This window comes from Dendropsophus ebraccatus, chromosome 2 (assembly GCF_027789765.1).
Source record: "Dendropsophus ebraccatus isolate aDenEbr1 chromosome 2, aDenEbr1.pat, whole genome shotgun sequence".
NCBI classification, from domain to species: domain Eukaryota; kingdom Metazoa; phylum Chordata; class Amphibia; order Anura; family Hylidae; genus Dendropsophus; species Dendropsophus ebraccatus.
In genome coordinates, this window is record NC_091455.1 from 158,136,297 (window position 1) to 158,208,385 (window position 72,089).

At 45.0% G+C, this 72,089-nt stretch overlaps 3 protein-coding genes across 3 annotated transcripts in view; 1 reads left to right on the plus strand and 2 right to left on the minus strand.

Annotated features, from left to right (window-relative positions):
- Nucleotides 1-280: 280 nt before the first annotated feature.
- SEC61B (SEC61 translocon subunit beta) lies at nucleotides 281-7,434 on the minus strand. Its single transcript, XM_069958574.1, has 4 exons — nucleotides 7,326-7,434; nucleotides 6,430-6,527; nucleotides 4,364-4,465; nucleotides 281-596 (listed from the first exon to the last, which is right to left on the minus strand). Exons 1-4 carry the CDS (start codon nucleotides 7,326-7,328, stop codon nucleotides 509-511), a joined length of 291 nt encoding a protein of 96 aa, XP_069814675.1. The 5' UTR covers nucleotides 7,329-7,434; the 3' UTR covers nucleotides 281-508.
- Nucleotides 7,435-7,509: 75 nt separating this feature from the next.
- On the plus strand, nucleotides 7,510-19,010 carry ALG2 (ALG2 alpha-1,3/1,6-mannosyltransferase). Its single transcript, XM_069958573.1, has 3 exons — nucleotides 7,510-7,874; nucleotides 11,981-12,311; nucleotides 17,242-19,010. Exons 2-3 carry the CDS (start codon nucleotides 12,000-12,002, stop codon nucleotides 18,142-18,144), a joined length of 1,215 nt encoding a protein of 404 aa, XP_069814674.1. The 5' UTR covers nucleotides 7,510-7,874; nucleotides 11,981-11,999; the 3' UTR covers nucleotides 18,145-19,010.
- Nucleotides 19,011-32,234: 13,224 nt separating this feature from the next.
- Nucleotides 32,235-72,089, minus strand: part of LOC138784192 (sodium-dependent neutral amino acid transporter B(0)AT3-like) — a 138,162-nt gene continuing 98,307 nt past the window's right edge. Inside the window, exons 11-13 of the mRNA XM_069959702.1 lie at nucleotides 39,937-40,096; nucleotides 37,797-37,959; nucleotides 32,235-32,429 (exon numbers count right to left, since the gene is read on the minus strand). Of these exons, the coding sequence (XP_069815803.1) occupies nucleotides 32,235-32,429; nucleotides 37,797-37,959; nucleotides 39,937-40,096 (518 nt within the window). The remainder of the gene's footprint in view (nucleotides 32,430-37,796; nucleotides 37,960-39,936; nucleotides 40,097-72,089) is intronic.

A 72,089-nucleotide genomic window follows, 5' to 3' on the forward strand; every position in this document is an offset into this window, starting at 1 on the left:
TCAGGATTTCCTGACAGTAAAAACTGACAGGGCTGTGTGAGAGGGCCTTCTGCTTCCTTGACAACCCCTTTACTTAGTTATTGGTTTTTATAATTTAAAATCGAAATTGTTTAGGTGTTACTGTACCAAAGTTTATATACATTTTTGACATAAGTCATATGAATTAGAGATGGAAAGATGTGATAAGCACAGCAACAAATCTGCAGAAGGTCATTCATAAAAGGCACATTTCTATGACAATAGAAAATTATATTGTATATCACATACAAGGCACAAAATCTCTGGGTCATAGCATTTATTTTACCCCCTTCCATAAGACTACATCAAGCAAAATGCCAGTTTTAACATGACAGTGACCAGTTTATTTACAGGCTATAACATTCTGAAATATGGCCTTTAACTGTTGTAGAAAAGAGATAAAAGTCTGTTGAAAATCAATGTTATGTCTGCACTTGTTCTCTGAAGTCCAAAATGATTTGGTCCAGTAATACATAAGCAAGTAAGCACTTCATGAACGTGTGTATTTTCCCCAAATATGCAGCATGAAGACTGAAGCAATAAAAAGCAGACTCATCACCAGAACTGGAACAGGGCCTCTATAAAAAAAACAAAAACAAATATATTTAGCAAGGTAAGCAGCAAAGTATTTTGTTGTTCACATCTAACTAGAGAACTTACAAAAATCATGCTTTAGTGGTTGTCATACATCGTCCATGTGTTCTTAACAATGAGGGGAATAAGCAACTAGCAGATACTGGCAACTTCCTTACTGGTGTCACATGGTAGTGTTCTGGAACTGTCATATAAAAAGGTGAAACTACCAGCTTACTGCTCCGATGCCTTCAACTCTGCTCTGAAACCTTCACCCCAATGGCGTGAGTAGATAGTGTAGAAAGGATGGCATAGCTTCAGCAATTTATGAACGAAAGCTTCTTTGGTTTATTAAAGCATCACCAAATGTGTATGTGAAACACTGCGTTTCGGGAGCATTTTTTTTCTCTCAATAGTGCACCCCTTACTCATGGCATTGGTGCGCCATAAAAAAAAAACAAAAAAAAACAAAAAAAAAACACCCCAAACGCATCAGCGTTTTCTAGGAACTGGAGTGTTTCAGGTACACATTTGGTGATGCTTTAAAGGGGTAGTGCGGCGCTAAAAAATTATTCACAGAATAACACACATTACAAAGTTATACAACTTTGTAATGTATGTTATGTCTGTGAATCGCCCCCTTCCAGTGTCCCACCACCCCCGCCTGTGTACCCGGAAGTGTGTGGTGCATTATACATTACCTGATCCGTGTCTAGAGCCGTCCGCCATTTTGTGCCAAACGTCATCTTCGGACGGATGAATCCTTGCCGCCGCCCCCTCTCCACCCGAAGATGACGTTTGGCACAAAATGGCGGACGGCCCTAGACACGATCAGGTAATGTATAATGCACCACACACTTCCGGGTACACGGGCGGGACACGGGAAGGGGGCAATTCACAGACATAACATACATTACAAAGTTGTATAACTTTGTAATGTGTGTTATTCTGTGAATAATTTTTTAGCGCCGCACTACCCCTTTAATAAACTGAAAAAGCTTGCTTTCAGAAATTGCTGGAGCCATGCCATCCTTTAAAGCGTAACTATAATTTCAGTAGCCAAAAAATGAAATTTCTCAAATAAAAAGCCCACGTGTTACCCTTCAAAAAGAGCCCTAAACTGCGTTGAGATATCCCCAGTTGTTTGGCTCAGAAGAATAAATACATTTTTCTTCTGGCTGAGAGAAAGTGGGCGTGGCCTCTCCCTCATCTCCCTGGCTGGGTCCCTCTATTCACTGACCAGCACCTTAGCAGATGTATCACACACAGTGGCATCAGATAGAGCCCCAGCATACAGTATCACAATGTAAGATTAGATACAGAGCCCCAGCAGATGGTATCACACACAGTGGGATTAGATACAGCCATCTGCTCTCATTACACTGTAGGATAATGTCAGCCATGGAGGTGGGGGCACCTGCTGCAGACCTCTGATAGTGAATGTTATATGTACTATGGAAGGACTACAGCCGTGTTGTGCTGGGACTTGTAGTCCTCCCCTCAGTGACTCACCCACTCTCCCTCATGCAGCACATTGGAGTCATGGCTGGGATGTCCCTCCTTGTTGAAGCACTGAGTACTTGTCTCTCCATCCATCTCCTCCCCTGCGCTGCTCCTCACACAACACCCTCAGCTCTGCTATGTGATCTCTGTGAGGGGAAGGGGGAGAACGTGCTGCTAGGAGGAGGGGGAGGAGGTTTTGTTTATGTGTGTGTCAGGGCTGTTATCTGATGCTGCTGTCGGAATCTGATGCTGCTGTCGGAGTCTGTACTCTAAGTACAGATCTGCAGGGAGGGGGCGTGTCCAGCAGGAATGCAGAAATAAGTCAGAGCCAGACACAGCTGTAAGGGCATAATCAGCCTTATGTATTTAAAAAAAAAACTGTTCATTTTAGGTTATTAATGTATATTGCAAAAATTGTTCTCATGCCCTGAGCTAACTAAAACTGAAAGGTCAAAATATTTTATAGTTACGCTTTAAGTATTCTGGAACTGCCACTGCAGTTTTTCAGTCAAAGCCAGATGTGGATCCAGCATTATAATTTTAATTCCTTCATTTATATTTCCCATCCCCATTGAATATACTCTGGGTTTGGCTTAAAAACTACAGTGGCAGTTTTCCTTAACAAAAAAAATAAATAAATAATAAAATGAACTGCTGTGTTTGACATCAGCCATAAGGTGCCTACTAAGATGAGCGAACCTGGAGAATGCTAGAGTCCATCCGAACCTGATCGTTCGGCATTTGATTAACGGTGGCTGCTGAAGTTGGATAAAGCTCTTAGGTTGTCTGGAAAACATGGATACAGCGAATGACTATCCCTGTTTTCTACATAGCCTTAGGGATTTATCCAACTTCAGCAGCCATGGCTAATCAAATGCCGAACGATCGGGTTCGGATGGACTCGAGAATGCTCGAGGTTCACTCATCTCTAGTGCCTGCACATCTTCAATGACTGAATGAGCCCCAGTGCTCCCAAGGAGCGAATAAGTGGATATTTCTATAGCATTCACAAAAACGGCATTACTTAAAGGGGTTGTCCAGTTTAAAACTTCTTTCTTTCTGTTCCTTTCCCAAAGTTATACATACCACCCGTGTGCTTCCAGTTCCGGTCTGGTCATTTTCCCTGACTTTGAGCCCCTCTACAGCTACACAGGAAGTTCTGTAGTTCTAAAAATGTCTATGACTGTTGTCACAATACATGTTACTGTCCTCCATTTTGTGCCAATACATCACAGAACGTGTCATAGCACTGGGCGGTCCTGGCAGTGAGAGACTCCCATCAGTTTGTTACACTCAGTGTCACATGTCCCTTTTTAGCCATTGACCGTGCTCTTCAGTACCATCACCACATGGTCCCTCAGAGCCAATAGAATCACAGAAATTGACCCTGCTGCCTAATAGTGCAGTGTTCTGTGGAGAAGAAATTGACTGTGTTCTATGGAAGGAGAGAACAGTGAACACTACTCCCCCCCCCCCCCCATCATCATCTCCCCCATCCAGCAGAGCTTGTATTTACATGCAGGGACATCACTGGAGCTCAGTGGTAGTCCGCTCTTCTCCATAGATACTGTATTTATGCAATGCAGAAGAGCTGACTGCCTGTGCTGGCTGCTTCTTTCATGTTAAAGTAGAGGCAGCAGCAACTGGGGATATGGTGAGGAATCATATGGGGAAATTATGTCTGTGTGCTGGTGTTTTTGTGGTTCTTACTTTAGATAGGCTAGTGGTCACTGGGGGGAGGGAATGTGGGAGGAATTACAAGTAGTAGGCTGGTGGAAGGGGGCGGGCTCCAAAACACAGAGAATGCTAGTCCCTTTACCAGTTTACCAGGTCCCTTGCTCAAATGATCCAAACCAGGAAGTAAAGAAAAGATAGGTGAGAAGAAAAATGTCCACAGTGGCCCCAAAACATAGCGGATCACAGCATAAATTCTTAGGTGGACTAGGGTGAGCTAGAACTACTACGCCTGCATTTTTTTAAAATCTTGCATACAGTTGAACATCCTCTTTAAAGAAAATTTAAATCCTGCGGCAGTCACTGGGCAAATGAATTGCATTAGTTTGATTAATTGTACAGCCCTATGGACAAGTATGAGGTTGGGGGGGCCAAACCTTTGCAACCCCCCCCCCCCCCGGCCCTTGTGGTTGTTTTTGACCAGCTAAAAAGAAGATTGCTCAACACATGAGGACACCACACAAATTATGAAACTCAGTGGTTTGTCAGTAGCAAATATATAACTGACTGACAAAATTAAAAAAAAAACACTTACACTTTAAGACCTGGAGAATCCTCAGTGTAGAATCTCCACATGCCTCCTGTACCTGCAGATGTGGTACGTCCTGAACTTCTTGTACCACTGCTTGCAGTTTTCCTATCAGGATTTAAAATAAATAAATACAATAAATTTAGCAATCATTTACTGAAAGGGCATCTGTCAGCAGGGTCTCTTATAATAATCTACAGGTATGGATAAAGAGCGCTAGCGATGCCAATACAATACATCAGATATGGGTTTCTGTTGCGTTATTCTGGAGAGCTCTCTTTATTGTTAGTAATATGCTAATAAGCGAAGCGCACTGATAAACTTACCTGCTAGATCTTGTGACACCACCTTATGAACGTTCAACGCTTTCCTCTGCAGTGACGCAGATGTCATCTACCCTGCAATGTTTGTGCAGTAACAACCCAGTGCTGCCATGCTGGAGATGTTACTGTGCATGCATAAGAGAAGATTTGACAAGTTCAGTCAACACTACTGATGAGTGATCCATAGCTCTTCAGTCACTGATCGGAAGTGCTGATATTTGGCACCTAAACCACTCAGTGAACAGGGCCAGAAGCAGTCTCCGTTTACTGTGTAGCGGTGGCCACCTGTAACTGCAGCTCAGCAAGTGAATAGGAGCTGACATGCAGTTACAGGTGGCCACCACAACACAGTGAGCAGAGACAAAGTGTTTTTAGTCCTGTTCCTTGAGCAGCCTTTGATTAGCTTTCCTGTGTCTATTTTAGCCAGTAAAATCCTTTCATATTCATAAGGCCACATTGTCACAGGCTGGTGGGCAGGTCTAGCGATGCACTTTGCAGCCAGATAATGCTCCCAGTGCACTCATTAGTATATTACTGATAATGCAGATTTCTCCAAAAACTGAAACAGAAACACATAACAAAGGCATCTATGTGATCAGTGTCACTGACACTCTTTATACCCATAGTTTATATTGTTGATAGCTTTCCTTTAAAATCATAATTGTATTCAATTACCTTTAATCAACTGATACTGATCAACAATTAAACCAAATATAACGTATAATTCTGCTCCTAATCTTCGGTGTTTAAAAGGAGAAGTCCGGCAAACATTTTTATTAAAGTACTATATTGTCCCCCAAAAGTTATACAAATTACCAATATACACTTATTAAGGGAAATGCTTATAAAGTGCTTTTTTCCCTGCACTTACTACTGCATCAAGGCTTCACTTCCTGGATAACATGGTGATGTCACGACCAGACTCCCAGAGCTGTGCGGGCTGTGCCTGCTGGAGAGGATGATGGCAGAGAGATGCTCAGTGCCCCTCCAGTGCCCTGTGTCCCCCTGCCACCAGTCTCTCCAGTAGCCACAGCCGCACAGCTCTGGGAGTCGGGTCGTGCCATCACCATTTTATCCAGTGAAGCAAGTGAAGCCTTAATGCAGTAATAAATGCAGGGGAAAAAAAAGCACTTTATAAGTATTTCCCATAATAAGTGTGTATTGGTGATTTGTATAATTTGTGGTGTGTAAAATTTTATATTACAGCTAATATGGTCATGTCTAGCTGTGTTGCCCGGCCATCATGCTCTCCAGTGCCACAGCCCGCACAGCTCTGGGAGTCGGGTCATGACATCACCATTTTATCCAGGAAGTGACACCTTGATGCAGTAGTAAGTGCAGAGAAAATAGCACCTTTTGTGCATTTCTCGTAAGTGTATATTGGTGATTTGAATAACTTTTAGGGGGCAATACAATACTTTAATAAAAAATTTCGCTGGACTTCTCCTTTAACAACTGGATTTCCCACAGATCATAAGAATGAAGGAGTCTATTTTCCTGCACAGTGCTCCAGCAATCCACTGTTTGTGCAGATACTACAACCAAGCACCATTTACTTGAATGAGGAAGAGATGCACCTGGGTATAAATGTGCTGAGTAAAAGAAAGAGACAAGGCCCGTCATTCTTACAATCACTGCACATTCCAAAATTCTGATCCCTAGTATTAGCATGGGACATTTCTTATAGAAATGCCATCACTTTCTCTGGCTGGAGTACCCAAGACTATGCCACACCAAAATATTTCCTACCTTTGTCTCACAGTGGATCCTGCTGCTCTAGGTGAAACAGCTTTGCTTGGGGATCGTCCAGAAGCACCAACATTGGTGTTACTTGCTGCAGGACCAGGCTGGGAAAAAATATAGTGTTGATTAGTTATGCAGCAATCTATACTGAATACTAAGGAGAAAATATGTCACCATTAAACATGAAAACGTAATCAACCTGTACATATGTGGGTAGCTTCAGAAACCTTACAGCAATGGCAGCCCACAGGAGAGGATTTTATTACACAGAAAAGGTTCATGGCACATGATGGGTTATCACTGGTTCCCTTTAAAGGGGCACAATTCACGTGTCCTCTTCTAAACACCCCTTGAATTAGACTTTATTACAGAGCAGAAAAATACACGTTGTGGCGGCCCCTTTCTGGATTGGTTAGTAAATTGATAGAGTGACAACTAGACCAGTGGTGCACCCCTAAGGCCGTGCACACACAGAACCAACACTAAGGGGGTGATTTATCAAACTGGTGTAAAGAATAATTCTTAGTTGCCCCTAGCAACCAATCAGATTCCACCTGTCATTCCTGTTTCTTTGAAAAATGAAAGGTGGAATCTGATTGGTTGCTAGGGGTAACTAAAACAATTCTACTTTACACCAGTTTGATAAATCTCCCCCTTAGTCCCTAGTCCGTGTAGCTGACTACATGAGCCATTAAAGTGGTGGACCTGCTGCTCAGCACTTTACTGGTTGGCTGTATGGCAGTGTATACGTGGGGCATACAGCGCTAATAAGGAGTCACCCCGGCATACCCGTAAATAACTGTTTCCACCCATCATCCCTGCAATGGAACAAGAATAAAGAACATGCGCTTGTACAACACGTAATCTGGAGTAACCCGCATAGATAAGCGCCGAGCTCTCACCATTCTGCTGAGGAGTCGTCCACACAGACACCGTTCTCTTCTATCCTTGATCTACAGCCCAAAAAGAGCAAAGCAGCGTCACTTATTCAATGTAGAGGAAAGAACACGTCACCGGAAGTCCAAGCGGCAGCCAATCACCGCGCCGCTCGCCTGCGTAGTAACACGTTGCGTCCTTTTACTTTTCGACCCCTGGTTAGAAGAGGGAAAATATGGTGTTGGCTTTGTCGCCCCGTGGTTGCACACGTCTACAGGAGCCGCCATTTTACCGTAGATAAAGTCCAATCAAAAGCCGTTGTAAATGTCTCCGCTTTGGTGGCTATTGGGTTGCGGACACAAAACATCTCACATGTTGTAATGCCATTTGCGGACGTTGTGGCATCTGGGCTTCTAGGACACGTCAGCGCTCATGGCCTAGAAGCTAAGCGCCTTGTGTGATGGTGCTGAGACTCTGAATGGTCACTAGTGAGTGCGCAGCTCGGCGTGCTGTGGAGCCCAGTATGTGAGGAGTCCGAAGCCCACATACATTCTTTGTACAGACCACAGCCGGGTGTAAGTACACAGCTTACAGACAAATATCACAGATATCTGCTTTTATATTATGGCTTCTTGCACATTACGTGAGCAGTTTAGTCACGTTAGGGATGGAGCTATCCAGGAGTAGATGCTGTAACACTCACATAGGGGACGAGTGCTTACCAAGAGACTGATATACCATGGTAAATATAAGAATTTTTTTCTAAGGGTGCGTTCACACCTACAGGATCTGCAGCAGATTTGATGCTGTGTTCAGTTATTTAAATGAAATATGCTGCAGAAAATCAGCTGCAGATCCTGTTGGTGTGAATGCACCATAAAGGTTCTAAACACTGTGCCCCATCATGTCTCCTTGGAGAGTGTAATCAGTGGTGGGTGACATGCCAAGGTAATGCACATCCCCTTGCCTGGCCAGAGAATGTATCAGAATGCCACCTTCACACAACGTAAGGTTTGCTTAAATAACGTCCCTTGTTGCAGGTTTGTACCAATGACCGTTATTCAATGAAGTGGCCGATTGCTTTAATTAGTATGGAATCCCGGCCGGAGTGTATACACACTGTATACACTCCGGCCGGGATTTAATGCGGCCGCACAAAAGAAACTGAAATTCATTAAATAGTGGCTGCACAAAGTTGACAGTGCAGATAATGTAAAGTGCGGCTCCGGCCACACTTTATATTGTCTGCAATGGTTAATTAGAGTGCAGGCACACCTGAACGTGCCAGCATTCCAATTGAAAGGAGTTAAGGTCATCCGTCCGGAACTGCAGCCATTCTATGACACAGAGATGTTACAGAACCGCCACTGATTGGATAGTGTGAACCCGGCCTATTTCTACACCGCTCACCAGCAGTGTACACAGTATTTTCTCATGGGTTATGATTTAAAAACTATACCGTCATACCATTACAAAAGGTAATCTGTCATCCAGATTTCACGTTCCAAACTGCTGACACTGTTCGATAGCTGTTATGTCAAGGAGACACACGGTACCATTCATATATCCATCTGTGCTCCCAGAAGTTAGAAAAATTCTTTTATTCTCTGGTGGAAAAAGTCAGAGAGGCTTTCTCAAATTCCTGATCTGCTGTAAGCTACAGTGGTTTGCAATAAATTAGAATATCAACATTTTTTTTTTTTCAGTAATTCAATTTAAAAAGTGATCTCATAAATTCTATAGAGTCATTACATACAGTGAAGTTTCAACTTCAACTTTTTCAAGCGTTTATTTCTGTTAAAGTTAATGATTATGGATTACAGCCAAGAAAAACCCAAAAGTTAGTATTTCAGAAAATTTTAATAATATATAAAACCAACTGAAAAAGAAAAATTATTTTAACACAGAAATGTCGACCAAATGAAAAGTCTGTACAGTAAATGTCTGTACTTGGTCGGGGCACCTTTTGCATGAATGACTGCATCAATGCAGCGTGGCATGGAGGCAATCAGCTGATGGCACTGCAGAGGTGTTTTTGAAGCCCAGGTTGCTTTGATAGCGGCCTTCAGCTCGTCTGCATTGTTGAGCCTGGTGTCTTTCAAATTCCTCTTTACAATACCCCATAAATTCTCTATGGGGTGAAGGTCTGGGGAGTTGTCTGGCCAATCAAGCACAGTGATGCTGTGGTTAGTAAACCAGGTATTGGCACTTTTGGCAGTGTGGACAGGCACAAGCACTGTAGAATGTCTCATCTCCCCCCCTCCCTGCTTGATTTACACCTGGAAGCAGAGTCCCAAGCAGGTTCAGGTATGGGAGGGGGGGGGAGTAAGGAGGTGTTACAGCTTGCTCTGTAAATTGCATCTGACAGGCCCACTTTAAAGGGGAACTATCAGGAGGTTAGACAGATCTAACCTGCTGATAACCCCCTATTGTGTACGGGGCACGGTGTACGTTACCTTCCTCCTCTGGGCCATTCCCATGCTGTTAGCATTGTAATCCTCAGTCCAGAGCACTGTTAGGAGCACTGCCCTGCCCCCAAAGTGTGACCTGGCATACCAGCTCCATTGATTATCAATAGGAGTGGGCCGGCTTGCACGATAGGAACGGGGCAGTGCTCCGAACCTAAGATTACACTGCTAATAGCACAGGAAGGGCACAGAGGAGGAAGGTAAGATAAATACCTTCCTCCTTGGCACCCCATACACTATAGGGGGCTATCAGCAGGTTAGATTCATCTAACCTGCTGATTGTTCTTCTTTAAGTACAAACTACTGTAAACAGTCGAATAAGACCAAAAATAAGCCAACTATATGTGACAAATAATGCCAGCACACCATGACCTCTATGATTACCACTACACAGTGACGGGATAATACCACGGTACTGATCCTGAACACAATTCGCATTCCGCTGCTATTTGTTTCAGCAACTTTCGATGTCATGCTGCTCCCACGGGAATTGGCCAATCAGTGTAGATTCTATGCTGAGTGGCCATTACTAGTGGGAGTGGCACGTCATTAAATGTTGTTGAAACGTGGAGCAGGCAGCCCAGGATCTGGCAGGTAAGTGTACATTATTGCCATGTATTCTGCAGCCCCAGCAGGATGCCCAGTTATCAATTTAGAGGAGGAGGTGAGAGAATGTTGCTACTTTCCTCCTTCTCCTCCTGCCAAAAAGCAGAGAGGAGACAAACCGCTCCTGTACAGCAGAGAACACAGAACAAAATCATGCAATCTTCTCACACCAACTTCCCAGATAACCACTGACTTTTCTGACCTGTGATTCCAGGTTTTGTGCACCCAGTCTCCAAACTGCACAAGCTGTTTCTCTCCTCTTCCTGCTCATTTATCCCCCTCTGCCCCTTCCCCTCCATAGGTTATAATGGACGCAGCATGTAGTATATCACCTCCGCTGCTGATTTAACATTATTTATCATCCTCTCCAGCAGCCACAGCCCGCACAGCTCTGGGAGTGGGGTTCTCCTGACCATTCATCTACAGATGATGTCGATGGACATAGGGGTTGTGTGATACAAAACCTCCACCCAAATTCTTTGTTTCAGGAGAGCTAAGCCACAGCGAGAGCTGGTTAGGAAGGAGAACTAAGAGCCAAATGATCGATTTAAGGTGTATGGCCTGCTTTACTTTCACCTACACATTTTCTGAACTTGTTTCTCTTTTTCTGTACTTACAGGCCACATCCAGTATAGATATATGGAAATTATATAGAATCTGGACTTGCAGTCATAGTTATCCCCGGAAACAACCTTTTACTTCTTTAGGACTTTAGAAGGTTTTATTTTGATGTAACGGATGTGTAATTCTTTATGGAGCTGTGGTCACATACATTATATGTTAAAATGTCCCTTTAGGGTAGCTTTACACATACCGTATTGCAGCAGATTTTCTGCTGCGGATCCACAGCAGATTTGACTAAATGAATGAACACAGCATCAAATCTGCCCCATTAAATCTTCTACAGATCCGCAGCAGATTTGACAGTGCGGCCAGTGAACCTGCTGATATGAGCCAGCCGCTCTTTACCTCATGATTCCAGGGCTGCAAGTCTGTGCTGCCCGGTATAGTGTAGTTCTCCGCTAATTGCTGATATGCTAATTAGCGGTTTGGGAGCACTTGAGGCGTTCCCCATGCTCCCGGAGCACCTACTTGGCCCCCCTAGTCTGCCTCCTCCCAGCCCGCCCACTATGCATATTCATATATACATAGCTAGGCTGCTTGTAACGGGCTGCTTCTTGCACATGCGCCGTAACAAGCGGCCTAGCTATGCATATATGAATATGCATAGTGGACAGGTCGGGAGGAGGCAGGCTAGGGGGGCCAAGCAGGTGCTCCGGGAGCATGGGGAATGCCCCAAATTCTCTCAAACCGCTAATTAGCATATCAGCAATTAGTGGACAACTACACTATTCCAGACCGCACAAAAATATGACTTACAGCCCTGGAGTCATGAGGTAAATAGCGACTGGCTATCAGCTGGTTCACTGGCCGCTTTAATGCTGTGTTCATTCATTTAGTCAAATCTGCTGCACATCCGCAGCAGAAAATCCGCTGCGGTGTGGTATGTGTGAAGATACCCATAATTTATTTTTCTTTGAAACTGAAACCTGTGGTTGTTCAGTACAGATGAATGAAACCTAATTTATGGCATGTTTTCTCTACAGATTCTATCCATCTTATAACATGGGACCCTCTGTGTTATTTATTCATCCAGACCTCGGAATAGGAGGAGCAGAGAGACTTGTTGTTGATGCGGCACTTGCACTTAAATCACATGGCTGTCAAGTTCAAATTTGGACAGCCCATTATGACGTCAATCATTGTTTCTCAGAGACAAGAGATTCAGGCATCCCAATTAGATGCTGTGGAGATTGGCTTCCTCGAAGCTTTTTTGGTAGATTCCTGGCTCTATGTGCATACATTCGAATGATATTTCTAGCCTTCTACATAGTCTTCCTCAGTGGAGAACAATTTGATGTTTTGTTTTGTGACCAGGTAAGTTTTACTTTTACACTCCTGCTTACAGTAAGACACAGTTGGGAAAAAAGTATTTGATACAGTGCTGACTTTGCAAGTTTTTTCACCTACAAACAATAAAGAGGTTTGTTAATTTTTATCACAGGAACACGTCAACTGTGAGAGACAGAATCTGGTAAAAAAAATCCTAAAAAATCACATGATTTTTAAATAATTATTTAGCATTTTATTGCATGGGATAAGTATTTGATAGAACAGAAAAACAGAACTTTAATATTCGGTACAGAAACCTTTGCTTTCAATTAAAGGTCAGTCATTTCCTGCAGTTCGTGACCAAGTTTGCAGACACTACAGCAGGGATTTTTTTTTCCCACCCCTTCATACAGATCTCCTCCAGATCTCTCAGGTTTTGGGATGGGGTTTTGATCTCTGAGGCTGGGGGCAACATTGGGTTTCAGCTCCCTCCAAATATTTTCTATTTTGATCAGGTTTGGAGACTGGCGAGGCCACTTCAGGACCTTAAATTGATTTTGATGATAGGCAACCTATGTAATGTATTTTGTTTGATTGCTTTTAAAAAATATAAAAACTAAAAAAAAAACTAATTGTGTTTAAAATTGCTCTGTTATAACACTTATCCTTATAACACTTTTATTTTTTTTGGTCTATGGGGCTATTTGCGTATATGCCACTTTTTGATCACTTTTTATTCCAATTTTTTACGAATTTGAAGTGACCTGAAATCTTTGGTCTCTGCAGTTGATCTCTGCAATCAGTGTTCCATTACTAAGGGCTAATGGAGCCCATAGTAAAGGATTGCTGAGCAAGTAGGAAGAATCGATCCACCAATAGACCACTGGGGATGCAGTTTTAACAGCATTTAAAGCGACTCTGTACCCACAAACTGCCCCCCCCCCTGAACTGTTTGTACCTTTGGATAGCTGCTTTTAATCCTAGATCTGTTCTTGGGTCCGTTTGGCAGGTGATGCAGTTATTGTCCTAAAAAACAACTTTTAAACTGGCAGCCCCGTGCCCAACGGGAGAGGCCTAAATTGTGTATGCATAAGGCTGGCACAACCTCTCTGTCCCTCCTCCCCGCCCTCCTCATCATTAGGAATGCTCCAGGCAGATTGCCTACTATTCGTCAGCTGTGTCAGCCCGACACATGGGCTGGATCGTTTAGACACCTGTGCAAATGTTCAGCATGGAGGAAACGTTCCAGTGACATTCCTAAATTTCTAATAATGAAGAGGGTGGGGAGCAGGGACGGAGGGGTGGTGCAAAGTTAGGGCAAAGATACTCTAAGCCCCGGCTGTTGGGCATTGTCAGTTTTTACGCTGTAGTTAAATGGCTAGCAAAACTGATAGCACCTGGAAGTGGCACGGTACAGAGCGGGGTCACAGCTTGACCCCTCTCTGTACCCTCTTAGGAACTCCATGACATAACAAGTATGTCATGGCTCCTTAACCCCTTAGGGATCAAGCCTATTTGGGCCTTAATGACCATGCTCATTTTTCAAAATCTGACCTGTCTCACTTTATGCGCTTATAGCCCAGTGATGCTTTAACGTATGCTAGCGATTCTGAGATAGTTTTAACATATGGTACTTTCTGTTAGTGGCAAAATTTGGTGACTGTCTTGTGTTTTTTTTGAAAAACATCAAAATATCATGAAAAATTAAAAAAATTGCACTTTTACGAACTTTGAAATTCTTTGCTTCTGAAAAAAGAAAGTCACATGAAAAAAATTAGTAAATCACATTATCAATATGTCCTCTTTATTTTGGCTTCATTTCGTAAACATATTTCACTTTTTTAGGGTGTTACGGGGCTTAGAAATGTATCAGCAAATTATCAAATTTTCATGAAATTTCCAAAACTGATTTTTTTTTTTAGGGACCAGTTCTTTTTTTTAAGTTTATTTAGGAGGCTTGTATACTGGAAACCCCCATGACCCCATTTTGGAAACTAGACACCTTAAAGATTTAATCTAGCGGTATAAAGAGCATTTTAACCCTTCAGGGGCTGAAGGAAAGTATTCACCATTAGGCCAGAAAAAAATGGAAAATAGAAATTTTCCAATACTATATTTGTTATGATTAAAGTATCTCATTTTCATAATAAACATGAGAGAAAATGCACCCCAAATTTTGTAACGCAGGTTCTCCTGAGTACAACGGTACCCCATATGCGGGCGTAAACCACTGTATGGGCACATAGCAGGCCTCAGAAGGGAAGGAGCGCCTATTAGCATTTCCAGTTCAGATTTTGCTGAAGAAGTTTCTGAGCACCAGGTGCGTTTGCAGAGCCCCTGTAATGTCTGCAGAATAGAACCCCCCCAAAAGTCACCCCATTTTGGAAAGTACACCCCTCAAGGAATTTATCTTGGGGTGTTGTGAGCATTTTGACCCCACAGGTATTGGAGGAAAGTATTCAAAACTAGACCGTAAAAATGAAAAAAAAAATTTTTTTCCAATAACATTTTTGTTTAGTTTGAAATTTCTCAATTTCACTAGGAACAGTGGAGAAAAAGCACCCCAACACTTGTAACGGAGCTTCTCCTGAGTACAATGGTACCCCATATGTGGTGGCGACGGGCAATCTGGGGTGGCGACGGGCAATCTGGGGTGGCGACGGGCAATCTGGGGTGGCGACGGGCAATCTGGGGTGGCGACGGGCAATCTGGGGTGGCGACGGGCAATCTGGGGTGGCGACGGGCAATCTGGGGTGGCGACGGGCAATCTGGGGTGGCGACGGGCAATCTGGGGTGGCGACGGGCAATCTGGGGTGGCGACGGGTAATCCGCGGTGGTTACGGGTAATCCGCGGTAGTTACGGGTAATCCGCAGCACTTGACTTTGGTGACAGGGGTAAAAAAGTGCCGGCACCATTTGGAACAAGCGATCAGCGGTATATAGTATATACCGCTGATCACTTGTACTGGGACCACACCGGGTGGTCCCCGATCATTGCCCCTTGCTCTCTGCCACCTCCGGTGGTGGAGAGAATGAAGCTTTGATCATTTTTAGGAATCCATCACTGTGAACAGATTCTGTTCACAATGATGGCCGCCCAGGGAGGGGAGGGTCAGTGACCAGGTCACTAGGGTTAATTCTGGGGACAGGGGGGGAACATGTTTTCATCTCCTCTCACCGTGGATTCACTGTGGGAAGAGATGAAAGCGTTCAGCTGCGCTGGCAATGCCCGTTACCAGTGGCCGCCGTTATACTGGTAATAACGGCGATCGCCGGTGAGACTGGCCGGGACTGAGCCCACACTCTGCCCCAACCCCTCAGCTACCTCCGGTAGCTGAGAGGAGGGGGCTGTGGGCCTTACCGGCGCTGCTGCACTATTCTGCACCATCGCCATAAAGAGCTGATGGCAGCAATATAGAGCCCATTAGTGATCGCTGTAAAAATCCGTATCGGCGGTCACTAATAACATAATACATGTATTCTCTGGGTCACTACGGTTATGGCGATACCACATTTGTGTAGGGTTTTTTTAACTATTACCACTTTGGCGCAATAGAAACTATCTTCCTAGCAAAAACCCACAAAAACTGTTGCCACATTGCAAGATCCATGGCGTTCTTATCTTTTGCGCAACAGAGCTGGTTTTGCGCTTATTTTTTGCGGGAAGATCTGTAGTTTCTATTGATACCAAGTTTTATAAGTATATGACTTTTTGATCTCTTTTATTACGTATTTTCTAAAGTGGATTGATAAAATACAGCTATTCTGGTACTGTTTTTTTTTTCAGCGTGTGTCGTGCGGTATAATTATTGATATTGTTTTATAGATTGGGTTGTTAGGGATGTGGCGATACCAAATATGTATAGGATTTGTGTTTTTTATCACTTTTATGTAATGTTTTATAGTGTATGGGGAATGTAATTAATTTTTATTGGGGGGGCTGAGGGGTGTTTTGTGTGTTTGGTGCACGTTTTTTTTTTTCACTTTAACACTAGTGTACATTACTGTACAATAGTGTAATACTGATCAGTGATCATTGATACTGATACTCAATACACTGCATTACTATTGTCAGTTCAGTTGTCAGTTGTCACACTGATAGCTGGTCTCCCGCACTGCTGCCGCCGGCCGGCAATTTGTTCCGATGCGTACGCAGTTAAAAGGCGTACGCATCGGAATAAAGCCCATTAGTGACCGCGTGAAAAGGCAGCATGGCGGTCACTAAGGGGTTAAAGCGAATGTACCAGCAGTACATTTGCTTTAAGTTTTTCACATGATAGAATGACGCCAGTGCCACAGTCCTTTTTTTGAACTGCGGCCCGATTCCCGCGTACGGCACCGTTCTATTCCCAGACACCGTCTGGGGATGAAGCACTGGAGGTGTCTCCAGTGCTTCAGCCCCAGCTGGTGCCTGGGAATAGAATGGCGCTGTACGCGGGAATCGGGCAGCGGTTCAAAAACAGGACCAAGGCACCAGCTTCCCTGTGCTAGCGCCAATCTATCCATGTAAAAAACCAGTGAATGTGCTGGTATATTTGCTTTAAGGGGTTAACTATGCTGCTGAGGCTCTGAGGGAGATGTTGGTGATATATACTTACCTGTCCAATTCTGCCACCACTGGACCACCCACTCTTCTCCACTGTTTGCATTTTCAAAACATCTGGTGATGCGCCATTCCCATCGGACGTACAGACTAAGCATAGTCTCTATACTGGCTATGCGGAGCTTCCATTTCTGGAGGGAACGTCATGTTTTGAAATTACTGACAGCGGAGAGCAGATGGCCTGGAATCCAGCGGAGGAATAGGACAGGTAAGTATATATCTCTGACATTTCCCGGGCAGCGCTGGCAGCGTAGTTAAAAAAAAAAAATAGTGCACTAACACTTTAGTATTTATATTTAGGACTTGAAGATATTAGTGTTTAGTGCATTTGCTTTTTTACGTAACCAGACTTCTTGCTGCTTCTCCTTTCAGGTGTCCGCCTGCATTCCAGTTTTTAAACTGGCCAGAAAAAGAAAACGTGTTTTATTCTATTGCCATTTTCCAGACCAGCTACTTACCCGAAGGATATCATTGGTTAAGAAGATCTATAGAGCTCCCATTGATTGGCTGGAAGAGAATACAACAGGAATGGCGGACTGTATTGTGGTTAATAGTCTTTTTACGGCTAACATTTTCAAAGAAACATTTACAACATTATCTCATATAGAACCTGATGTTTTATATCCGTCATTGAATGTTAGCAACTTCCAGTCCTGCAATTTTGATGGTCTGGCTGAACTTGTACCTACAAAGAGAAAGATTGTATTTCTTTCAATCAACAGATACGAGAGAAAGAAAAACCTTAACCTTGCACTGGAATCTTTGTGTACTCTTCGTGACAAAATAAGTTTGCAAGACTGGGAGAAGGTTCATCTCATCTTGGCTGGAGGATATGATGAGAGAGTAAGCGAGAATGTAGAGTATTATGAAGAACTGAACCAGCTTGCAGTAAAGTATGACATTAGCAACCATGTTTCATTCTTAAGGTCTTTTTCTGATAAACAAAAACTCAATCTCCTACACAGTTGTGTATGTATATTATATACTCCAAGCAATGAACATTTTGGAATTGTCCCAATAGAAGCTATGTACATGTACTGCCCTGTAATAGCAGTTAACTCGGGTGGTCCTCTTGAATCTGTTGTTAATAATGTCACCGGGTTTTTATGTCCGCCTACACATGAAGCTTTTGCTAATGCGATGAAAAAGTTTATTAAAGATCCTTCCCTTAGAACAAAAATGGGAAAATCTGGGCATGAAAGAGTTTTAGAAAAGTTTTCTTTTGAAGCTTTTTCAAAGCAAGTGTACCATTACATCTGCAAGCTGGTAGACTGAAAATATCCTCAAAAATCAATATGAAACGATAAATATTTGTATACCACTTTACCAGAATGCTGCACTGAAAAAAAATTTGTTAAAGTGTAAAAACTTCTGACATGTTATAGCGACATGTCAGAAGTGCGTATTGCTTGGGATGCGACTGCTGAGAACCCCATCTTTGCTACAGGGAGGTGAATTCCGTAGACTGCTAATACAAGCAGTAGCAGAAATGAAGGGGAAGAGCATGTGCTTCCCTGCGCACCTGCCCCTTCGTTCTATCGATCGGCGGGGCTCTAAGCAGCCCAACCCCGACTGATACAGACTTCTGACATTTAGCTATATGTCAAAGGTTTTTAAAAAGGGTAGTTACACTTTAACACCTTGTGAGACTTTTTGGTTTTGAATTTAATGGGGGCTTGATGACTTTTCCAAGTAAAATTTTATTTTTTATTATAACTGTAAAAAATGTAGGTAAAACCTTTTTATTACGAGCCTAATTCTTTCCAACAAATCCATATCAAAGTTACCAAGTTACCTTGTAATCCAAGGCTTTTGCCGTATAGGATTTTTCTTTATTCATGTATCTGAAAGCCAAAACCATACATGGAACATAGACAAATTATAATGGAAAGATTTTGCACATCTTTCCTATTTTGGACTCCTTTTTGGTTTTGGATTACAAATAGTGATGCAGAATATGGTGTGATTATGTATCCCAGAAGTTGTAGGACTATGGGTCTGTGTGATATAGCTTACTTCAACATTTGACAGATACTGATTTGTCACGGAAGATTGTTTTTCAGTTTATTGTGTTTACATTATTTGATATTTCCTTCTGCACTGTGAAGCTATGTTTAAAATAAATACATTCCTTGTTAGTATTACTATTTTCTTAATTTACTTTGATGATGTTTACTGTTTTAATGATTATGTACTCTAAAAATAACTCCTTTATTTATATTGTGCCAGCTTACTCTTCATCCCTGTACCGAGTCTTATATTGACTCAAATTATTTTCTGTCCCCAAAAAACTGTGTGGTCGCACTGCTCCAAACATGTTGCCTATTTTCAGTGCAGTTCCATACCGAAGCATCTATTAATGTCATTGGGACCTCCTGTGCTGCAGAACTTCACATAGACTCTGCTTTTCTGTGGTCCTGTAGTTACCCTTTTTGAAGTTCCTCATTAGACACTCCTTTTTTTCTGTGGGAGTTTAGTCTTCCAGTACTTATCACCTGCTGTATGTCCTGCAGGAAGTGGTGTTTTGTTTCGAGTCAGACACAGTACTTTCTACTGCCACCTTTGTCTATGGCAGGAACTGTCCAAAGCAGTAGAAATCCACATAGAAAACCTTTCCTGCTTCGGACAGTTCCTGACAAGGGACAGAGGTGGCAGCAGAGAGCACTGTGTCAGACTGAAATAAAAACACCACTACCAGTACTAATCAGTTGCTGTATGTTTTGCATGAAGACTTGAGATATTTAAATAATAATATTTATTTGTATAGCGCCAACAGATTCCGCAGCAATCTGTAAAAAGAGTGCCCCTTTAACCCCTAGACGACCTAGGACGTACCGGTACGTCCTGGAAGTCTGTGCCCAGACGACCCTGGACGTACTGGTACGTCCTGAGCTACGAAGCTCACTCCGGAGCGGAGCGCGCTTCATAGCAGGTGGGGTCGCGCTGCAGTGTGACATTACGTTTAAGTGTAAGTGACAGGGGGAGTCCCCTGTCACTTACCGATCGGGACCCCCGCAGTGTGACTGCGGGGGTCCTGATCGTTAAAACGGACCGCTGGAGGTCTCTCACCTGCCTCCGATCAGCGATTTGTTCACTGAGCCTGCACAGGCAGGCTCAATGAGCAGAGTGCCGATAACACTGATCAATGCTATGCCTATGGCATAGCAATGATCATTGTATAAAATGAAAGTAATGAATGTAGAAATCCCCCAAAGGGACTTAAAATGTATAAAGAAAAAAAAGTTAAAATCACTAACACACTACCCCAAAACCCCTCCCCAATAAAAGTTTAAATCACCCCCCTTTCCCATTATATAAATAAAACATATAAAAATAAATACATAATATTCCATAGCATGCGCAATTGTTCGATCTATTAAAATATAACAAGCGTCATTGCGAACTGTGAACGGCGTACACGAAAAGAGAGAAAGAAGGGGCGCGGATTACCGATTTAATGTTACATTATATATCAAAAAAATAAATAAAAAGTGATCAAAACGTCTGATCTTCACAAATATGGTATTTATAAAAACTAGAGATAATGGCGGAAAAAAATTACACCCCATACAGCCCCATAGGTGAAAAAATAAAACTGTTATTAGCGTCACAATAAGCCCATTTTATTAATTGCCAAAGAAAAGGATTTCATAAAAAAAATATATATAACAGAGAATCTGTGTAAACCTGCATATGGTTGTGTTCAGACTTACCTATAGAATAATAGTATTATGTCGCTTTTACCATATAGTTCATTACGTAGACACAGGAACCCCCCTTTTGTACGATTTCACCTATTTATATCTTCATAAATAATATATTTGGGATTCTGTCATACATGTTATGGTAAAATGAAAGATGCCATTACAAAGTACAACTATTCCTGTAACAAACAAGCCATTACATGGCCTTGTAGATAGCTGAAAGTGCTAGAGCTCTTAGAAGGGGAGGAGGGAAAAACGAAAGCACAAAGATCAAAATTTGCGCGGTCCACTGGGTCATTTTGGGCCTGGTCCTCAAAGGGTTAAAGCGACTCTGTACCCACAATCTGCCACCCCCCCCCCCAAACCACTTGTGCCTTCAGATAGCTGCTTTTAATCCAAGATCTGCTCTGGGTTCTGTTCGGCAGGTGATGCAGTTATTGTCCTAAAAAACTTTTAAACTTGAAGCCCTGTGTTAAATTGGCGTGGCCTAGAGTACCTTTGCCCTAGGCTTGGCACCACCTCTCTGTCTCTCCTCATCATTAGGAACGCCCCTGGGCAGGTTTTTTTTTTTTAATCATCACTTGTCAGAACACTGCACAGGTGCCTTAACGATCCAACACATGTGCAGTGTTCAGAAATGCCTGGGGCATTGCTAATGGTGAGGAGGGTGGAGAGGAGGGACGGAAGGCGGTGCAAGTCTTAGGGCCCTTTTACACGGAAAGATTATCTGACAGATTATCTGCCAAAGATTTGAAGCCAAAGCCAGGAATGGACTATAAACAGAGATCAGGTAATAAAGGAAAGCCTGAGATTTCTCCTCTTTTCAAATCCATTCCTGGTTTTGGCTTCAAATCTTTGGCAGATAATCTTTCCGTGTAAAAGGGCCCTAATGCACAGACACTCTAGGCCAATAACTGCATCACCTGCCGAGCAGACCCCAGGACAGATCTTAGATTAAAAGCAGCTATCCAAAGGTACAAGCGGTTTGTGGGGGGCAGATTGTGGGTACAGAGTCGCTTTAAGCAAAGTACTGTTGCCATTATAAAATGATGTTACAGGCACATATAAATACACATAAAAGATGGAAAACAGACATCAACAGGCCAAAAGAGAAGGCAATACAAATTAGAAATAAGTACAAAATGGACAAATAAATTAAGGCAGGGTTACATAAATATGTAAATAAATGAAATAAATAAAACCAGATCCGTAACACTGCATACAAAACTGGTTACCATAATTTATGCATGACATCACCTCTGCCCCATTCTTGCCCTTTATCTTCACAGTGTCACAGATAAATAGGAGTTTGACAAGTCTTCCTAGTCCATAAAAGTCATGTAAGAGTCACACACAGATGGCAGGTGTAACAGGCAGCTGATAAGGACCCAATGTGCTACTGAACTAGTTTGCCTTTGGGCCACACTAGGGAGTTGAATCTAAGTAGTCTTCCAGGTCAGATGTGTCAAACTCAGGCCCTCCAGCTGTTTTAAAACTACAAGTCCCATCATGCCTGGACAGCCAATGCTAAAGCTTTGGCTGTCCAGGCATGATGAGACTTGTAGTTTTGCCACAGCTGGAGGGCCTGAGTTTGACACCCCTGCTCTAGGTCTTCACCCTTTATCCCGCTCCAGGATGCAGAAGCTGGATTTCTGCGGCTAGAAGACACCAGGTCGCTCAAGAGTGGTTTTGGTGTAAGTGGAGGCTGTTCTTAAGAACTATACAGTTCAGGGAACAAGCCAGAAGTCTGTGGTCGAAATCTGCATAGTACCAGGGATGAGGCATAAGTGTAGTCATGCACAGGATCAGGGCAGGCAGCTTCAGATGCAGGTCAGACATTACAGGTCGGCAACAGGAGAGGACAAGGGTACAGAAGGTCAGGCAGGCAAGCATAATCCAGGAAACAGGCATGGGTCAGGATCTTGAAGAAAGTTTGGAGGATCATGTCACCCTTCACTTCACACCAGCCTTTTTTCCCTACAAATGTCCAACATGCCACAAAGGACATATAGGCAATTTGTGGCTAACCCACATGGTCAATGTAGCCTGTATCCCCTGCACCATAAAGGCTCTTAGAACCGCCCTTGATAGCTCTATGGCTACAAAAGATCAAGTGCGGTAACCCAGGGGAGCCAGGTGATGTTAAGCTGGGGGCAAGATGTTGAACCGCTTAGGCACTTGCCATGATGGCCAGGACTTGTAAGTACACACGTCCATTAATGGGTTAAGTGTAGTGCAGGTGTTTGTGCAGAGGAATTAGAGTCCAGCAGTCACTGAGCAAATCTCAAAGGCATAGTAACATAATCATAGTCACATTAAGGTGCAGGTAATACTGGAAATATGATCAATTCACAGTTTCTCACTGGCGGTATAATACAAATCATCTTTTTTCTGGCAGTAGACAAGGATCAGCCTCTCACTGGTGGATTAGATTTACTTTTAGAAATAGTCCTTGATTACTTGACTTTACTTGGTTGACATGCAGTGGGGAAAGTGGACTGCCGGAAGGGTGAGGGTATATGGGGCCCTCTCTAGACCCTTAGGTACTTAGCTATGGGAACAGAACAGCACCTACGCCCACGAGTAAGAACATCCGCCTATTGCTGTTGGTGGGCATGAAGTGACACGCGATCTGGAACATATTCTCCACCTAATGGGTAGAGCTAGGCATTGGGGAGACCCCTAAGGAAACCTAGTGAGAGCAGTAAAGTTTGCTGGAAATGGTGGTCTGAATACTCTGAGCTTGGTGCCCCACAAATGGATCTTGGTCTCCAGACCAGGCCCTGGGAGATAACTTGGCAGGAACACACTTTCTGTGTGAACCACTCTCTGAGAAGAAACCCCACACAAACTTTAGAAAATAAGAAAATACATATTCACAGTTAACCTAGTGTTTACTTATCCTTCAGCTGTGCCCAGTGGTGTAGTAGGAGACACTAACACCAAGTTTGGGGAGTGCAAAGTACATCCTTCTATCCCACAGCATAGGTACTGACCCACACTTGCTCTGAATAACAGTGGAACATCTGTTCTGGGACACGGCATAGGAGATCTGCACAACTGTATGACTGCAACAACTGTTTCCTCTGCACTTGGTTCTACTAAGTAATATATGCAGATTCAAATTTATACCAAACCCTGATGTCTTATTGACCCATAGGTGATATGCTGATTCTTTTTTTGTACCTTTTTCTTTTTTACTCTTTGTATTCCTTTAACAACATGTCCATAATGAACCTAATCATTCAAGATTATCAGTTAGTCACATGCCTACATATTTGGGTGCTGACATTGTCAGACAATGTATTGACTCCTCCCCCCTCCCCCAACTAGTAACACCCGCCTACAATTTTGTTGTATATTCTAGAAAGAATAACTGAGATATTGCACCACAAAGAGCTGTAAGAAAAAATGCTCCAGAATTGGTTTGAATAAAAGTATTTACTAAAACAGAGTGGCATCTGACATAGTTGGGGTCTAAATCTGGCCAGACACACTCAAAAACTGATGACTAAACAGTGGCTGTCAGTTATCTCTTTTGACTGGCTCCCATCCTCCCCTCACACAGGAAAGGCCAAGCTTTCCTGAGTTCTATATAGGGATGGGTATACCGCTTTGACATAACTCTTGCTACGGCTTATGTCTTGTGAAACAAAAGGGTGGAGCGTGATTTTCCATCATGCCCGACCTCTATCTCCAGCGACAACATCTGTCGGTGGACGATCGGGAAAGCCCCATACACCTTACAATGATGGATGAACCTGCTGCAAACGGATACGGCTGATCAAAGTCTGCGGTATATAGGGACCTTTCATCCACATTTTGAATGCTTTGTCATGTTCCTTAATCCTGAATAATTTATGAAGTGTGGCAGAGTTCATTATCCTGCTGAAAGAGGTCACTGCCATTTCCATGGAAGGGTGTACTTGTTCTGTAACAGTGTTAAGGTAGGTGCTACGTGCTAAGGGAACATACACATGAGTGCAAGGACCCAAGGTTCTGCAGATAAAAATTGCTAAGAGCACCATTCTGTCAACTTGCCTATTTTACGTATTTTATCCTATTGCTAACTGTTGCCCACCTTGTTCTAAAACGTCATAGTTCAGTTCTGATGCTCATTCGTCAATTGACTGGTATAAGCATGGGTACTGTGAGTGGTCTGCATTAATACAGTTCTATGAGTTGTCCTTCCTGGGATAACTTTTTTATGTACCACACCACACAAAATCGGCTAAATTGCATATGTACTTACCTGTTCTTCTAACCATCACAATTTTGGCCCTTCTCAAAGATCTAGGATCTTTCTGCTTGTCAATGTTCCCTACTTTAAATTTATTAACCAGAAGAACTGACTGTTTACTTGCAGCCTGATAAGTCCCACCCATTGAAAGGTGTCATTATATTCATTGTAATATCCATTTCATTTACACATTATTCCGATATATAATAAACTGACATGTTAGAAAGTAGAGTTTGCCATCTGATTTGCAGTTTGTTCCTGCTAAAACCAAAACTAGATGTTTAAGTTTTATGAAGATACCGAAGTTATGAAGTTGTATGTAAGAAATAATTTAAATGTGTATGTAAATATTTCAACAGTTTGTAAATATAGTAAATATTTTATAGGGACTAGTACATGTAAGACACATTATTAATAGGCTTTCGTAATCAGGGTCTTTCTTTTCATGTCAGAGTCCTCAATATTAAATGCTTGCCAAACTCTGTATGAATAAACAGAAATGGAGAACACTGCTTCTCTAAAAGCATTTTTTGCTGTTAGTTTTGTAATAGGAACAGTAAACAAACTAAACAGGAACAGTAAACTCTTCAAATATAGTTTGGCATTTGTATAAAACGCTTAAAAATACAATACAATGTTTAATCCCTTTCCGCAAAATGACATATCAAAACGAGTTAATTCCAACATCATGATGTGCCGGTATGTCATAATTTGCAGGGTCTATGAAGCGAGCCTAAAAGCGAGCTCTATAGAGAGTGGGTAACATCTGCTATCAGCAGCCGGGTCCTCACCGTTAAAGACTGGCCACAGCAATCAAGCTGCCGCACGCTATTTACCTCTTAAAGGGAACCAATCAGCCCAATTGGGCTGATATGGTTCCCTGGAGCAATGTATAGAGCTCCTGCAGCAGCCGCGGCACGTACCAGCCGCGGCTGCAGCAGGAGCTTTATACCGGGAAAAAATGACTTTTATTCCCCTGGGTCAACAGACACAGGTGGGGAAGTAGTCATCTGGGAGGCTTTCCCGCCTGTGTCTAGTCACCACGCTGTGCCTGTCAGCATGCTCCACGGGAATGATCGACAAGCAGAGAGGTCCGTTACTAGCCTCTCTGCCTGTCAATCATTCAGCCGAGCGCACTGACAGGCAGAGCGCTGTGACTAGACACGGGTGGGGAGCTGCCCAGATGACTACTTCCCCACCCGTAACACAAAGAGCAAAGTCCTCAGTAGCACTCCAATAACCACAGGGGCCCAAACTGGCTTCCCTTCGGACGCAGATTTCGCCGGGGTCGTGGATCCCAATCGGCCCAGTAAATGCAGTATAAGGTTACAAACCCACTTGTCGGATCTGCAGTGAGTCTCCTAGTTGTGTTTTTGCAGGGAGACTCGCTGCAGATCCCGGCCCTATACTTTCAATAGCAGAGAAACTCGCAGCAGGGATGTACATCCCTGCTGCGATTTTGGCTGCAGCCCGCCCCATTAACCCCCCGGCCGCCGGACATTATACATTACCTGGTCCCCGTTCCTGCTTGCTTCGGGGCTCCCGGTGTCTTCACGGCCCGCCCAGCCAATCAGTGCGCTGCGGCGGGGCAGCGCACTGATTGGCCGGGCGGAACGTGCCGGGAGCCGCTGAAGCAAGCAGGAGCCGGGATCAGGTAATGTATATCCTGCCCGCCCCCCTGCAGCCCCGATCGCCCCCAGCCCCCGGCCGCACGATCGCCCCCAGCCCCCGGCCGCACGATCGCCCCCAGCCCCGCAGCCCCCGGCCGCACGATCGCCCCCAGCCCCCGGACGCACGATCGCCTGCAGCCCCGCAGCCCCCGGCCGCATGATCGCCCGCAGCCCCCGGCTGCACGATCGCCCGCGATCATGCGGTCGGGGGCTGCAGGCCTGGGGGCGATCGTGCGGCCGGGGGCTGTGGGCGATATACATTACCTGATCCCGGCTCCTGCTTGCTTCAGCGGCTCCCGGCACGTTCCGCCTGGCCAATCAGTGCGCTGCCCCGCCGCAGCGCACTGATTGGCCGGGCGGGCCGTGAAGATACCAGGAGCCCCGAAGCAAGCAGGAACGGGGACCGGGTAATGTATAATGTCCGGGGGGTTAATGGGGCGGGCTGCAGACAAAATCGCAGCAGGGATGTACATCCCTGCTGCAAGTTTCTCTGCTATTGAAAGTATAGGGCCGGGACCTGCAGCGAGTCTCCCTGCAAAAACGCAGCAAGGAGACTCGCTGCAGATCCGGCAAGTGGGTTTGTAACCTAAGGAAGATGGATGACAGCGTCCAATCATGCAAACATATCTTTTATTCCTCCATAAACAATGTAATTTAAATGTAAATTACATTGTCTGTTTATGGAGGAATAAAAGATATGTTTGCATGATTGGACGCTGTCATCCATCTTCCTTATACTTCCCCACCCGTGTCTGTCACTAGGCAGGGTGATAAAAGTCATTTTTCCCCGGTATAAAGCTGCTGCAGCCGTGGCCGGTATGTGCCGCGGCTGCTGCAGGAGCTTTATACATTGCTCCAGGGAACCATATCAGCCCAATTGGGCTGGTTGGTTCCCTTTAAACCAGGGGTCTCAAACTCGCGGCCCGCGGGCCAACTGCGGCCCTCGGGACACTAGTTTGCGGCCCCCACCTCAATGGTAGCTTCCCTGTAAGTGCGACCCTCATCAGCTGCTCAGCCACGATTGGCTGAGCTTAACTTTATGCTCAGCCAATCGCGGCTGAGCAGCTGATGACGCGGCAGAGGGGGGTCGGCATCAGGGACGGCCGGCCTCCTGAAGATGACGGAGAGGTGGGCGGTGCCGGCGGTGGTGGTGGGAGTGGAGGTGTGCGGTGCAGGGGCCTACAGCCGCCCCCTTGCGTCCCTGCCGCACATGCAGCTCCCCAGTCTCTGGAGGAGGAGGCCGCGGGGACTGCAAGGTGATCGCATCGCTGCAAGTCCTGGGGCTGTTCAGCAGGATCGGGGGATGCAGTGCAGACCCCCGATCCTGCTTTACAGCCCCAGGACTTGCAGCGATGCGATCACCTCATCCTGCAGTCCCCGCGGCCTCCTCCTTCAGAGATCTAGGAGCTGCATGTGCGGCTGAGAGGAGAGCGCCCCGGTGCCGAAGGTGAGAGGAGGAGGGGTGTGTGCCCAGCTCTCCCCAGTCCCCTCTCAGCTCCCCCCAGTCCCCTGTGTCACCCCCCAGTCCCCTCTCAGAGACTCCAAGTCCCCTGTGTCACCCCCAGTCCCCTCTCAGGGACCCCTAGTCCCCTGTGTCACCCCCCAGCCCCCTCTCAGAGACCCCCAGTCCCCTGTGTCACCCCCTGCTCCCCCCAGTCCCCTGTGTCACCCCCTACTCCCCCCAGTCCCCTCTCAGAGACCCCCAGTCCCCTGTGTCACCCCCTGCTCCCCCCAGTCCCCTCTCAGATCCCCAGTCCCCTGTGTCCACCCCCTGCTCCCCCCATTCCCCTTTGTCACCCCCATTCCCCTTTGTCACCCCCCAGCTCCCCTGTGTCACCCCCCAGCTCCCCTGTGTCACCCCCCTGCTCCCCCCAGTCCCCTGTGTCACCCCCTGCTCCCCCCAGTCCCCTCTCAGAGACCCCCAGTCCCCTTTTGTCACCCCCAGTCCCCTTTGTCACCCCAGTCCCCTGTGTCACCCCCCTGGTCCCCCCAGTCCGTGTCACCCCTCAGCTCCCCTCTATCACCGCTGCTCCCCCCAGTCCCCTCTCAGAGACCCCCAGTCCCCTCTGTCACCCCCAGTCCCCTCTGTCACCCCCCTGCTCCCCCCAGTCCCCTGTGTCACCCTCTTCTCCCCCCAGTCCCCTGTGTCACCCCCCAGTCCCATGTCACCCCCAGTCCCCTCTCAGAGACCCCCAGTCCCCTGTGTCACCCCCCAGCTCCCCCCAGTCCCTTGTGTCACCCCCCAGCTCCCCCCCAGTCCCCTGTGTCACCCCCCAGTCCCCTTCTTTTGGAAAACCTGATGCAGCCCAGCCTCACCCAGACTTTACCTTCAGCGGCCCCCGGATAAATTGAGTTTGAGATCCATGCTTTAAACCCTTTAAGTGTCAGTGACAGCGTGACTAAGGGGGTCCTGATAAGAGATGAGCGATACGCAGATGTAAACAAATCAAAGCGTTTCGTTTGATCTGCCTGCCGCCCATCAACCCGCCTGCCTGTCAGTGCTGCTCTGCTCCTTGCCGCTCCACCCCGGGTGCTGGTGATAAGCTAGATCCAATCCTCGGAAACTGCGAGAAGTTTCCCAGGATTGGATCCGGCTTTTCCTACCATCCTGGGAGAAGCGGCAGGGAGCAGAGCAGCAGGCCGGCGGCTTGATGAGCGGAGCACAGATTAAATCTGTGATTCGCTCATTTCTAGTCCTGATCGTTTCCCCTCCATGCAATCAGCTCGGTGATCTAATAGAGTCTGCCTCAGGCAGACTCCAAGGGAAGATCGCAGATAACACTGATCAGGGTTGCAGGGTTGTTTTTTGTCACATTATTTTTTGTCACATTATCGGGAAAAAAAAAATTCTAAAAAGCTATCAAAATCTCCCATCTGTACAAATGTAATACTAATCTAAACTAGAGATCATGGCGCAAAAAAATTACATTCCAACCAGCCATGTAGGTGGAAAAATAAAACCGCTATGGCTCTTAGGCTAGGAGGAAAAAAAAATGAAAAACACAAAAAGTAAAAAGGGCCTGGTCATTAAAACCAAAATAGGCTGCAGAGACAAGGGGTTAAAGACAGATGAAAGAAAACAAACCCACATCTTATTTTGAGTCATAGAATAGAACACTCTTTCCTTCAGAGCATTATTATCAGTTAAAGGGAATGTATCAGCTGTAATTTACTTTTAAAACTGCTGACACTGTTAGATGCAGTTTTGACAAAAGGACACATGGCACATTTCATATATCAGTCTGTGTTTCCAGAATGTAAAAAAAAATCATTCTCTGGTATGAGCAGTCAAAGAAGCTTTTCCAAGCTCCTGACTAGATTTAAACTGGAATGATCCCTCTTAACGCCCTCCCTGTTTAATTGACACCTGGAAGCTGAGCCCAAGCAGGGTCAAGGAATAGGAGGGGGCTGGGAGGTGTTACAGGTTGCTGCACTGTAGGATCTCAAGAAAGCCTCTTTGAACATTTTTCTACATTCTGGGAGCACAGATAAATATATGAAAGGTACTATGGGGGAGATTTATCAAACTCGTGTAAAGTAAAATTGTCTTAGTTGCCCCTAGCAACCAGATTCTACTTTTTTATTCCTCACAGGTTATTTGAAAAATGAAAGGTGGAATCTGATTGGTTGCTAGAGGCAAATAAGACAATTCTACTTTACACCAGTTTGATAAATCTCCCCCTGTGTGTCTTCTTGTCCTAACAGCTATCTAACAGTGGCAGCAGTTTGGAAAGTGACTTGCAGCTTTGAGCTATGTTCACACACCATCCAAACGATGGCTGTTTTTATTTGATGTCCATCATTCAACAAAGAACTGTATTGACTCTAGAGCCCTTTCTCTGTCATGTTTGTGCCAATCAGGACATTGAGGGGAGTGCAGATGAATAGAGTTCAGTATATAATTGCAGCTTATGCTTATTATATTCTACTTTTTATTACTACTCCCAAGATTTCTCATCCTTATCTAATGATAGAATTTGAGTATGCCAGACTGTCTAATTTCAAAACTTATTTTACTAAATCAGAGGCTTTAAATGTCATACACGGATACACTGCTGCCAGGACTTTCCTGACTCCCCAGTTCCTTACTTACCACTCTAAAGTCACACCCCACTATAGGTCCGACAATTAAAGCTTGCTCGGAGAAGGGGATCCATAAGCATCTCTTTCCCCTAAATTTAACAATGTCCCCCATACTAGGCCATCCTGAATTTAGCCCCGGGCAGAAAGACCATGGGGGAGATTTATGAAAGGGTGTAAATATACACCTGGTGTAAACTGCCCACAGCAACCAATCACAGCTCAGCTTTCAGCTCTGGTAGAATAAAAGAGGAGCTGTGATTGGTTGCTGTTGGCAGTTTATACCAGGTGTATATTTACACCCTTTCATAAATCTCCCCTCATGTGTTCCGTGAGTGGACACCGGCAAGGTTTTTTTGAGCTAAAGATTTCCCTAACTACAATGCCTGGTACACTACTTCCTTTCCTTCTGCCATTATGTAACCCTGCCTGCTGGGCCTCTAGAACGTATCCTAATTATACCAATTTTTACATCCAGGAAAAACCCCACCGAATTCTCTAATTCTATTATGCTTTTTGAATCTTTGGGGGAGATTTATCAAAGGGTGTAAAATTTAGACTGGTGCAAACTGGCCACAACAGCCAATCACAGCTCCTCTTTCCTTTCACCAGAGCTGGAAGCTGAACTGTGATTGGTTGCTGTGGGCAGTTTGCAACAGTCTAAATTTTACACCCTTTGATAAATCTCCCCCTTTATTTATTAGTAAGGATCCTTTCAGACATACACTCTCAGTGGCCTATCAATTTCTTGACTCCACCAGAGAAGCCGCCACCAGATTATATGTTGAAATGGGAGGCGGATCTTAAACTTACTTTTACCAGTAGCAGATTATAATAGGTCTTTTTCGGGTGGTAGCCCGGGGCCCAGAGCTCCTGGGGTCCCATGGCTGCCCAAACATACTTATACTTTTAGTGGTGAAATGTCTTCTGGCTACAGTTCTGCCATAATTTGCAAACAATGGCTATTTTTTTACCTTAATTTTGCACAAATCAGGGCACCATGACGTTATCTATCCTGTACTATGAACACCACACTAGCACTGCCATAGTTACAGTGGGGTGGTGGTGGTGGGGGGGCAGGCTTGGTGAACAGCCCAAGGCCTATGGTAAAGTTAATCTGCCCCTGACTTTTACCCCTAAACAGCTGGTTAGAATTTATACCCTCACACACAAGTCCTCCATCAGTTCTTGTTTCCAAGAAGCTGGATACAAAATTCCATCCAGGTGCTACAGGGTTCCCTGCCTGCATGCTATTATTCCAAAAGTAGAACCAACATGCTAAAAATTTGATGCTAAAGTTCTGAGATTGTCCTTGCCTCACCTCATTCGGGATGAAAGTAACCCAGGTAATCCGCGCACTCACTAGCTTGAGGACACTTATGGGTCACTCTTTTCCTCCTCCTCCATCACTGTGGCTTTTCTTTTACAGTTTATAAACATTCCCTCCTGAGATTTTTAGTGTGCGCCGGTGTTACCCTCCATCGTAAATTAACGTTCCTGCAGCCTCAGGCATAGGCTGCAGCGACGTTAATTTACAGTGCAGTGACGGGAGGGGGTTAAGATTGGTAAAATCCATACCTTATGCATATTCGTTTTGCATTAAATTTTATTAAGGTTTTATTTTTATTTTTTTAAATAATCAAGTAAACATTGTTATTTTTATTTTATATATTATATATCCTTAGTTGAATTATAGTCTTTACTTCTCTGATCTCCTGCTTGACAGCTTTGTTTTTTAAATCTCTTTCGAAGAAAGTGAAGAAGTGCAAAAGATGGAATAAACATGCATGGTATGGCCACCAACAGAACACATATCGCCACAACCCAGTTAGGGTAATTTTCTGTTTTCTTCATAGGAAACTTCTCCTGTATTAGAAAGCAAAATAAAATATTAAATGATATTATAATATGATACATAATATATTATTGTATATTTATTGCTCTAATGGCATTTTCTCAAAACAGACCTGAGGGAGGCTGGTTTCAGATGTTTTAATAATGATTTTAGAATATATGCATGGCTGCAATTAGAGATGAGCAAACTAAATCCATAGAACCTGGGTTCAGACCAAAACTTGCAAATAGCTTGGTTTTGCATGAACAGTTTGTTTCAGTGGACTTGCTAAAATAGCACTGGCCACATGGCAGAGAGGACAAAGAGGAGGTATCACATGATGGCGGGGTAGCCCATAATATCCTGCAATGAGCTCTCTCCGCTGATCATTAAACAGTATAGGGTGATGTCAGAGCCAATATAAAAGCCATAGCTTTACCAAAAAGGGATAATTTATGGATTTTTTTAAATTTATTTTAAAAAGCATTTAAAATATCTGCTACTTCAGGGTATTTTTTAAACAAGCTGCTAGTTTCCACTAGATACAATCCATTTACCCATGGCCATCCATGTTGCCTTTACATTAACTTGACCTTTCGGGTGCGTTCCAATGTACAGGAACTGCAGCAGATTTAATGGCGCAGATTTGAAGCTGCAGATTCAAAGCGAATCAATTCTGGGCCATCAAATCTGCTGCGGATCTGTTGCAGATCCTCTACGTGTGAACGCACCTTCAAAGAAAATCAATTTTCGGCCATCAAATCTGCTGCGGCTCTGCTGCAGATGTGCTGCAGATTCACATCTGTGCCATCAAATCTGCAGCAGATCCGTAGCAGATCTGCAGCAGATCCGCAGCAGATCTGCAACAGATTTCTTGGCCCAGATTGGATTTGCTTTGAAATCTGCTGCAGATCCGGTACGTGTGACAACCCTTGAGGGTGTGTTCACACGTACAGGATCTGCAGAAGATCTGCAGCAGATTTGACGGCGCAGATTTGAAGTTGCAGATTAAATGCAAAGTAACTCTGGGCCATCAAATCAGCTGCAGATCTGCTGCGGATCTGCTGCAGATTCAAATCTGCGCCATCAAATCTGCTGCAGATCCTGTAAGTGTGAATGCACCCATAGAGTTATTTTAGGCAAAATTTACTGATGGGCTATCCACAGGATAGGTAATCAATAACTGGGGGGCCGACACCGGGAGTTTGTCTCTGTTAATTGTGTATCATAGTGATGTGCAACTGAAGCACAGCTCTCGTTCAAGTAAATAGCAGCTGCACTTTTAGGCTATGTTCCCACACAATATTTTTGCTCAGTAAAAACCAGGAGTGGATTGAAAACACAGAAAGGCTATGTTCACACACTGGTGAAATTGAGTGGATGGCTGTAATTTATTGGCAAATAATGGCCGTTATTTCAAAATAACGTCCGGTTTAAAATAACAGCAATTATGCACCATTAAATGACGGTCATCCACTCAGTTTCAACAGTGTAAGAGAATAGCCTTTCTGTGTTTTTAATCCACTCCTGGTTTAGGTTGCAAAATACTGAGCAAAAATACTGTGTAGGAACATAGCCTTTTGGTGATTTGCAACAAATCCACTTCAGAATTAAATTGATCCCTTAAAAAAATTTTTTTTGAACTATTCTTATTTTTTTTTTTTTTACATTTGCTGGTAAACTTTCAAGCCTTCTAATGTCCTTAAAAACAAAGAGATATGGAACTCACTAAATATTAAAGGGGTTTTCTCGGACAATATGTTTTTTTGCCTAATTACTGGCCAAGAATTCAGTTAAAGGGAATCCATCAGCTCCTGGGCCCTACCTAAGGTGCTGACAGTGTGCTGTAGCTGGCAGCCCCCGGTGAGCATGGTGCCTTTTTGGTAATTTTCCGTGCAGCAAATTATATACAATCTTATGTCTCCTACTGTACTAAAGAGTCACAGAGCAGTTGTTCGTTCCACACTTTGGCATGAATCATCCTCCCTCTTCATGAATAATAAATGCTGCCCATCCTCCTGCTTGCTCAGCTGTCAGATTTCAGATCAGTCCTCTGTAGGCAGTTTATATCTAATGTGTTGAAGCTGTGGTCTAGGGGGTAAGGGTCCTATTCCACGGGCCAAGCAGGGCCCGATCAACGATGTAAACGAGCGCCGTTTACTGGGCCTATTTCACAGCCCGATGATCAGTGAGCAAGGGCTGCAGGGACATCATTAACGATATCCTTGCAGCCCTTGCACCATACATTACCTGCAGGGCTTCTCCTCCGCTCTGTCTTCCTCCCCGATTCCCGCACGCTCTAGCTTCAGAATGGCCTGTCAGCTGACAGGCCACTCAGCCAATCACAGGCCTTGGCGGTCCCGGCCTGTGATTGGCTGAGCGCTCCGTCAGCTGACAGGCCACTCTGAAGCTAGAGCGCGCGGGACCCGGGGAGGAAGACGGAGCGGAGGAGAAGCCCTGTAGGTAATGTATTGTGCTTCTCAAATCGTCCGTCGCTCACCGCGCACCGCTATTCCACCGTAGTGATGCGCGGTGGGGGAGCGATGATTTTAGGTCTGGCCCTAAATGAACGATCAGCCGATGACACGATCATCGGCTGATCGTTCTCTCTATTCCACCGAGCGATAATCGTCCGAATCGGCCGATTATCGTTCCTGTGGAATAGGGCCCTTACTCACCTGTCTAGAGACTTGCCAGCAGTTGACTCTCTGGTTCGAATCCCCTGATGGAAATTAAATAGATGACTTTTTTTCTTCTTCTCATTATTCTATCATTTTTAAAGTGACTCTGTACCCACAATCTGACCCCCCCAAACCGCTTGTACCTTCAGATAGCTGCTTTCCTGGGGTCCGTTCGGCAGGTGATGCAGTTATTGTGCTAAAAATTTACTTTTAATCCTACAGGGCTGTGTCTAATGGCAGGGGCTAATATTTGTATATGCATTAGGCTGGCACAACCTCTTTGTCCCTCCTCCCTGCCCTCCTCATCATTAGGAATGCTCCAGGCAGATTGCTTCCTATTCCCCACCTGTGTGCATAATGAACATGGGCTGGATCGTTAAGACACCTGTGCAAAGCTTAAACAGCAGTAAATGTTCCTGGATCATTCCTTAGGAAGGACAGAGAGGTGGTGCCAGCCTAATGCATATACAAATGTATGCCCCGGCCGTTAGACACAGCGCTGTAGGATTAAAAGTTGTTTTTAGGAGAATAACTGCATCACCTGCCAAACAGACCCCAGGACAGATCTTGGATTAAAAGCAGCTATCCGAAGGTTGAACTTGATGGACATGTGTCTTTTTTCAACCGTATTAACTATGTAACTATGTAAGTGGTTTTGGGGGGGGGGCAGATTGTGGTACAGAGTCGCTGTAAGGCTATGTTCACTCGCAGTATTTTTGCTCAGTATTTTGGTTAGTATTTTGCAACCAAAACCAGAAGTGGATTGAAAACGAAGAAAGGCTATGTTCACACACTGTTGAAATTGAGTGGATGGCTGCCATTTAATAGCAAATAATTACTGTTATTTTAAAACAACGTCCAATATTTGCCATTAAATGACGGCCATCTGCTCAATTTTAACAGTATGAGAACATAGCCTTTCTATGTTCTCAATCAACTTCTGGTTTTGGTTGCAAAATACTAACCAAATACTGAGCAAAAATACTGTGTGTGAGCATAGCCTTAAAAATGATACAATAATGAGAAAAAGAAGACATCTATTTAATTTCCATCAGGGGATTCAAACCAGACAATGAACTGCTGGCAGGTCTTTAGACAGGTGAGCTACCCCTAGACCACAACTCCAACACATTAGAGAGAAGAGATTCAATTATAACTGAGTGTTTTGCTGCGTTTACACGGAATGATAATTTGTACGATTAACGATATCGAAAGAACGATGTTTTTTTTATAACGATCAGCGTTTAGACGGAACAATATATTGTACGGAAAAATCATTTTGCGATCGTTTTGCGATCGCTTAAGCCTATCTCGCACATAGGTAAAATCGGTGAACGACTGTTTACGCGGAATGATCTGCGATTTTTTTGCGAACGACAATTTAAGAACATGTTTTAAGATCAGAATGAACGATTTTTCGCTCGTTGCTTGATCGTTCGCTGCGTTTACACATACAATTATCGTTTGAATTCGATCGTTATCGTGTAAATTCGCACAATGTAAACGCAGCCATTCTTTCAGACATAAACTGCCTACAGAGGACTGATTGATCTGCAATCTGACAGCTGAGCGAGCAGGAAGCCGGGCAGCATTGAATATTCATGAAGAAGGAGGAGGATGCATGCCAGAGTGTGGCACGAACAACTGCTCTGTGACTCTTTAGTACAGTAGGAGACATAAAATTGTGCATAATCCGCTGCACAGAAAATTACCAAAAAGGCGCTATGCTCACTGGGGACTCCCAGCTACAGCACACTGTCAGTACCTCAGGTAGGGCCCAGGAGCTGACAGATTCCCTTTAAGGCTATGTTCACACGTCATGAGAGACCGGCCGTTCCGTGACCCCGGCCAGGTCACAGAACGGCCGGTCTCTGCACGGATCATCCTGGCGGGTACCTAAGTACCGCCCAGATGATCTTTCGGCCGCAGAGTTCTGATGCGGGCGCATCAGCGTGTGCCCGCATCAGAACCTCCCATAGGGCACAGTGAAGCAAGCGGCAGTGTCAGTTATTTGCGGCCCCGTGCAGGATCCCGGCCGGAGAGCATACGATACACTCTGGCCGCGATCCCATAGAACAATAGGGATTGTTCACCCGTACAAAGTACGGCCGTTGTTGCCGATGGCAACAACGGCCGTACTTTTACATAGAGTGAACATAGCCTAAGACCGATGTACAGATACACTGTTTTTTATAAATTCCACCCCTATGTTTCTAATGTATCTATATGCATGCAATGTTTGGGGGCATTTTTTGTATGTAGTATGACCCAGAAATGACCATCTTAAGGCTCAAAAATAATTGTTATGGGCATAAAAAATATTTTTTAGCCAATTGCTTGGGACATATTTAAGGGCATATGGCCAAAACAGCATAGTAAAATAGGGCCAAAAGGTAGCCCAGATGAAAAACACAGGTTTAAGAACATCTGAAATGTTTTTTTTGCCTGCACTTGAAATGAGCTTAAACTCTGTGTGTGAATATAGCCCTACAGTGCGAGAGCAGAGTACATCTGACAGACTTGCTCTGAGCAGCTAAGTAGTTGGAAATTTTAATAAAGGCTATTTAGAAAGTAGATTTTTTTGCAATTGGAAAACAAACCATAGCTGTCTGTAGCCCTGTAACCTTTAAAGGTGCACTGCTAGAGAAAAGTCTACATAAATTGTAATGTATATTTCTTCTGGAAGTAATCTGGATGTACAATAAAAGAATTACTTACATAATCTGGATCCCATGTTTCATAAGTCAAAGGTGTTAAAAACTGAATAACAATATATGATATGAACACAGCTATCATTAGTAAAGGACTAATATATTTCCATGTAGCTTGCCAGTATATGTTTGGACGTCTTCCAGTCATCCACTGTATATCTTCACTGAACCTGAATAAAACAATGTTTTTCAGTAGTAAAATTTTCAATAGTAAAAAGTATTTGTTTTCTGACTGACTAGTCACAACAGTTGCTTTACTTAGAAATCATGGAGCTTAAAGGGGTTGGCTACTTTATAGTAAAATTGCTCAGTGTACTGTACAGTATTAGTAATTGTACTCACAGCCCTTACTGACAGCAGCTTCCTGTGTACCTCATAGAGCTAAAATCCAACTCCCCTCCTCCAGGCTGGGCTGCCCTGCTCTGTGGTGAATCTGTCCATAAGATGGCCAACATGGAGGAGCATCTGACCATGCCCCATTTCCCAAGTGTTCAACACTGCTCTGTGGTGAGTCTGTCTATAAGATGGCCGACATGGAGGAGCATGTGACCATGCCGTGCCACAGGGGGGGGGGGGGGGGGGGCGGGGTGTGGTTACTTGCTTCTCCGTGTCGGCCATCTTATGGACAGACTCAACACAGAGCAGGGCAGCCCAGCCTGGAGGAGGGAAGTCTGATATTAGCTCTCTGTGGTACACAAGGAGCTGTTATCAGTAAGGGCAGTGAGTATAGTTACTAATAATGTACACTCAGCAATTTTACTATAAAGTGGCCAACTGCTTTAAAGGCAAGCTTTCAGCAAGATAGAAGTATCTACCCTCCATATATGTCTGCATAGCCCACAGGGCACTGAAGACGAATGTTACTTTCTTACCTTTTATCCTCAGTGCTTTTATGGGAACTTTGTATTTTAAAGTGTACCTGATATGTCACAGGGCTTTCTTCTATGTGCTGGTAAGCTTAGTCACGCCCTAAACCCTGGTCAGTTAGTCCCAGTTTGTTGATATGCTGCTAAAAAAACAACAGCTGATAGGTGTCAGAGGAACTGTTTACATGTCCAGGAGTACCAATCATATACTCCCCTCTAACGACACGCCTGCTGACACACTTCCCGCTGTCAGTGACATCTCCATGTCTATCTCTCATCTACCGGACTGCTGTCTGTGGTGTTTCCTGCTGTCTATGTCGCTGACAGCAGAAGGTGTGTCGGCAGGCGTGTTGTAGGCCCCTCCCAGTGATAACAGGTGCAATCCTTATCTCCACATGTAATTAGAGGGGAGTATGTGATTAGTACTCCTAGACATGTAAACACTCCCTCTGATGCCTATTGGCTGTTATTTTTTAGCAGCATATCAATAAACTGGGAACTGATTGGTTACTAACTGACCAGTGTTACCAGCACATACAAGGAAGCCCAGTAGGGCGTGGTGGTTGATGCCACATCTTCCTGATGACGTTGCCTAGAGACGAAACATGTGGGTTTCATGGGTTATTGTATATTGTTTATCCATGGATACAAACACACAACCCCCATTGGATCCGGATGAACAGAGGAACTCACAGTGGGTCGTCATGACAAGTATATGCTAATGAGGTGGTTAGGTGCACTGAAGCCAGGATTACCACCCTCAGTGGACCGATCCGCCCCCAGCCGGAGCGCCCCTTCTAATGAATATTCATGTGGTGCACTGCAGTGATGAGCAATGGAGTGACGTCACTGCTGACCGCCTTATTAGTATATGAAATTACTAATATTCAAAAATGGCACAGAGGATCAAGGTAACAAACTCACCTTCATCCTCAGTGCCCCATGGGCTATAGGGACATATACTTCTTAATTTGGTTGTTCATCAAAAAAGTTTTTTTTTCTTTCAAATAAACTAGTGCCACAAAGTGCCAGATATTTGTTATTTACTTCTATTAAAAAATGTAGCTTCCATGAATCACGGAACAAGGGAATAAGGCCTAATGACTAGTTTCTCCCTTTAATATTATGATAAAGCTACAAAAATGCTAACCATATGTTTGTTTGTTTTTTTTTTTTAACAAATTGCATATAACACATAACTTTGTCTAATTTTGCTAGGATTTTCCTTATTGGCCGTTAAACTATAATATATTACATTTAAAAATGCAAACTGTACTTTACCTGTCAATGCCATACACATATGTAACAGCGATAACTTCAAAGAAAACAACCACTAAAAGAGTCAAAGAACCCGTAAAAGTGTCAAAGATTTGAAGCCAATAATTTCCAGATCCCATTGTAAAAATAAGCGAAAATGCAAATGATATCAGACATATTAAACCTAGAAAAGAAACAGTAAAAGGTGTAAACAATAATATCAAACTTGTTTCAAATAAAAAAAATAAGCAAAAAGACATATAGGGTGAACTAATGGTGCGTTTACACAGACAGATTTATCTGACAGATCTTTGAAGCCAAAGCCAGGATTGGATTTAAAAAGAGGATCGATCCCAGTCTTTCCTTTATGACCTGATCCCTGTGTATAGTCTGCTCCTGGTTTTGGCTTCAAAGATCTGTCAGATAAATCTGTCTGTGTAAACGCACCGTATGGATAACCAATAAGGATGATAAACACAACCAAGCGGCGGAGCTTAGCAGCATTAGGGGCAGAACATTCTTCTCAGAGCTATATATATTTCAGTGTGATAATCCCCCTAAATACACCTAATACACAGTATAACCCACCGCTGGGTGCGTAAGTCTGCAGAATCTCATTGTGAACGGCACAGACTGGGCTGTATTTGCCATTGTGCCCAGAGTAGCAGTGTTGAGGGGATGGGGGTAGGGAAAAAAATACATATATACACACATTTGTTAAATCAAGAATCAATTTCTCCCTTTAGAGAAACTGGACGTTATGCAAGATTTCCGCTCATTATGTTCTTAATTTGTGATTGATAATTTTCTGTATAACTCAAGCAGTCTTTACTGTGCATTTGTGACATATGCATGCAAGAATTGCCCTAATAGGGTGTATTTGGTCCCAGTTCCTATAGCAGCTCAACCTGGAAATAGGAGACACAGCCAGGGCCAATGGGAAAAGCAGCAGCCATCTTACTTACTAAAAAGTGTATAGAAGCCATTGTGAGAGACAATGGCAACATAATCTTGATTTCTGATCAAATACTGCCACCTAGTGGACAAGCACTATATCGTTCCAATACCAGTGTAGAAGCCATAATAAGAAACAATATTGGAGATGTCCGGAGAAAAAAAAAATTTCCAAGCAGGTAGGGGCATGGAGGAAAATAAAAACAAGCCCTATTCACCTCTCCCCATGTGTCTGTAGCGCTGTTCACTGATTCGGGGCCCCTGCTGGGCTCAGGGATCCCCTGCTCCAGTGACGTCACTGCTCGACTGGGAATGGGGAAAATTAGTTCCAGCTGGGATCCTGAAGTCTGTGATGAGGGGAGAGGTAAGTATTGTTTATTATGTTCTCCTCTGCCCCTCTCTGCTTGCAAATTATTATTTTTCCGGACTTCTCCTTTAAAGACCCAACGTTGATAAAAATGCCCTTTTAAATTTAATTGGACTAAATATGTACATGAGGGAGAAGGAAATAACCAATTTAGTTTATTAGAAAACAATTCTAAATACATATACAAAGACTCATGAGAACACAGTCTTGATCATAACAAATTACAAGGGCAACATAATCTGCATTTTTGATCAAACACTGCCATCTAGTGGACAAAGACTATATTGTCTTGACACCAGTATAGAGGCCTTAGTAAAAATAATTATAATAATAATAATAATAATAATAATAATAATAATAATAATAATAATAATAATAATAACAATGAAAAAAATTACTTATTGTTGTGATCTATATTATAAAATAATCCTTAAATCTTGCAATTTTTATTCTTTATTAGATTCACTAGATCTACAACTAACTAGAAGTTCAATGTCTGGAACTGATGCCATAATTTCCTGCAGAATTGCAGCTGCAGCGGCTCATTATGTTCTAAATGTGTGATTGATGACTTTGGGTGGGTTCACACTATGGAATTCTCGCGGATTAACTCCGCGAAATTCCGTCGGCTGTCCGCACGCATGGCCACGCGCCTTTCCGCTGGCTCCATAGACACCATTCTATGGGTCGTCGTATTCCGCTATCCGCCGAAAGAAGTGACATGTTACTTCTTTCGGCGGATAGCAGAATACGCCGGGCCATAGAATGGTGTCTATGGAGCCAGCGGAAAGGCACGCGGCCGTGCGCGCGGACAGACAACGGAATTCCCCGGATATTATCCGCGAGAATTCCGTTGTGTGAACCCACCCTTTCTGTGTATAAAGGTAAGATCTATGCTGAATCTGCAACAACAAATCTGCATGTAACTCAAGGGGTTTGTGACAAATGCATGCAAAAAACTGTTGGATTGCCCTAATGGGGTGTAATTAGTCCAAGTTCCTTTTATTACAAAGGAATTGTGAAGTTAAATACTAGATTGAATACTAGATTGATTTTTGATGAAATACTGCCATCTAGTGGACAAAGACTATATGGTTCTAATACCAGTGTTGAACCATATACCAGTGTTGAAGCCATTTCAACTGGTCTCAGCAAATTCCAGAGATTTGTAATTTACAAATTTCCAGTCTTCCATTACTTATCAGCTGCTATATGTTGTGCAGGAAGTGGTGTGTTTTTTCCAGTCGGACACAGTGCTCTCTGTTGTCACCTCTGTCCATGTCAGAAAAACCTATAGAAAACCTCTCCTGCTCTGTCTCACCGCTCCAGTACCCCTCTAAACTCAGTTATACCCTAATCCAGCTATGTCACGACTCGGCTGATGGATTGCTGTCTCAGCCAATTGGTGACTGGAGTGAGACAACTCTGCAGTCACTAATTGGCTGAGTGGGCAATCTTTAAACCGGGTGGGGCATTTCCTCCCGAGTCGTGACAACATTCAATCTCAGGGGAAATTTGTTCTGACGAGGATCCTGGAGCCTGTAATACAGCACTTCTGGGGCGCGGAGAGAGGTTAGTAGTGTTTATTATGTTCTCCTCTGCCCCTGTCTGCTTGCAAATTATTATTTTCTCTGGACTTCTCCTTGAAAGACCCAACTTTGATAAAAAAAAAAAAAAGGCCACTGTGAACTGAACTTACCTTATAAAGCAATTGTAAAAATAAATACATGTATAAAGACTCATAAGAACAAAGTCCATACCATTAAAGGGGTTATCCAGCGCTACAAAAACATGGCCACTTTTCCCCCTACTCTTGTCTCCAGTTCAGGTGCAGTTTGCAATTAAAGGGGTTATTCAGCGCTACAAAAACATGGCCACTTTTCCCCCTACTGTTGTCTCCAGTTCAGGTGTGATTTGCAATTAAGCTCCATTTAATTCAATGGAACTGAGTTTCAAACCCCACCCAAACTGGAGACAACAGTAGGGGGAAAGTGGCCATGTTTTTGTAGCGCTGGATTACCCCTTTAAGCTCCATTTACTTCAATGGAACTGAGTTTCAAAACCCCACCCAAACTGGAGACAAGAGAGGGGGAAAAGTGGCCATGTTTTTGTAGCGCTTTCTGTGTAAATGGACCCTAAAGTGAGACTACCAGCTCTGTCTGTAGTGATAAGAAGGTGTGGTTGTGAACAGCACAGGCAGAGCTGTATTTGCCATTAGGCACTTGTAAAAGAACTCAATGAGGGAAAGAAAAAATACACACACACACACACACACATACCTCCCAACTTTTCCTCGGAGAAAAGAGGGACAGTCACGGCAATGTGCCGCGTCCCTATGGCCACGCCCCCATAGCAACGCCCACATTGCCTATTACCATCATATAGGAAACAAATTTTACCACCAGATCTTCACCGCATAGTGACTTATCCCCCCCATACTATTACTGCATAACATCTACTATACACAGAGCAGTACTGTTCCTCAGCACTGACCATATAGCAGTAGATGAGGCTGTACACCTGCAGACCTTATAGGTGATTATAGTGCAGTTATTCAGTCACTCACAGGGGACGTCTTCTCTTGTTGATCACTTTTGTGGTTCTTCTCCATCATGCACGGCCATCTTGAAAACCTCTCCGGCCATCTGCAAGACAAAAGATCCTGTCTCCAGTATCATCCTCATCTGCTTCACATTAACCCTCTGTGCCTCCATATCCCATTGTAGTAACCCCCATCTCCCCAAAGGTCCAACTGTAGTAACCCCCCCTCCCCCTAGAACACACTGTAGTAACCCCCCCTCCCCCTAGGACACACTGTAGTAACCCCCCTCCCCCTAGGACACACTGTAGTAAGCCCTCCCCCTAGGACACACTGTAGTAACCCCCCCCAGGACACACTGTAGTAATCCCCCCTCCCCAGTTAATCCCACTGTAGTAATCCCCTCCCCAGTTAATCCCACTGTAGTAATCCCCCTCCCCAGTTAATCCTATTGTAGTAATCCCCCTCCCCAGTTAATCCCACTGTAGTAATTCCCCTCCCCCAGTTAATCCCAATGTAGTAATCCCCCTCCCCCAGTTAATCCTATTGTAGTAACCCCCCTCCCCCAGTTAATCCTATTGTAGTAATCCCCCTCCCCAGTTAATCCTATTGTAGTAATCCCCTCTCCCCCAGTTAATCCTATTGTAGTAACCCCCCTCCCCAGTTAATCCCAATGTAGTAATCCCCCTCCCCAGTTAATCCCAATGTAGTAATCCCCCTCCCCAGTTAATCCCACTGTAGTAATTCCCCTCCCCCAGTTAATCCCAATGTAGTAATCCCCCTCCCCCAGTTAATCCTATTGTAGTAATCCCCCTCCCCAGTTAATCCTATTGTAGTAATCCCCCTCCCCAGTTAATCCAAATGTAGTAATCCCCTCCCCCAGTTAATCCTATTTTAGTAACCCCCCTCCCCAGTTAATCCTATTGTAGTAACCCCCCTCCCCAGTTAATCCCAATGTAGTAATCCCCCTCCCCAGTTAATCCCACTGTAGTAATTCCCCTCCCCAGTTAATCCCAATGTAGTAATCCCCCTCCCCAGTTAATCCCACTGTAGTAATTCCCCTCCCCCAGTTAATCCCAATGTAGTAATCCCCCCTCCCCCAGTTAATCCTATTGTAGTAATCTCCCTCCCCAGTTAATCCCAATGTAGTAATCCCCCTCCCCAGTTAATCCTATTGTAGTAATTCCCCTCCCCCAGTTAATCCCAATGTAGTAATCCCCCCTCCCCCAGTTAATCCTATTGTAGTAACCCCCCTCCCCAGTTAATCCTATTGTAGTAACCCCCTCCCCAGTTAATCCCACTGAAGACCCATCCCTGACAGAAAATAATAAAAACAACATATACTCACCTAGTCAGATCCCAGCCGGCTGTCTGTCTTCTCCCAGCTGGTCACAGGTCAGGGACACTGCAGGAGAGGAGCAGGCAGCCTGACACACAGCTCCCTGCCCCCACAGCTCACAGCTCCAGCCCCGCGGTATCTGCTTTCATCTTCTCTCCGACCTTTCCTTGACCTGTGACGTCACCAGCAGCAGCCGCGGCAGCACACAGGAGATAACAGGAGAGAAGAGGAAAGCGGGTACCGCGGGGCTGGAGCAGAGAGCTTTCGGGGCAGCAGCTGAGCTGTGTATGCAGCCGGCTGCTCCAGAAGTTCTCTGCTTATGCAAACCGCGTCCCTGAAGCCACATGACACTGTCAGCAGCCGCTCACACTGTCAGATGGCTTCAGGGACGCCTGCGGGACACGGGGGGCCTTTTCGGGACAGCGGGACATCACCCCCAAATTGTGACCGTCCCGCTTGATCCGGGGCGGTTGGGAGGTATGCACACACACACAGGGGTGATTCTAGCCTCTCTGCTGCCCGAGGCGAACTATAGAATGACGCCCCCCCCCCCCCCGTCAATCCGCCCACATTATAATCCACTACTGCCCCCCCCCCACTGTTGTCCCCAATAAACATAATGTTTGGTCCCTTTCTGCACAGAGGATGTCAGGAGAGGAGGGGGCTGATCTTATAGGAGAGGTCCCAGCAGCACAGAGGATGTCAGGAGAGGAGGGGGCTAATCCTATAGGAGAGGTCCCAGCAGCACAGAGGATGTCAGGAGAGGAGGGGGCTAATCCTATAGGAGAGGTCCCAGCAGCACAGAGGATGTCAGGAGAGGAGGGGGCTAATCCTATAGGAGAGGTCCCAGCAGCACAGAGGATGTCAGGAGAGGAGGGTGCTAATCCTATAGGAGAAGTCCCAGCAGCACAGAGGATGTCAGGAGAGGAGGGTGCTGATCTTTTAGGAGAGGTCACAGCAGCACAGAGGATGTCAGGAGAGGAGGGTGCTGATCTTTTAGGAGATGGTCCCCCCCTTCCCCCCTTATAGATGGTCCCCCTCTTCCCCCCCTTATAGATGGTCCCCCCCCCTTATAGATGGTCCCCCTCTCCCCCCCCCCTTATAGATGGTCCCCCTCTCCCCCCTCCCTTATAGATGGTCCCCCTCTCCCCCCTCCCTTATAGATGGTCCCCCTCTCCCCCCTCCCTTATAGATGGTCCCCCTCTCCCCCCTCCCTTATAGATGGTCCCCCTCTTTCCCCTCCCTTATAGATGGTCCCCCTCTTCCCCCCCCCTTATAGATGGTCCCCCTCTTCCCTGTCTCCCCCCCTTATAGATGGTCCCCCTCTCCCCCCCCTTATAGATGGTCCCCCTCTTCCCTCTCTCCCCCCCTTATAGATGGTCCCCCCCCCCCTTATAGATGGTCCCCCTCTTCCCCCCCCTTATAGATGGTCCCCTCTCCCTTATAGATGGTCCCCCTCTCCCCCTCCCTTATAGATGGTCCCCTCTCCCTTATAGATGGTCCCCCTCCCCCCCTTATACATGGTCCCCCTCTCCCCCCTCCCTTATAGATGCCCCCTTATAGATGGTCCCCCTCTTTCCCCCTCCCTTATAGATGGTCCCCCTCTTCCCCCCCCTTATAGATGGTCCCCCTCTTTCCCCCCTCCCTTATAGATGGTCCCCCCCTTATAGATGGTCCCCCTCTCCCCCCTCCCTTATAGATGGTCCCCCTCTCCCCCCTCCCTTATAGATGGTCCCCCTCTCCCCCCTCCCTTATAGATGGTCCCCCTCTTTCCCCTCCCTTATAGATGGTCCCCCTCTTCCCCCCCCCCTTATAGATGGTCCCCCTCTTCCCTCTCTCCCCCCCCCTTATAGATGGTCCCCCTCTCCCCCCCCTTATAGATGGTCCCCCTCTTCCCTCTCTCCCCCCCTTATAGATGGTCCCCCTCTCCCCCCCCCCCTTATAGATGGTCCCCCTCTTCCCCCCCCTTATAGATGGTCCCCTCTCCCTTATAGATGGTCCCCCTCTCCCCCTCCCTTATAGATGGTCCCCTCTCCCTTATAGATGGTCCCCCTCCCCCCCTTATACATGGTCCCCCTCTCCCCCCTCCCTTATAGATGCCCCCTTATAGATGGTCCCCCTCTTTCCCCCTCCCTTATAGATGGTCCCCCTCTTCCCCCCCCTTATAGATGGTCCCCCTCTTTCCCCCCTCCCTTATAGATGGTCCCCCCCTTATAGATGGTCCCCCTCTTTCCCCCCTCCCTTATAGATGGTCCCCTTCCCTCCCCTATAGATGGTCCCCCTCTTCCCTCTCCCCCTTCCTTATAGATGGTCCCCCCTTATAGATCGTCCCCCTCTTCCCCCCCTACCTTATAGATCGACCCCCTCTTTCCCCCCTCCCTTATAGATGGTCCCCTTCCCCCCCCACCTTATAGATTGTCCCCCTCTTTCCCCCCTCCCTTATAGATGGTCCCCCCCTTATAGATGGTCCCCCTCTTTCCCCCCTCCCTTATAGATGGTCCCCTTCCCTCCCCTATAGATGGTCCCCCTCTTCCCTCTCCCCCTTCCTTATAGATGGTCCCCCCTTATAGATCGTCCCCCTCTTCCCCCCCTACCTTATAGATCGACCCCCTCTTTCCCCCCTCCCTTATAGATGGTCCCCTTCCCCCCCCACCTTATAGATTGTCCCCCTCTTTCCCCCCTCCCTTATAGATGGTTCCCTTTCCCCCCTACCTTATAGATCGTCCCCCTCTTTCCCCCCTCCCTTATAGATGGTCCCCTTCCCCCCCTCCCTTATAGATGGTCCCCTTCCCCCCCTACCTTATAGATGGTCCCCCCCCTCTCCCCCCCCCCCTGCACAGCAGATAAAACAAAAACAAAAAACAGCACACAACTCACCTGCCATCCGTTCCCCCGTCGAGCCTCTCTGGTCTGGTCTCGGCTGATGTGCGGCTGCCCGGGGTGTCCCGTCCTGTCCCCGGCAGCGCGCGCATCAGAGAGCTCCCCGTGTGCCTGTGGCTGTGACTTCCGGCGCACGGGGATCTCTCTGATGCGCGCGCTGCCGGAGACAGGATGGGACACCTCCGGCAGCCACACATCAGCCGGGGGACTAAGGCTGCATTCCCACGTTCCGTGATCCTGACGGATCACGGACGTGGAATGCATTTACCGGAGTCCCCCCGCGCCCGGACAGCATCTGTAATGAGATGCTGTGAGCGGGGGAGACTGTATTCATAAGCGCCGCGCTGTAGTAACAGCACCGCGCGGCTGATTTATTACACCGCGGCGCTTATGAATACAGTCTCCCCCGCTCACAGCATCTCATTACAGATGCTGTCCGGGCGCGGGGGGACTCCGGTACATGGTACAATCAGTGGCGGATTATAATGTGGGCGGCCGCCCGAACCGCTCATATTATAATCTGCCACTGAATGCCGCCCCCATGAAGACAGCTGGTGGCGCCGCCTGAGGCAGACGACTCAGGTCGCCTCATGATTGCGGCGCCCCTGCACACACACACACATTAATTTGATATACATGCTACTGTCATGCTGAGGGCTGTTACAAAATTAATTTCTTCATTTGGAGAAACTGGATGCAAGATTTTAGGAATGAGCAAATTTAAAGTGCTAGCGAAGCACTTTTCAGGCTGCAGCCCAGTAGTGGATTATAACAGGCCAGTTTCGGGCGGAAGCCCGGGGCCCTGGGCTCCTGGGGGGCCCATGGCCCCCCAAACAGACTTATGTTCAGTCATGATTTGCATAAAAATCGCTGCTTTTTACCACAACTTTGCAGAAATCAGGGCAAAACTGCAGCCAGTAGACAATGCAGTAACATTAGAGAATATATTAAAGGACCTTTTCATGTAACAATGATGTCACCACAGGTCCTTTACACGCTACTTTATGGAGGAAAAAGATTTTATTTAGTGCCGCCATAGTTACAGCCCGGGGCCCATAGTAAAGTTAATTGGCCCCTGCTGCAGCCTAAGAACTCTGGGCCTGGATCCAGTCCTGGGAAACCTCTCCCAGTTTCTTGGATCCAGCTTTTCCAGGCACTCGGATAAAAGCTGCACTGCAGCTGGGTGACAAGCTGATGGCCGAGCCTAGCAAAGCGCTTCCCTTCAGATTTGCAGCCGCAGCGGCTCGTTATGTTCTAAATTTGTGATTGAAGACTTTCTGTGTATAAAGGTGAGATTTACACTGAATCTGCAATAAAATATACATGTAACTCAAGCGGTCTTTACTGTGTATTTATGACAAATTCAAAAGAATTGTTGATTCACTGAATGGGGTGTATTCAGACCAAATGTCTAGGGCAGCTCAAGCTGGAAACATGGCCCTGGGCAAAGGCATCAGATTAATCTCCAGCAGCAGAAACGAGAGGAGAAAGATGGGGGAGACAGGTGCTGCGGATGTATAATGTCATTAGGAGACACAGCCAGGGCCAAAGGAAAAGCAGCAGACATCTTACTTACTATAAAGTGTATTGAAGCCATTGTAAAAAAAAAATGGCAAAAATAACACAGGTCAACAGCATTTTTGGGGCCAAAGATATTTCAACGAATTTAGGGTAACTTTGGGGTGCTGATTCTGAATATGTCATCAGTTTTGCCAGATTGGCTCAAGTTTTTGAGAATTTTCGTGAAATGTGTAAAAAAAAAAAAAGATGTAATTTGCTACACGCGCATTAACTTTATTGCTATTGTCATGAATAAAATAAATTTTACAAAGTAAATGTTGATTTTAGTTTATTTTAACTAGTTTTAGAAAGTAATCTTCGAAAATGAACAAGACATGAAAAAAAACTTGAGCCAATCTGGCAAAACTGATAGCATATTCAGAATCAGCACCCCAAAAATACCCCAAAATCATTAAAATATTTTGGACACCAGTTTTTTTTTTTTTTGTTGACCTGTGTAATCTTGAGTTCTGATCAAATACTGCCATCTAGTGGACAAAGTCTATATGGTTCTAATACCAATGTAGAAGCAACATTAAAGGGGTTATCCAGCGCTACAAAACATGGCCAGTTTTTGCCCTCTCTTGTCTCTAGTTCAGGTGTGGTTTGCAATTAAGCTCCATTTACTTCAATGGAACTGAGTTTGAAAGCCCACCCAATCTGGAGACAAGAGAGGGGAAAAGTGGCCATGTTTTTGTAGCGCTGGATAACCCCTTTAAGGAACATTAACCCCTTAAGGACAGAGCCTGAAATGGCCTTAATGTCAGAGACAAATTTTATGAATATGACCAGTGTCACTTTATTCATTAATAACTTCGGGATGCTTTTACCTATCCGGCTGATTCTGAGACTGTTTTCTCGTGACATATTGTACTTTACATTTCTGGTAAATTGGAGTCGATACTCATAACGAATCTTTATGAAAAAACCCCCAAATAATGTGAAAAAATGTGAAAAAATGCATTTTTCCAACTTTGAAACTTTTTTGCTTATACAGAAAGTGGTTATACCACATAAATTATATATTAAATAGCATTAGCAACATGTCTAATTTATGTTGGCAGCATTTATTAAACGATCTTTCATTTTTTTTAGACAATAGGAAGCTTAAAACATTAGCAGCAAATTTCCAAATTTTCAGTAAAATTTCAAAATCAGATATTTTTAGGGACCTGTTCAGGTTTAAAGTGTATTTGAGGGGCCTGTATGTTAGAAAGCCCCACAAAGCACCCCATTTCAGAAACTGCACCCCCACACTCTGCAAAAGCATATCCAGAAAGTGTTTAAACCCTTTTAGGGGAGTCACAGAAATAAAAGCCAAGTGTGTAAGAAATTAGAAAATTTTAATTTTCTGTGCAGAGATTTTATTGTAATCCAATATTTTTCATAATTATAAACCTATTACCAGAGAAATGCACCCCAATAATTATTGCCCCGTTTCTGTAGTTTATAAAAATACCCCATATGTGGCCCTATTGCGCTATTTGACGCAACCACAAGCCTCAGATATAATGGAGCGCCTAGTGAATTTCAATGCCTCCGTTATATTTGGTCATTTTTGACTGTACCACTTCAGGTTGGCAGAGGCTCTGGGGTGCCAAAACCTAAAAAACACCCCTAAAGGGACACCATTTAGAAAACTACACCCCTCAAAGAATGTAACAAGGGGTGCGGTGAGCATTTGGACCCCACAGGTGCTTCACAGATTTTCCGAACAATATGGCGTGAAAATAGAAACATTTATTTTTTACACTAAAACGTTGTTCTAGCCTTCAATTTTTCATTTTCTTAAAGGGATAAGAGGAAAAGAAAGACACAAAATGTGTAGCGCAGTTTCTCTTGAGTACGGAAATACCCCACATGTGGCGATAAAGCGCCAAGGGGGCGCAGGACGGGCCTCCAAAGGGAAGGAGCGCCAATTGGCTTTTGGAAACTGAATTTCACTGGAAAGGATTTCAAGGGCCATGTCGCATTTACAGAGCCCTCGTGCTGCCAAGACACTGTAAACCCCCCACAAGTGACCCCATTCTGGAAACTACACCCCTCAAGGAATCTAACAAGGGGTGCAGTGAGCATATGGACCCCACTGGTGACGGGCACAAATGTGGAACAATGTGACGTGAAAGGGAAAATTTTCATTTTTTCACTTTCATGGCACAAATGTGCCCGTCATCAAGGGGTCCATATCCTCACTGCACCCCTTGTTAGATTCCCTGAGGGGTGCAGTTTCCAGAATAGGGTCACTTGTGGGGGGTTTCCAGTGTTTTGGCAGCACGAGGGCTCTGTAAATGCGACATGGCGTTCATCATCCATTCTAGCCAAATCCAACCTCCAAAATCCAAATGCGCTCCTTCCCTTCGGAGGCTTGCCCTGCGCCCACATGGCGCTTTATGTCCACATGTGGGGTATTTACGGACTCGGGGGAAATTGCTCTACACATTTTGTTTTTTTTTCCCCTCTTTTAACCCCTTGTGAAAATGATAAATTCAAGGCTAAACCAACATTATAGTGTAAAAAATGTAATATTTCATTTTCACGCCACATTGTTCCACATTTGTGCCCGTCACCAGTGGGGTCCATATGCTCACTACACCCCTTGTTACATTCCCTGAGGGGTGTAGTTTCCATAATGGGGTCACTTGTGGGGGGTTTCAACTGTCTTGGCAACACAGGGGCCTTTTGAATGCAACATGGCCCCTCAAAATCCATTCCATCCAAATCCAGCCTTCAAAAACCAAATGGCGCTCCTTCCCTTCGGAGGCTTACCCTGCACCCGCATGGCGCTTTATGTCCACATGTGGGGTATTTCCGTACTCAGGGGAAATTGCGCTACACATTTAGTGTTTTTTTTTTTTATCTTTTAGCCCCTTGTGAAAATGAAAAAATCATGACAAGATTAATGATTTAGAGTAAAAATTTTACAAAAATTACACTAAATGTTGGTCTAGCCTTGATTTTTTCCATTTCCACAAGGGGTTAAAAAAGAAAATGAACACAAAACGTGTAGGGTAGTTTCCCCTGAGTACGAAAATACCCCACATGTGGGCATAATGTGCCATATGGGCACAGGGCAAGCCACCAAAGGGACAGAGCGCCATTTAGAGGCTGGAATGGAGGATGGAGGCCATGTCGCATTTACAAAGCTCCTGTGCTGCCAGGACAGTAGAAACCCCCCACAAGTGACCCCATTCTGGAAACTACACCCCATAAGGAATCTAACAAGGGGTGCAGTGAGCATATGGACCCCACTGGTGACGGGCACTTACGTAGAACATGTGCCGAGAAAATAAAAAATACGATTTTTTTCATTTTCACGTCCCAAATGTGGCCGTCACCAGGGGGCCATATCCCCGCTGCCCCCCTTGTTAGATTCCTTATCGGGTATAGTTTCCAGAATGGGGTCACTTGTGGGGGGTTTCTACTGTCCTGGCCGCACAGAGGCTTTGTAATTGCATCATGGCATCCTCTAATGGGAATGGCGGCCATACCTACTTAGCTGGGGAAAAGGGACAATTCTAATTTATTTGGGGGTATTAGGCCAATTATTAGTTTATAAGGTTGAAAATGACAGGTGTCCATCAAATTCAACCTGTGTTGACCCAGAGGAAGGCAAAAAACCCTCGTGAGGCAGACGACAGTAGCCTCATCACAGGGGAAAAATTCCTTCCCGACTCCATATTGGCGATCAGAATAATCCCTGGATCAACGTGACCCCTGAAATAGGAATAAGGGACAGAATTGAGATAATGTAGAACTCCGATGACGTGTGGTGCGCCTTGAAGCGATCCAGTATGCAGAGGCCGGGGTGATCAGGACAGGTGTCACACTGGAAGATGGTGTCCTTCCTGATCCCCCTGTTACGCCACACTCTGCACTTCTTCTGGGGTCTCCCTTTCTCCAGTGTGGGGGATGTCACCTGGAAAATGTTGTCCTGGTGCGATACAGGGTCCTTCATATCCAGAAGCGCTGGGGCCGCTCCATAGCTGCTAAATATAAGGGCGCTATTACTGCTTCTGATATGTTCAGATCGTGCCGCAAGCTACAGGGCAGCGAGGGACTGGAAGAGGGGGTGCTGGTATAAAAGTTATCCCCGTACAGGTGGTAACCTTTATCCAGCAGTGGGAAGATCAGTTCCCGGACGATCTTCCCACTTGTTCCGAGGATGGGGGGGAGGGGGCATCTGGGGGCATCTGGGGGCTGGATTCGGGTGTCCCTTCCTACATACACTCTAAGGGTACGTGCACACTGCGGAATCGCGACAGATAACCCTTCGTGCATTCCGCAGTTGGCACCCGCCGGCGGAGTGATGCAGGCACACGTCTCCATATGTGTCATAGACTCCATTCTATGTACGGGCGGATTCCGCTCTCCGTCCAACGTATTCATTCTTTGGATGGACGATGGAATCCGCCTGTGCATAGAATGGAGTCTATGACACGGGTAGAGACATGCGCCCGCATTAGTCCGCCGGTGGGTGCCAGCTGCGAAATGCACAAAGGGTTATCCTTCGCCATTCCGCAGTGTGCACGCACTCTAAATCTGTAAGAGTACCCAGAGGTATGCTCACAGAGTTTGGAGAATTTCATGCCATACCGTCATCTCTTATTGGGACGGTACTGGCGGAAAAGACGTGTCTGGGGGGCAGCGTACGCTACGCTACCCCCAGACACGTCACCGGATGATGAGGAGGATGAGGCTGAATGGAGGAAAGAAGGATCCCCCCATTCATCCTCACTGGCTGTTTCGGTGTCGGAGGCAATAATAACGTATCCCTCTGACGCCGAAAACACCCTGGGGGCCATCTTTATACGGGGACTAGTATATGGGGTATGTAGTGGTGTAGTGTTAAACTTTATTCAATGTAGTGTGGTGTAATGTAGTGTTTTTTACGTGTTTTTTTTACAGTAAGTATAAAAAAAACCTACGCCAACAAAGGCGTTGCTTATAAATGCCGCACTTATGTGCGGCACTTATCAGCAGACCGTGGCAGTAGGATATAGAAAAAAACACCCTACGCCAAAAAGGAGGAGTTGCTGATTAGCAGCGCACTTTCGTGCGATGCTGATCAACACTCAGCGGCGATAGGGTGCGGAAAATAGAAAAAAAAAAATTTGGAAAAAAACCCAAAACTTTTTCTACATTCTGAATATCCCTTTAGCTGCTGATAAGTGTATTACACATATCAGCCGCTAGGGGGCAGCAGAGCGCAAAATCCGGAAAAAGACGAGGCTGGAGCCGAAGATAGCCGAAAAAAGACGACGGGGACCGCCGGAAAGAGTCGAAGACCGAAGGAGAAGATGGAGGACGCCGTGAACCCAGAAGACGCCGATCAGGACCCCGGGACAGGTGAGTAATGTACAAATACCTGCTCTGGACCCCTCAGCTACCTAGCTGAGGGGTCCAGAGCAGGTATTTACTATTTTGGGGGACTTTGATCGCCGTGCCACTGGCCCGATCGCCGTCAACGGCCGGCCGGCCGGCCGTTCACGCCGATCGGGCCGGTGGCACCGTGACCACCATTACTTTTTACAGTAATGGTGGTCGGTGAATTGATCAGCCAATAGCGGCGATCGTAAGCACGGGGGGTGTTAACTGTTGTTAAATGTTGTTAAGGGGTTAAAGGAGAAGTATGGAGGAAATAAAAGTTTTCAAACAGGTAGGGGTATATAGATAAAACGACCTCTACTCACCTCTACCCATGGGGGTTCACAGGAGTGGTGAGTAGTGTTTATTATTATGTTCCCATCTGCCCCTGTCTGCTTGCAAACAATTATTTTCTCCACACTAGGGTTTCTGCCCGAACTGCCCGTAGCAATAGCAAATTCCTACTTCTCCTACTCTTCAGACTTGTGAGAATACCACTTCAGGACACACAGCAGCTGATAAATACTGGAAGATTTTTTTTTACAATAGAAGTAAATTACTAATCTCTGGCACTTTCTGGCACCAACTGATTGAAATTTTTTGGGGGTGAACTACCCTTGTAAATTGAATTGGACAGAGAATTAATGGGGAGAAGGAAATAACCAACTTACTTTATTATAAAGCAATTGTGAAAGTAAATACCTATAAAAAGACTTAGGAGAACAAAGCTCATATCAATAAAAACCTTTCGAAGGCTATGTTCACATGCTGTACAAACAACGGCCATTCTGCCATGAACGACCATTGTTTAATGCTACCTATGGCCGGAATAATGATCATGATCCTTGATTCTGAGTGTAGGTAGCGTTAAATACTGGTTGTTCACGGTGGAATGGCCTTTGTACAGCGTGTAAATATATTGTAATGCTACATAATCTTCATTTCTGATCAAATACTGCTATCTTGTGGCCAAAGACTACATTATCTTAATGCTAGATCTTATGTTAAAATAATCCTGAAATCTTGCAATTTTCATTCTTACCACTAGATCCATAACTAAGCTGAGACTTCCTGTTCTGTCTGGTCATAAGAGGAGCCTGCAGGTGTGGGTACATAAGTCTGCAGAATCTCATCAGTTAGAGCTGTATTTGCCATTAGGCACTCATGCCCAGAACAGTAGTGTTTAGGAGTTGGGGGATGGGGGTAATAATAATAATAATAATACAAAAGTATAGTTACTAAAAATACTAGAAAACTAGAGAACTTATTAAGTTCTCCTAAGGCAACAAAATCTTGATTTATGATCAAATACCGCCATCTAGTGGACAAAGACTATATGGTTCCAGTACCACTATAGAGGCCATAATAAGAAACATTAAAGGAGAAGTCCAAAGAAAATAAAAATTTTCAAGCAGGTAGGGGCACAGAGGAACATAATAAACAAGCCCTACTAATAGCGCTGTCTCAGTTAATAGCGCATATTCAGTTAGGGAAAACTTCTATATCATTGAAGGTATTTAAAAAATAACAAAGAACTTATGCTTACTTCTCCATGCTCCCCCAGGGTCCTCCCACTATGTCTCCAGGTCCCCCGTTGAATGCAACAGCCTCCTTTTCCACAGCCCGCCTTGGCAGCAACAGCCTGCTTAGCCCAACACTGGCCATGGTGCTGTGCCATCTCAGTCATTGATTGACTGAGCAGGCTGTCACTTCTGAGAAGAGTCTGTCTCGGAAGTGGTGGCAGAAGCATTCAGCATGGGACCCAAAGACACCAAGGGAGGACCCCAGAGGAGCGCGGAGAGGTAAGCATAGGCTGTTTGTTATTTTTTATATAGTTACCAGATAACCCCTTTTGTTATAAAAAGGCCCATATAAATTCAATTGAATGGAGAATTTACATTGGAGGAAAGGAGAAAAGCCAACTTTTCTCATTATAAAGGAACTGAGACGTTAAATACACATATAAGGAATCTAGAGAACAAACTCCATGACATTACAAGTTCTCTATCACTCACAGGGTAGATTACTTAGCCCCTGTAGGAAATTGTTACTTGGTGGAGGAAGTAAGTTCAGTTCTAGTAGGATTCTTATGGGAGAAGGACACATAGAGCAAACGTCCCTGTTGTAGCCAAGCCAGGGCCTGGCTTCTGCCAGGACCCTTAACCGGGACCAGAAGTGCAGTTCATTCTAGTCTAGTCCAAGACACGAGTGTGTTCAGATGCAGCTCGAGACAACTAGTTCTTCCTGTACTTCTACTCTATCTATTATGCATTAAAGGAAGAAGAGACCAGGAACAGGAGCACCTGTCGCAAAAGCTTTTTTCTCTAGGTTAGGCGGTGATGAAGGCATTTTTATAGTTTCACCACTAGATGTCAGTATTTTTTATATGTATTCTTATGTATTGCACAGCTGAGGAAGGTAATGTGTTACTGTTTTATGTGCACTACGTGTTTATTGACCTATAGGTCACACACTTCCCCACCATTCACAGAGGGACATACACTACAAGTTCCTGTGGAAGGAGTTCCATGGTAGGTGGAAGTGCAGCTTAGTCTTATCCAGATTTCAGTCCGGGTGGGTCAATTTCCACTTAGGACTACCATGACAAGATCCCAAGGGACTCACGCAAACCCCACAGGTAACTGACCATTTTCGGGAGCACAGTCAGCCACAACACAAAGCAGGTACCAACATCACACCTGTGTGCTGGACTAGCACTGACCATCTCTGGCTGAGCTGTACAGTAGCACTGATAATAACCATCAATCAGTCCCGCACCGCACTTACCCATGCCATGAACCAGTTTAAAAAGTGCAGGGCAGTATCCTGATATACAAGTGAAATTAGCCTACATAGGACAAAGCTACCAAGGAAAGTCTACGTATCCTATCTCGCAGTGCAGGTAACTGGGACCCCCCAATTTTAGCTTCACCCAGAAAACCTTGACTGGGGCTTGTATCACCCTATTAGTATGGGACACTTGACTATGTAGGGCACAAGGTGGTCAGACCAAAGTCTAAACACGGGTACAAGTAAACTCACTCTACAAGTATTCTCTACTCTAAGTTCTGGCAGAGTACATTGCTATATTGGGTTGGGACTCCCTCAACAAACTTTTATCCTCTACTCCAAGCTTTCTAAGCACCGCTACAACTGCCTCTCTTCTACTCTACTTCTCCAGCACCTCCTCAAGCACAACCAGTTAAACACTAAAGTCTATGTAAAGATTTATCTATTCTGCCAAAGTGTATTGTACTACTTAAAGACTGTACAGTAAAAGCTGTTCTATTTTTGATATCACTGGGACTCTGTCCTCTTTTTCTATGCACCAGCACCCATACGCAGGGCCGTATTTGCCACTAGGCACTCCGGTGACTAGGGCGGCACCCGCAGGACACGTTTTTTTTCCCCGTTATTTCCCCCCCCATCTGCCGACGCTGACGTCCGTCCCTGGGAGGGAGGGGGGCGGTGTCGATGGGTCGGCCAGGGTGAGCTTCCAGCATAGAGAGCCTGTGTCCCACAGGCCGGAAGCTCACAGTGTGGCCCCGCAGTACCCGTACTTCTTCCCTGCTTGGCGGCAGCGCGATGACGTCACATCATGTGCGCCGCCAAGCAGGGAGGAAGTTCGGGCACTGCGGGGCTGCACTGTGAGCTTCCGGCCAGTGTGACACAGGCTCTCTCTGCTGGAAGCTCACCGCAGCCCTGCATTGGGGGAAGGGGTCTTCCTCTGCCTCTGCCCCCCGGCTGTTCCCCCTACTCCTCCTGTTGTCCGGCTACTCCCCCTGCTCATCGACCGCTTCCTCTGCCCCCCGGTTGCTCCCTCTGCTTCTCTATATGCCCCTCATTGTCTCTGCCTGTCACCTCAGCTGCCACCCCATCGTCTCCCCCTGCGCTCCCATCTTCTCCAGCTGCTCTCCCTGCCCTTCCATTTTCTCCCCCTGCCACCCCCAGCTGCTCCCCCTGCCACCCCCAGCTGCTCCCCAACTACTCTCCCTGCCACCCCCAACTGCTCTCCCTGCCACCCCCAGCTGCTCCACTGGCACCTGCCACCCCTAGCTGCTCCCTGTGACCCCAGCTGCTCCCCCTGTCACCTCAGCTACTACCCCTGCCCCCCCTGCTACTCCCCCTGTCCCCCTAGCTGCTCCCCCTGTCCCCCCAGTTACTCCCACTTCTCCCCGTCACCCCAACTGCTCCCCCTGCTTCTCCCCCTCCCCCTGTCGCCCCAGCTGCTCCCCTTGCCCCCCAGCTTCTCCCCCTGTCACCCCAGCTGCTCCCCCTCCCCATCACCCCAGCTGCTCTCCCTCCCCCATCACCCCAACTGCTTCCCCTGTCACCCCAGCTGCTCCCAAGCTTCTTTCCCTCTCCCTGTCACCCCATCTGTTCCCCCTGTGACCCCATCTGTTCCCCCTGTCGCCCCAGCTGTTCCCCCTGTTGCCCCATCTGTTCCCGCTGTCGCCCCATCTGTTCCCCCTGTCACCCCAGCTGTTCCCCCTGTCACCCCAACTGCTCCCCTGCCCCTGCCACCCCCAACTGCCTCCCCTACCCAGTCACTCCCAGTTGCCTCACTTCCCCAGTCACCCTCAGCTGCCCGCCTGAAGACGAGTTGTGGTTGGAGAAGTCTTCATGATGGCTGCGCCAGATGGAGAAGAAAGCAAAAAGTGAGCAACGGCAATCGGAGAAGACGTCACCTGTGAGTCATTAGTAACTGCACTGTAATCACTTCTATAGTGTGCAGAGCCTTGGGTCTAAATGGGTCAGAGTATGGTTTGCGGTAGTGTACTGACACAGCCCCGCGGTCACTACATGCACTAGCGCAAACTTTTAAACTAGAATCCAACTACAACAGCTGCAGGCACTACAACTCCCAGCATATAATAATAATAATAATAATATTTATTTGTATAGCGCCAACAGATTCCGCAGCGCTTATTTAAATATATATAAATACGTTACAGGTTATATATTAAATTATACAAGGAATAAATTACAACAACAAATTAGAGACCTGCTCTCAAGAGCTTACAGGCTAGGATGACTGGGAGTAACACGAGAGGCAACAAGTGCTTTATTTGTCAATGTTCCAGTCATTGTACATGGATTCTCTAAGTGCCTATAGGCGGCTGGGCAAGCCAGTCACAAGCCATTTTCTAAGCTCAGATGACAAGGACAGTGTAACTAGCACCGAAGAAGTTATAGAGAGGATGGAGAAGGGATAGCAAAGGGAGACGAGATTACGAAATGTTATAAGCACGCCTGAAGAGATAGGTCTTTAGGGCACGCTTAAAACTGGGGATGTTGGAAATAAGTCTGAGGTCTTTGGGTAAAGAGTTCCAGAGAACTGGTGCAGCACGAGAGAAGTCTTGGAGGCGGGAATGAGAAGTTCGGATTAAAGAAGAGGTTAGTGTGAGGTCATTTGCAGAACGCAGAGCACGGGAAGGATGGCAGGTGGAGATGAGGGAGGAGATGTATGGAGGGGCAGAGTTGTGGAGAGCTTTATGGGTGAGGGTGAGGAGTTTGAACTGTGTTCTATATTTAATGGGTAACCAGTGCAGTGACTGGCACAGAAAGGAGACGTCGGTATAGCGGCTGGAGAGGAAGATGAGCCTGGCTGCTGCATTCAGGATAGACTGGAGAGGGGAGAGCTTAGAGAAAGGAAGACCGATTAGTAGGGAGTTACAGTAGTCAAGACGGGAATGGATCAAGGCGACAGTCAGAGTCTGAGCAGTGTCAGTGGTGAGAAATGGACGGATTCTGGAGATGTTTTTGAGATGTAGATGACAGGAGCGTGTAAGAGCTTGGATGTAGGGACTAAAGGATAGATCAGAGTCTAGCATGACCCCCAGACATCGAGCCTGATGCACAGGAGTTATGCTAGTACCACAGACTGAGAGGGAAATGTCGGGTTTAGGTTTGTTAGAGGGAGGAAATACAAGAAGTTCAGTTTTAGAGAGATTAAGTTTGAGGAACAGAGAGGTCATAGTGTTAGAGAGAGCAGATAGGCAGTCACTTGTATTTTGCAGGAAGGCAGGGGAGATGTCGTGGGAAGAGGTATATAACTGGGTATCATCAGCATAAAGATGGTATTGGAAACCAAACCTGCTGATGGTCTGTCCGATGGGGGCTGTATAGAGGGAGAAGAGGAGGGGACCCAGGACTGATCCCTGGGGAACCCCAACAGAGAGAGATAAGGGAGAAGAAGTAGAGCCCGAGCAGGATACGCTGAAGGAGCGGTCAGAGAGGTAGGAAGAGAACCAGGAGAGAACAGAGTCCTTAAGACCAAGAGAGCTGAGCATGGAGAGGAGAAGCTGGTGGTCCACAGTGTCAAATGCTGCTGAGAGATCCAGGAGAATCAGCAAGGAGAAGTTTCCTTGTGACTTGGCCTTCAGCAGATCGTTTGACACCTTGGTGAGAGCAGTTTCGGTGGAGTGAAGGGGTCGGAAGCCGGACTGTAGAGGGTCAAGAAGAGAGTTATCAGAGAGATAGCGAGTAAGGCGAGAGTAGACAAGACGTTCCAGGAGCTTAGAGATGAAGGGGAGATTGGAGACAGGTCGATAGTTGGCTGCACAGGATGGATCTAAAGAAGGTTTTTTCAGTAGCGGGGTGATAACAGAGTGTTTGAATGAGGAGGGAAAGATACCAGAGGAGAGGGAGAGGTTGAATATTTTGGTGAGGTGAGTAGTGACAGCAGGAGAGAGGGACTGGAGGAGGTGGGAGGGAATGGGGTCACTAGGGCAGGTAGTAGGACGAGAGGAGGAGAGGAGCTTGGAGACTTTTTCCTCTGTCACTGGATCAAAAGCAGAGAGTGAAGAGAAGGTGGGAGAGGGAATGGGATCTATAGGGCTTTGGGGCTGGGAGGTGATGTCAGAACGGATGTTGTCGATTTTGGTTTTGAAGAAGGAGGCCAGGTCTTCAGCACAGAGGTCAGTGATAGGTGACTGAGCTTTGGGCTTGAGAAGAGAATTAAAGGTGTCGAAAAGGCGTTTTGGGTTTTTTGACAGTGAAGAGATGAGGGAGGTGAAATAATATTGTTTGGCGAGGTGAAGGGCAGAGTAATAAGATTTGAGGGTGAATTTGTAATGAATGAAATCTGCAGAGGTTCTCGATTTCCTCCACAGATGTTCAGCAGTCCTAGAGCACCGCCGAAGAAAGCGAGTTTCCGGGGTGTGCCAGGGCTGCCGGCATCTGTGGCGGGGTGTGCGGAGAGTAGGGGGGGCTACAGAGTCTAGGGTAGTTTTCAGGGTGTTGTGGTAGTGTTGTGTGGCTGTGTTTGGGCAGGTGAGGGATGAGATTGGGGACAGTGAGGACTGAAGAGAGTCTATGAGTTGGTGAGTGTCTATACCACGCAGATTTCTATATATGTGTGGGGTAGGAGTGTCAGGAGGGGGGCGATTGTTTGTAATTGTGAAAGAGAGAAGGTTGTGGTCTGATAACTCTGAGGGATCATTTGTGAAGTTGGAGATGGAAAAGTGGCGGAAGAAGATCAGGTCCAGGGAATTCCCTCCTTTGTGTGTAGGAGAATTTGTTAGCTGAGAGAGGCCGAAAGAGGAGGTTAGAGAGAGAAGCTGAGAGGCGTGAGAGGAAATAGGAGTATCGACAGGAATGTTGAAGTCACCCAGGATAAGTGTGGGAACTTCAGCAGATAAGAAATGAGGGAGCCAGGTGGCAAAGTGGTCGAGGAATTGTCGTGGAGAGCCAGGGGGACGATAGATGACAGCTACTCTAAGGGGGAGTGGGCGGAAGAGTCTGAGGGTGTGAACCTCAAAGGAGGGGAATGAGAGTGAGGGCTCAGGGGGAATGACCTGGAAGGTGCACTGTGGGGAGAGAAGAACACCAACTCCTCCACCGTGCCTACCCTCAGGTCTGGGGGTGTGAGAGAGAAGAAGACCACCATAGGATAGAGCAGCAGGGGAAGCAGTGTCAGATGGTTGTAGCCAGGTTTCAGTGAGAGCCAGAAGGGTGAAGGATTTAGCGATGAAAAGATCATGAATCTCCGTGAGTTTGTTGCACACGGAGCGAGAATTTAGGAGAGCGCAGGTAAAGGAAACTGGAGAAACAGAGGGAGCAGAAGACGGCCGATAGCGGTTCTTGGTGAAGCTAAGAGAGTTATTTGAGGGAAGTAAGAGAGGGTCACTAGCGAGGGAGAAAGGTGGGCCAGGATTAGGAGAGATGTCACCAGCAGCCAGAAGCAGAAGGATAGAGAGAGACAGCAGGTGGTTACAGAGGAGGTTAAAAGACTTGTGAGAGCGACTTCTGTGCTGCACAGTGGAAGCAGTTATAGGGAGGTGAGTGAAGGTATACAGAGTATGGGAGCAATACATGGGGGAGGGGAGGCATATCCTGAGGGCTGCAGACTGTTAGTACATGCTGGGAGTTGTAGTGACTGCAGCTGTTGTAGTTGGGTCCTAAGTGCATTATACACTGGATGCTTTGTGGCATATAAGAATACATAAATCTGTGGGGGCTCAGTGTAGGGAAGTGACCCCAGAACATCACTAATAGGGAATAGAACAAAAACATCTACCCCTATCCCAGTAGTGTAATTTGGTGGGGGCAGAGGGGGGGGGGCAGCTCCCAGGCCCACACAGGCAGGGGGCCCACTGAGGATTTGGCAATTAATGCTGTCTGCAAAAAATATTGCTTTTTCAGACAGACTTGTCTGCAAATGTCTATTGGCTGTAGGTGGCCCCACACGGCTACTGAATGTTGTGTCTGACCATTTAGCTGTATGCTCTTGTATGCGAGGAGAACATACAGTTGAATGCAGCAGGATGATTGACAAGGCGAGGAGAGCATTGGCTTTCTACCCTGCCAATTACTGTTGTGGCCACAAGAGGCCGTTCCCTCCCTTAGAGCTGTGGAACATGAGTAATGTCACTCGTGAGCTCAGAGAGCAGGGAGAAAGTTGACATGAGAAGACTACAGTACTGCAACTGCACAGCAGGTAAGTATGTTTTTTTTCCCCTCAGTTATAGAGGAGGAGACCTATGTGGGTGGGTGGGGCTAACTCCTGGGAAGGATGTTATCTATGAGGGTTGGGGTATGTGATGTGCTGGCTAACTGAAAAGGGGGTACTTAATTTGGAGGTACAGTCTACTCACAGTGGTGGTGGGCAGGGTCTCTAACCACCAGGGTTACCAGAGAGATTACTGATGGGGAAGGGGGTGGCTGCATGGGGAATATATACCGGGGGTATTACCTACATGAGATGGTGCTGGGGGGGGGGGGTGCCATCATGGAGGATACTACCTTTTTAAGTGTGGGGGGGGGGGGGGGGAATTGGCTGCACAGAGAGGTCTAAATACTAGATAGATACACAGAGGGGAGTCTAACTTTTATATGAGGGCGCAGAGGGGCCTAACTACTACTACATGGAAGCAGAGGGAAATTGGAAGTTATTACTATATTGGGGCACAGAAGGCCTAACTACCATACGGATACAAAGAGAAACTAAATTTCAACATGAAGGTACAGAGGGGCCTGACTACTATATGGGGGTGCACAGGGAGGGTCTATCTTCTATATGGAGGAACAAGGAGGGGTAATCTATTATGTTAGGGTATAGATGGTGGCCTTTTTACTATATGAGAGCACAGAGAGACCCTGAAAACTATATGAAGGGTAAAATTGGGTCTAAATACTACATGGAGGCATTAATTGGCAGCTCTCATATACCCTGTACACCATGATTATCAGGGCTGATTTCTCCTACATTTTAATGTATTGGTATGTATTGTTTCTATGGATTAATAAAGTAATTATTTCATTTAATTATGTTGCAGTAGTCTGGCTTTTGCATATAGGTTATTTAATAAAGTTGCCTTGAACTGCATGGGACTATTTATTATTACCCAGCATTTGTACTATACATTTACTCTACTGGTACTGCGGGAAAACCCTTTGGATGTTGCTAATTTGGCCATTGACCATCAGCTATGGTGTAGTCCTCATGCTGCCCAATAGATATTAGACAGATAGATATGAGATAAAGAGATAGAAGAATGGATGGACGAATGGCTAATTAGAAAACAAAAACAGCGCCATAGCTTCCTCTATGTTGTTTGTGGTATTACAACTTGGTTCTATTCTCTTTTAGTGGAACTGAGTTGCACTACTACATCTAAGCTTTGAAGGATAGTGGTGCTGTTTCTGGAAAAAATCAGCTATGTTTTTGCAAAGCTTGATAGCCCCTTTAATTTTTACATGGTTATATATGTGAAATGTAGAAAGTATTTTCCACTGTTCTCAGTCCCTGTTCACTATGAATAATGTAGTAGAAAATGCCCTTTATTATTCGGAAAGCATTGTCATCTACTGAGGTTCCCTATGGGTAACATAATTGGTTGGGGGCCCACTGAGACTCACTCACCCCCCCTAGGCTGAACCCCTAGCTACGCCCCTGCCCTATCCCCTATTAGTGCTGTTCTGGGGTCACTTCCCTGCACTGAGCCCCCACAGATCTATGTATTCTTATATGCCACAAAGCATCCAGTGTATAATGCACCTAGGACCCAACTACAACAGCTGCAGGTACTACAACTCCGAGCATGTACTGACAGCCTCTGATAACTGTCGCTGTAGAAAGATGTATTGCTGGACCTTCACGGCTGATGGTTATCATCCACAGATTGCAGCCACCAGGAGCCTCTGCACACAATGTTTTATTAAATCCACTCAGAAACTACAACTCCCAGCATACCCTGAGAGCTGTATAAATGTAGGGTATTCTAAGTGTTTTAGTTTTACTGAAAATGTAATTCACAAGGGATTTGTCACAGATACAGATGAATCCAGGAATCACAGGTTCTATATTGGTGGGCCCCAAGGATCATTTCCTCCGGTGGGCCCCAGGTGCCCCTGTCCGACACTGGACAGAAGCGGTCCCCGAACTAAGACCTCTCGGCCTCCTTCCTTCCTCCATCACGTCTGTTTGATAAGAAGAGCGGGTATCAAGCAGAGCAGCACCCCAGTACCCAGCACCCAGTACTACTGAGCCTCGCTGCACTGACAGCTGCTCAGTAGTACTGGGTGCTGGGGTACCAGCCTGCCAGCTTTGCCAGGGTATATATCATGCATGTAACCTGCCAGTGCCGAGGGGGGGCGGGGGCGCCTCAGCATGCAAAGCGCCTAGGGCAGCATGAACTCTAAATACAGGCCTGCCCATACACACAAACCTCACACCTTGGGTTATTTTTCCCTTTTTCTGTGGGTGGATGGTACCAATAGTCAGAGTGGGTCAATTGCCACTCAGGACTACCATGACAAGAGCCCAAGGGACCCATCACAACCCGGCAGGTCACCGACCATTTTGGAGATTACAGCCAGCCACAACACAAAGCAGGTACCAACATCACATCTGTGTGCTGGACAAGCACTGGCATCACGACAATACCATCTCTGGCTGAGCTGTCAGGCATATACCATCCAGTGCCACAAACAAGGGCCCCTCCTAGCTTGAACCCTCTCCCTTGCCCTTCACCACACCCGGATCAGATCTGAGGTGCTGACAGTGTAGTGTAGGTGGCTTGCCCCTTGTAAGCATGGCACCTGTAGTAAATGCGTCCGTCCAGTGGATTCTATAAATCTCCCACTGTAATCAAGAGTCAAAGAGGAGTAGTGGCTTAGCGTTTGTGCTGCACTTTGGCACGCCTCACCACTACTTCCTCCTCCCTCTTTATGATGCATAAAGGATCCGTAGATGTGTGTATGGGGCCATATGATCTGCATGTGTGAAATGTTGTGTGAAATGGGCCATAATGTCACATGGTTTACCTGGATATAACAATTTTAAGGATCCAATGGGCACCACATGATGAAATAATATGCAAGTTGGGGTCTATTATACAAGAAGAAACTTTCTAGAGCAACATAAAATGTTTATTAATACAAATCTAATTCCTAGGTCAAAAAGGGGGACATGTAAGGGGCAAATAGGGAGACAGAGGGACGTGGGTCAAAAGTCGTCCAGCAGTAAATTTGCACCATAAAGAGGGAACAAGAAGTAGTAGTGAGGTGTACGAAAGTGCGGCACAAACACCAAACCACTACTCCTCTTTAATTCTTTAGTAATAGGCACAAGATTGTTTAGAATCTACTGAAAGGATGCAGATAACATGCTCACAAGGGGCCAACCACCTGCACTACAATGTCAGCAACTCTGGTCCGGTTCGGGTGCTGACAGATTCCCTTGTCAGAAGGCAGAAAATGGTGGAGACATGCTGGCTCCTTAAGACAGGGAGTCTCCCACACTTGATTTATCATAATTTATGCCTGCTAACAGGTGTAAATCATGGTAAAAACCTATGCTTGCGATGCAGAGATGCGTGCCTCTAAGTAAACTAAGCCTGGGCCACGGAGGCAGGGATTTATGTACAACCTGAATAAAAGTCAATATTATTACAAGCTCTGCTAAGGCAACATTATCTAAATTTTTGATCAAATGCTGCCATCTAGTGGAAAAGGCCTATATTGTCCCACTACCCCTCTAGAGGTCACTGTAAAAAAGAGCAAAGAGCCAATTGTGATAATAAGGCCCATAGAAGTGCAATCTAACCGAGAATTCACATAGGAAAGAAGGATAAGAGACAACCTACCTGATTAGAAAGGAATTGTGAAATTAAATACACATATAAGGACTTTAGAAAGCAAAGAGCATTACACTACAAGCTCTCTGAAGGCAACATAATCTCAACTTCTGATCAAACACTGCCATCTAGTGGTCCTTATAGAACATAAAACGCATAGGCAACATAATCTCAATTTCTGATAAAATACTGCCATCTAGTGGAAATATCATTAAGTCCATATCATTACAAGTTCTGCCAAGGCAACATAATATTCATTTCTAATCATGTACTGCCATCTAGTGAATAGAAACTATGATGTATCATAATAAAGTAGGTTGGCTCTTTTCCTTCTCTCATATGTGAATTCTCTGTCTGATAAAAATCTATAAGGTCCTTCTCATCACAGTTGAGTCTTGTCAAATCATTTTTCCTTATTGGAATACAGAATAGTTGTTTCCTCCAACTTTTTTTTGCCTGGGCATCCTCTGGTACTGCTTTTTAGATTTGTGTTTGTTTATTTACATAAATAACTTCCCGGTCACAGGGGTCAGCAACCTGCAGGTGGGTGTGGTTACAGGTGGATGGGCTTTCAGGTGGACATGGCTTAAATGAGTTTGGATTCTGTTGGATGTTTACCTCAGCAATAAATAGAATGGTGACTGATATAGTTTGCACAACTACAGTCGTTGTTTTTACATAGTGTAAACATAGCCCTATAGTGTATTAGGACCATATAGTCTTTGTCCACTAGATGGCAGTATTTTATTAGAAATGTAGACTATGTTGCCCTAAAAGAGCTTGTAGTGTAATGCACTTTGTTTTCTAAAGTCCTTATATATTTAATTTTACAATTTCTTTATACTAAGGTAGGTTGGCTTCCTCCCCTATGTGAATTTTCTGTCTGGTTGATATTATAAGGGCCTTTTTTATGTTTTTGATCATAGGTGGGGTTTAATAGAAACATAGAAGACTGCCAGCGGAAAAAGACTACCTGGTCCAATTAGTCAGCCCTAGTATTTCCTTTCTTATTATGTTAGAAAATATATATGTTTATCCCAGGCAGGTTTACATTCATATATTTTATTACAGCCTTTATACTGGTATCAGGACAATAAAGTCTTTTTCCACTAGATGGCAGTGTTTGATCAGAAATTGAGAATACGTTCCTATGACTTCTATACTGTATTTGAACCATATAGTCTTTGTCCACTAGATGGCAGTATTTTAACAGAAATCTAGATTATGTTGCTCTAAAATAGCTTTCTATCTGATTGAAATTATAAGGGCTTTTTATGTTTTTAATCATCGGTGGGGTTTAACAGAAACATAGAAGATATCAGAAAAAGACCACTTGGTCCATCTAGTCTGCCCTTTTAGTATTTCCTTTCTTATTATCTTAGAATAGATATATGTTTGTCACAGGCGAGTTTAAATTCTGATACTGTAGATTTATTTATTATATCTGCTGAAAGTTTGTTCCATGCAAATTTCATACTGGGCAATATAGTCTTTTTCCACTAGATGGCAGTATTTTATCAGAAATTGAGATTATGTTGCCTATGCGTTTTATGTTTTATAAGGACCACTAGATGGCAGTGTTTGATCTGAAATTGAGATTATGTTGCCTATGAGTTTTATAGTTTATCAGGACCATATAGTCTGTGTCCACTAGATGGCAGTGTTTGATCAGAAGTTGAGATTATGTTGCCTTTACAGAGCTTGTAGTGTTATGCACTTTGCTTTCTAAAGTCCTTATATATTTATTTAATAGATAGATGTTTATCCCAGGCATGTTTAATTTCTGATTCTGTAGATTTACTTATCATATCTGCTGAAAGTTTGTTCTATGCATATTTCTTACTGAGGCCTATACACTGATATCAGGACAATATAGTTTTTATCCACTAGATGACAGTATTTGATTAGAAATTGAGATTATTTTGCTCATGACTTTTATAATGCATTAGGACCATATTGTCTTTGTCCACAAGATGGCAGAAATCTAGATTATGCCCTAAAAGAGAATGTAGTGCAATGCACTTTGTCCCTAGATATTCATTTAATTTTACAGTTCTTTTACAATTAACCCCTAGTTACCCCTAGTCACCAGACGACCCTGGACGTACCATTACGTCCTGAGCTATGAAGCGCGCTTCGGAGCTTTAAGCTTTAAGTGTAAGTGACAGGGGGAGTCCCCTGTCACTCATCAATTGGGTTCCCCGCAGTGTGACTGCGGGGGTCCCGATCGGTAAAACGGTCCGCCGGAGGTCTCTCACCTGCCTCCGTGCGGTCCGATCGGCGCTCTGGTCACTTAGCCTGCACAGGCAGGCTCAATGAGCAGAGCGCCGATAACACTGATCAATGCTATGCCTATGGCATAGCAGTGATCAGTGTAAAAATCAAAGTTATTTATGTACAGGTCCCCCAAAAGGACTTAAAATGTTAAAAAAAAAAAGTTAAAAATCACTTACACACTACCCCAAAACCCCTCCCCCAATAAAAGTCTAAATCACCCCCCTTTCCCATTATATAAATAAAACATATAAAAATAAATAGATAAATAAACATAAAATATACCGTAGCGTGCGTAATTGTCTGATCTATTAAAATATAACAAGCGTCATTGCGAACGGTGAACGGTGTAGACGAAAAGAGGGAAAAAAGTGTGCGGATTACCGATTTTATGTTACATTATATTTAAAAAAAAATTAATAAAAAGTGATCAAAACGTCCGATGTTCACAAATATGGTATTAATAAAAACTAGAGATGATGGCGGAAAAAATTACGCCCCACACAGCCCCGTAGGTTAAAAAATAAAACTGTTATAAGCGTCACAATAGTCCCATTTTATTAATATTTAATTGCCAAAAAAAGGATTTCATTAAAAAAAAATATATAACATTAGAGAATCTGTGTAAACCTGCATATGGCTGTGTTCGGGCTGACCTATAGAATAATAGTATCATGTCGCTGTTACCATATAGTGCATTACGTAGACACAGGAACCCCCCAAACGTTACCATATTGCATTCTTTTTTACGATTTCACCTATTTATATCTTCATAAATAATATATTTGGGATTCCGTCATACATGTTATGGTAAAATGAAAGACGCCATTACAAAGTACAACTATTCCTGTAAAAGACAAGCTTTTACATGGCCTTGAAGATAGAAAACTGAAAGTGCTAGAGCTCTTAGAAGGGGAGGAGGGAAAAATGAAAGTGCAAAGATCAAAATTTGCGTGGCCCACTGGGTCAGTTTGGGCCTGGTCCTTAAGGGGTTAATTAGGTTGGCTCTGTTCCTCTTCCCCTATGTGAATTTTCTGCCTGATTTAAAAAATTTTTTTTTTGTTTTGAATTATAAGTGAGGTTTGATAGAAACATAGAAGATTGTCGGCAGAAGAAACCCACCTGGTCCATCTATTTTGATCTTTTAGTATTTCCTTTCTTAGAATAGATATATATTTATCCCAGGCAGGTTTAAATTTAGTTACTATAGATTTATCAACCATATCTGCTGGAAGTTTGTTCAATTTCTTACTAAGGCCTCTATACTGGTATAAGGACAATATAGTCTCTTTCCACTAGATGGCAGTGTTTGATCAGAAATTGAGATTATGTTGTCTTTAGAGAGCTTGTAGTGTTATGCACTTTGCTTTCTTAAGTCCTTATATATTTATTTAATTTTACAATTTCTTTATAATAAGGTAGGTTAACTCTTTTCCTCCTCCCCTATGTAAATTTTCTGTCTGATTGAAATTATAAGGGCCTTTTTATGTTTTTAATCATCGGCGGGGTTTAACAAAAACAGTAGACATCAGAAAAAGACCACTTGGTCCATCTAGTCTGCCCTTTTAGTATTTCCTTTCTTATTATCTTAGAATAGATATATGTTTGTCACAGGCGTGTTTAAATTCTGATACTGTAGATTTATTTATCATATCTGCTGAAAGTTAGTTCCATGCACATTTTATACTGAGGCCTCTATACTGGTATCAGGACAATATACTTCTTGTCCACTAGATGGGAGTATTTGATCAGAAATTGGGATTATGTTGCCCTAAAAGAGCTTGTAGTGTAATGCTCTTTGCTTTCTAAAATTTTTATATATTTAATTTTACAACTTCTTTATAATAAGGTAGGTTTGCTGTTTTCCTCCTCCCATTGTGATTTTTCAGTCCGTTAAACATAGGATCGGTTTAATAGAAAGATAGAAGACAGTCTGCAGAAAGAGGCACTTTGCTTTCTAAAGTCCATATATATTTATTTAATAGATAGATAAATAAATAGATAGATGTTTATTCCAGGCGTGTTTAAATTCTGATACTGTAGATTTACTTATCATATCTGTTGAAAGTTTGTTCCATGCATATTTCTTACTGAGGTCTATGCACTATCAGGATAATATAGTTTTTGTCCACTAGATGGCAGTATTTGATTAGAAATTGAGATTATTTTGCTCATGACTTTTATACTGCATTAAGACCATATTGTCTTTGTCCACAAGATGGCAGTATTTGATCAGATATCTAGATTATGTTGCCCTAAAAGAGAATGTAGTGCAATGGACTTTGTCCCTAGATATTCATTTAATTTTACAGTTCTTTT

Coding starts and splice junctions, on each gene's coding strand:
- SEC61B (XM_069958574.1), bottom strand. Junction 4,466..6,429: donor GGATCCACTGTGAGACAAAG/GTAGGAAATATT, acceptor AAATCCTGATAG/GAAAACTGCAAGCAGTGGTA. Junction 597..4,363: donor GATTCTCCAGGTCTTAAAGT/GTAAGTGTTTTT, acceptor TTTTTTTTATAG/AGGCCCTGTTCCAGTTCTGG.
- ALG2 (XM_069958573.1), top strand. CDS start 12,000: ATGGGACCCTCTGTGTTATTTATTCATCCAGACCTCGGAATAGGAGGA. Junction 12,312..17,241: donor ATGTTTTGTTTTGTGACCAG/GTAAGTTTTACT, acceptor TTCTCCTTTCAG/GTGTCCGCCTGCATTCCAGT.